We start from the raw sequence: 72,089 nt of genomic DNA, 5'->3' as shown, positions 1-72,089 counted from the left end.
TGGAGTCATAAAGACATTACCATAAATGCACCATTGGCCCATTTTTTTTTACATCATAAACAGTTCTGTTATCACAGGTCTATTATCGCTTGTATGCAAATTATTTTTAATGCCAATGGGCTTATGTTAAACGCGTAGCTAGATGTGTAAAAATTAGTATGTAAGGACAGTTACATATGCACTCTTCACAAAGTGAGGGCTTAAACACCCAGTGCATATTTTAGGCGAATCGGGAGCACGCTGAGTTTATCATCCATTGAAATTCCCATTCACATTTGGCTCGATAACTACACCTCCTAAAAGGGATGGGTATTGACCAGCGAATGCTCTAGGAGCAATGGTAGCAACATAATACATGGAATATAGCTGCCCATCAGCAGTATATGGGGAGGCAGAGCTATATTACCCTAGAAAGTGTGTCTTTAAATTTCTCCAATATGATAGGTGAAGCATTAGTAATAGCCTCATATGAAATGCTGTAATGTTATCAGCAGGTGATTATTGGGAGTTTTCTACATCAAGTAAAGGTTTCAGTTAAACAAGCACCGTACCTTAGCCTGTTTCTTGTTTTCCGCCGATGCAAGAGCAAGCGGGAGGTGTATGGCCTTGCAAGCGTGATTGTGCACACTCATTGTGTACGCGCCGCACGTTAATGGCTTGGGAGCAACATACCTCGATTGCTTTGAGTTATTGTGTTGGCTATGTTACGTGGCACATATGCAGCATCTGCTCGGTTACTAATCTTTTGGTGGAGAAATGCTGTCAGTGCGGTCAAATACACACATATTTCCAAGTCATCTCTCGGTCTAACCCAATACATGAATTCAGATTTAGAAAATTGTATACTGAATCAATATTCTACTTGTGTGATGTTTAAACATAATTCTCATAGATAAATGTGCATGTAAACCAGCCTCTGCCACAAAATGCCACGTTGATGGAGAACATGCTTACAGACCATGTTTGCCTGTCCTTGTGAGACATTATATCTCAAACTGGTCATTATGTTTTCAGAAAGGATGAAGAAGGATGAGGCTGACAGCCATAGTCACCACTTTCATTATGAATATGGTCTGAAGCAGGTGATAGCATGAATACATGTAAAACACATTCTCTTATCTGCTGTATATGACAGTGCACATACCATGCAATACGTTATCATATTGCCCTCTCTTCTTCTGTTGCATCCTTCTGCATATGTTACATCTGCAAATGTGAGCCATTCTGATTGTCTGTGATGTCTGTGACATCTCTTTCAATGTGTCAGAGAAAATCCCCTTTGCAAAATGTACAGCTGCAACGAAACACCAACTTGGAGCTGCTGGTGTGATTCTAGACTGTAAAGGCAAACTATGGATTTGAATATCTGGCATAGATATGACGAGGTGTATTTTAGATGATTTGTGTTTTGTATGTATGTATGGTGAACTCCTTTCGTGCCGTACGTAACCAACCATGCTAATCAGAGGTGCGTTATAGGTCGGCAGGTAGTCCGGTGTTTTTTTTAAATATTTCTTTGCTCGGTGGGTGAGACTCATTGCTCATAAAGTCCCTGTGGAAAGAGGTCTTTAACGTACACCACAACAGCGCCGGTGGCGACATCAACACAATTCCTGGACATCTGAAGTGTGATTCTCACGTGCAAAGAAGTGCCACGCAGCCCCATAGAAAGGCTCATGGTCCAATTGTACTAGGTTGAGCACTGGTGCAAGATACTCAACAAGGTAGGGGTCACTTTACCACAGTTGCAGTTGACATTTTTCTTCGATGAGTTGTGCAAGAACATAAAATGCTAGGGAGAAAATGGTGGTCCACGTGTTACTAAAATGCCATGTGATGATGCATAGAATCGTCAATTAAAATCGGTCCCGACACTCAAGAAACATTAAGTTAGTTCTGTGTAAAGAACAAATTCTATAAAATGAATACAAATACAATGCTCATTATATACATTTAGTATAATGGAGTCGACAAAGCTGAGACAAAAAATGGTAAACCTTACAAACGAGATTGTAAAATTATATAGAAAATGTTTTAATTGTTTATCATATCACAACGATAAATCATAACAATTCTCCAAATTACTGGGGGCATTGAATGGTTATAAGCATATTATCAAATTACCCATGGCATATCACCATCAATGCTGGCTGTTTGCACTCTTTTGGCGTGTCTGTGTGTTTGTGTGTAAGTAGCACTGTATTAAGTTCAGCGACCCTGGTTTGATTCCATTCAATGAACGCCATCGGCATTTGGTATCTTGGAGTTTGGATTGTGTTTCGCCAAAATTAGGTTATCTTAAAATAAGGATATGGTATTCTCTGTCTACCTTTCTCTCTCCAGAAATTGTATGAACTCTCGCAGTGCGGTGCATCACGCCAAGTGAGAGAAAAGCCCAGAGAAGCTGATATCACGGACTCGACATACTTCTGAGATGACTTCAAGTGACCTCTTATTCACACTATGGGGTGGGACTTCTCCTCTGTTATGTGAAATGCACATCACATAACAGTTAGATATTTTGCTCATCAAGGAAGCGAAAACTTTAGCCAAATGAAGCCCAAACCCAAAGTTAATACGATGGCAAGTTTGTTATGCAGTCATTGGTAGCAGGGTTAACACAATCAACTCACTACACTTGATAACCCAGTTTAATCACGGGGATATCTGTGATATTATGTGTATGGGTGGTGTCAAGCACGGCAGGAGTTAGGACACCTCCGGATCCTGATATTGACTTAGCCGCAGACAGAGTCAGTGCAGACCTACCTGCAAGAATTTAGATCAAATAACTACGTGGCTTTGCTCACCTTTTCGTGAGTTTAACTGTAATATTAAAAAAAAACGTTTCCAGGATTCTATTTTTAAATAGAAAGGCGCTTGCAGCAGGGGTTCCGTTTAACAGGGGACATAATGAGCATGCCTAGATCACTAAGTATTAAAATCAGATATTCAAACTCATAATAAAATATCCATATTCTAAAAGAAATTTTATTTGTAAAAATGTAATATTTCTTTAATTTTAAACCATCTGAAAATGCAGGAATTAAATTGCATTGAGATTGCTGTGCCACCTGAATTTATTTTATGTTTGTTTCCCTTTCCTGACCTCACTCAACCTATGTAAAAGCTATGGTCTAATGCTTGGATTGTAAAAAGTAAGATGCCTCGGATAAAATTGAGAGACTTTTGCTTGCCTTGTTAGATATAATACTTAGCCTGTGATGATTCACAACCTTATTACCTGTCGTGTCACATGCTTTATGCTTCAGTTGTGTTACCATTTTCTTTGCATATACAGTATAGGAGTGTAAAATATGAGCTAAAGGCTTCAAACAAACAATACCCAATATATATTGGGAGACTATTACATATAGGCTCTTATAGCCCTTAATGGTTGTGTGTATATTACCTTTCAAAATAACTAATTTATGATGGTGTATGCTGAGTATCCTCTGGGGTTCATGAGAATGGGAAGGTTGGGGGCAGGGAACAATGGGGTGAATGGTAGGAACGAAGAGGTATGAAATCACAGAACCAGGTTCACTTCGAGTGTGACAATCTAGAATATTCAAAAAGCCACATCTCATTTACTGAGATATATTGTGAGTGCAACAGCCAAGCGCAATGTTTACTAGGGACATGGCATATTGGTCATGTTATCTTCCACACACACTTCGAATATTCAGACATAGAAGCCTGTTTTTTATAAGATGTTGGTAAAATAGCCAAGTAATTTACAAATTGTAAACAAAATACCACACATTTCTCTGTCGCAGCAAGGTTTTTACATGGTCTAGCGTTTTGATTAGGGAATTCTTCTGGGATGGATGGTGGTGGGAATCAGACTTTAGGTAGGCGTCTGTTCCTGTGCCCGATTCCATTGCAATAATTGAAGATTTGGTCCAACAAGGACTGAATGCTGATGTACCAGCCCTGGCGAGACATTGAATCACCAAAACATACTTCACTTGGTATGGAATCTTCTACAAACAAACTGAAGGCACCCCAATGGCTTCTCCCTTATCTCTGGTTTTGGCCAACATTTTAATGGAAACATTTGAGACAGACGCCATCCAGGCATCCACTCTTCCCCCGTCCTTGTGGAAGAGATTCATGGATGCCACGTTTTTCATCTGGCCAAATGGCTGACCGGCTCTGAAACAATTCCTCAATCACATCAATTCCATACACCCAGCAATCAAATTCACCATGGAGGTAGAAAAGGATGGCATGCTACCGTTCTTGGATGTCTTAATCAAAAAGAGACCAGATGGCTGAATGAGCCACTCTATCTACAAGAAGGTAACACATACTAACGTCTACTTAAAACCTGATTCCCACCACCATCCATCAAAGAAGAATTCCCTCATCAAAACGCTACACCATAGAGCTCAATGTATCTCCGACCATGAACACCTGACCAGTGAACTCAAACACGTACACCAGACTCTCAAGGCAAATGGATATTCAGACTACACAATCCGAAAAGCCATCACCCCAACAGCGAAGAAAGAACCACCTGAGGACCCAATCAAAACCATCACCTTGCCATACATAGCAGGGGTCACCAAAAATATTTCCCAAATCGTTAACAAACACAAGATCCAGGTTCGATTTAACACAGTACATAAAATTCATGATCTGATCCCATCTGTGAAGGATGTGATCCCTGACATGCAATATCCTGGCATCTACAAACTAATCTGTGTCTGCGGCAGTAGTTACATTGGGGAAACTCAGCGACATGTCTCGGACCGTGTTCGTGAACATAAGGCAGATCTGAAACACGGTAGGACCAATACCTCAGCCGTTGCTGACCATTGTTATAATGCTGTGGGCTAGCATGATATTGTTTTTTCCGAGACCGAGATACTCTGCAAACCTTCGGGCTACTATCAAAGGTTTGTTCATGAAGCCATCCAGATATTTATACATAGACATAACTTCAACCGAAAAGATGGATACAAATTGAGCAATCATTGGAAGGATGTTATTCACCAGGTAAAACCTTAACTGTTTATGGTTGTTCCATCATATCTGCCAGGTACTAGTGTTTTTTCCCGAGTTAATTTCCCCCCGCATCCCCAGCATCCCCAGCCTCCCACTTCCAGCCCCGCCCACTTCCCCTCCCCCCCCAGCTTCACGTCCTCTCTCCCCCTAGCGCTCACGAAGCGTCCCCCCACCCCCCTACCCCACACCCCCCCCCCTCTCTCTCCCACTTTGCTCCTCCCCCCTTTTCTTACCTATATAACCTCTTGCCACGGCAGCTCTCTCGCCCTCTGCATTGGCATTGTTGCTGCATTGGCATTGTTGCTGCATTGGCACTCGTGCACCGCCCATGCTCCTGGTGCTGTTGATATACTTGGGCTACGCCCATCCCCAAACCTTTATAAACGGTTTGCCTTTAGAGGCTGACTCATTTGCCTGATGACGACCGCTTGTGTTGCGATCTTAACGTCGTGATTTGTTATATTTTATTTTATTTCTAACTACGTAACTTTACCGAGAGAACCAAAGAGTATGGATTTCTGCAGTCACGAAAGCTTCAAATAAAGATTTTTTATTTTGTTTTCTATCTACGCTACTTTACTGAAAGAACCAAGAATATAAAAATGTTATGATGCTTCAGTGTTCATTCATTGTATTGATATTGCAAGTATTAACATATGCTGTATTTTGCGCTGTGCTTTTCCATCAGTTTTACCTCGTTCTATTCATTAAATACATTGGAGTCGGATGTTCACCCTGGCTCTGAAGGTTTATTGAATGCGAGGTTAACTACTCAGATAGTGGTGCAACGCAGCGCATAGCGAGGCCGAGACAACAAACATAAATTTTTGCGGTCGTATATATAATTTATTTCCTTCCATTTTAGTTAAATGTGTACATTCATTTCCATAGTCATTTCATTAACTCCACTCCATCTATGTTTCCATTTTTTACATTAAGCATTTTGCCATTAGGAATATAGCCTTTTTCCCTTCCTCCACTATCTTGGTCTCTCAGCACACCCTGTCAGTTAGGTTACCATGCTACATGGGGTGCATACTAATTTACTGTCATTTGATTAGTTTGTCATTAGTTTTTTAAAGTTTATTTTAATAGTTATTTACTGCCATTATTAAGTGGTTTCAATCTTCAGCTGCCACTTATCTATTGGGCACTAATGGGAACTATTCACTGTGGCCCCAGAAGACAAGTGATGGATGCAATGTGAGACGTGACATCATCGATTTATGCTCCGTTAAACTTTCCATTGTGTTTCACAAAACATGAAATTTCTAAACGTTAATAAATAGTTGATGGGTCCTTTTGATTTGTCTATGTTCTAAATGAGCTGGCACTGCTGAGAGGCTGGATATAAAATTCGATTTCAGCCACCCATAGTTAAACTGGGTTCTCAAGTGTTGTGGGTTTATGATCTCAGTCTGGTCACAATGAAAATATAAATAAAATCAAAATTTAAATCCATATATGTGTCTATATCTTTTTTTGTGGCACTGTTGACTTTAATATATTATGTTTTAAAATAAAAAGCTGTACTAGGCACAAGTACTTACATTTATTTATTTACAGTGTGCCATGTCCCATTGAGATTATTTTCGAATTTCATTGTACATGGTAATTGACATGCAGACTATTTATATTATGAGTAGACAGTGCATATTCATTAATTAAAGAGAGTTTATAAATTCAAAGTGCCATTCAATGATGACTTAAATATTTTATGCGAGAACTTGTAGAAGAGCCAGGTTGGACTGCTTTCATGGTGTATCTGAAGCGTCGGAAATACATAGCACACAACGCCCTGGGTATACTTACCTGTAGTTGCGGGTACGGGCCTATAGGGGGTGCCCCCCCCCCCCCCCCCCCCCCCCCCCCTGAGCTAGAGAGAGACAGAGGGAGCCGGACCGTTGAGGGGCCGAGTTCCCCCCCCGTCCCCAGGTGAGGGTTTGGGGGGTTCTTCCAGAGCCCCCTGGAAGGTTCCAGAATGGGGGCGGTACCGGGGGCGGAGAGTCCCCTGGAGGTCGGGTATAAAAGACGGACCTCAGGACGGCTCGGGGCAGTGCTCTGAAGACGAAGACAGAAGGCCAGCTAGGCTAGGACCCTGGGACCCCAGGACCCGACGTCCTTTTAAGGGCCGGGGCCGAGCATGGACCAGTGGTCGGACCCGCACCTTGGCTAGGTCTGGTCAGTTAGCCTCCGCTAGGGCACCCTTAGCCGGAGGATCCAGAGCCCGTAGCCCCAGTGATAGGGCACGTCAGCCCGGAGGCTATACCTCCCCAGGTAGTGGGAGTAAAGGGGGGTTTTCTGATAAGAGTTTCAATAAACCCTGTTGCCTCTAAAGACAACGTCTCCAGTCTCCGTGGAACCCACTACATATCTATCATGAATGATACCATTGTGCCTCAAAAATATGGTTGTATTTACCTGCGTGTACTACCTGCTATAGCTCCAAAATGAAGACAAATATTGTTCTCAAAGCACTCTCCATTGTATTACAAGTGTAATAAAAGACTTGACCACGATCTCTGGCTCAGTGTCCTTTATTCGGTCCGTACTGCGTTCCCACACGGCTGTCTCTCTTATTCTCTCAGTGCTGGTTCCGATGTCACTCCAGTCACCATCAGCAGCCCCGCTGCTGTTCTTGTCGCTCTTGCAGCCCCACAGCAGCTCCGCTGCTGTAATCTCACACAGCTCCCTTGGCTGTTCCTGCTGCAGCTCTGACAGCCTCGTGCTGTCTCGCCTACTCGTCGCTCCTGCGACTCTTGGCAGCCACCCCGCTGCCCCTCACACACAGCCTTACTGCCTATCTCTATCTGCAGCTTTACACCTCCCAGTAGCTCCCTACTGTTCCCGGGGTTGGCTCCCGCTTCGACGGTGCCCCCTCGGCTCGTACGCCCGCGTGGCCCCACACCTTTCCATTCACACCCCGACTGCCTTCTCTTTCCGGTTTACCCGCTTAAGGACCCCAACCTTTCACCCACGTCACCTGGCTCCGCCTCCTCGTGACGTCACATCCGGAAGGTCGCTTTCGCCCGCATTACACCACCCTCCCCCATAGAAAAAACCCAGCCGACCTCGGCTGAACAATACCAAAGCGTAATGCGGTGAACCGACCTTCCCCCTTAAAGGACACTAAGCATGCAATATAACAACAAGAACAACAACACAAGTAACATCGACGAACGTACGAAAGCATGCGATAAATACGACGGCAAGAACAAGAACAATAACAACATACAATCAACGAAACGTAAGCGATTTGGAACGAGTGCGGGTCGCCGGCCCGTCCCGGACGGTCGGCGGCCCACTTGTAGAACGGGGACGCGATGGAACACGAGGAATGACAGGGGGTAATTCCCCTGCTGCGATTGGAAGTCCACCGACGTCTCGTGTCCCTGACGAATCAGTCTTGGTCGTATTCCGCGAATGCGCCTGCAGCGGGGTCGGAAGGGTCGCCGGGCTTGAAGGTCCCGCAGCCTTGGCAGGCGCCCTCCGAACAGGCCCACTCCTCCCCCGCGGTGTCACGGTCGGCCTGTCTGGAACAGGTACGACAGGCGCTCTAGCAAGATCAATGGACGCAGGCGGGGAAGAGTCAGAGTCAGCAGCAACAGACCCCGGCAAGGCAACATTGGGAGATGACGCATCACGTAGGGGAGCAACATATGGTTTTAACCGCGACGTATGAACAAACCAACGGCGAGACCCAATCTGAACGCGCGCCGACTGTGGATTGGGAACCTCAATGAGGCGCACAGGACCATGCCAAGGTTTGTGCAATTTAGGAGAGGTCCCCGGCCGCACCTGCGGGCAATGGAGCCAGGCCAGGTCTCCCACCTTCCAGGGGCACTCCCCCTCAGACCGCCGAGCATACCGCTCGTTCCGGGCCTGGGCTTTGGCCGTAGCCACGCGGGCGTTTTCCCGCGCCTCCGTAACCCGGCGAACCGTGTCCTGAATGTATTCAGGGAGTGGTTTACGAGGTCCCTTCACCCCAGTACCCAATTGCACATCCACCGGAGGCACGTTTTCCCGACCATACATAAGGTAAAACGGCGAATACCCTGTAGCCGCATGGGGCGTCATCCTGTACGCCGAAAGCACTCCGGGGATGTGCAAATCCCAATCTGATTGCTGTTCACTCACAGTATGGCAAAGCATGGCAGACAATGTCCTGTTCAGCCGCTCAACCATACCATCCGTCTGCGGATGGTATGGAGATGTCCGTATTTTCTTAGTCCCAAACCTGCGCACACTTCAGCCAATAATTTAGAAGAGAAATTTCGGCCCTGGTCCGTGAGGAGTCTCTCAGGCGCCCCCTTGTCCATAATGTACCCAAACAAAAAGGCGTCGGTGATGGCCGCGGCCGACTGATTGGGCAACGGCCAGGCCATCGGCCAACGGGAGAGATACTCAACCCCTACCAGCAAATATTTATTTCCCCTCGCCGATGGTGGGAAGGGTCCCAATATGTCCAGTGCCACCAATTCATTGACTCGAGACACCTGAATCGACTGGAGAGGCGGCACGTAAGGATGTTTAGGCGGCTTACGCCGGGCGCATTCAGGGCACGCGCGCACGTGCCCTACGACATCTGTCGCCATGCCGTGCCAAAAATAATGACGTTGTAACGTCAACAAAGTCTTCTGCACCCCTAAATGCAATAGTGTGTCACAATGGAGAGTTCTAATCAACTCAAATCGCAAGGACGTTGGTACCACCACACGCCAGCTTTCCTGGAACCTTTCTTGCCACATAAGCAGACCATCTCGGAGAGCGGTTCGCGGCCCCACAGCCGAACTCGGACTCCCATTGTCCCTCATAGACCGCTTCCGCATGGACAACAACGACTCGTCCATTATCTGTTCCCGAATCCAGACAGACCGTGGCAGATTCAAAACCCCATCAGTCGGTCCCGGTTCCATCGGAGCATCCGACTTCCCGACGGCCAACGTAAGCGGCTGAGGGGGGTTCAGAATCGGCGAACACCTATGCGTCCCCGACGCACATTTACAAGGGGCGCGCCCTGGTAATCTGGAAAGTGCGTCAGCGTTCGCATGGCGCACTCCCTTCCGATGTTGAATTTGGAAAGAAAATTCCTGCAGCGTGTCCAACCAACGTGCCCACTGTCCCGATGGCTGGTCCATTTTGAGTGCATATTGCAAGGCCGCATGATCCGTACGCACAATAAACGAACGACCGTAAAGGTACGGTCGAAATTGGCGTAGGAAAAAAACAACCGCCAAAAGTTCTCTACGAGTGACACAGTAGCGTGTTTCCGCAGGCGACAAGACTCGGCTACCATACGCCACGACGCGCTCTACGCCCCCTTTAGACTGTGATAATACCGCCCCAATACCTGTGTCACTCGCGTCCGTATCAAGAATGAAAGGGCGATCAAAATCGGGATAATCCAATGTCGGGGCCGTAGCCAATAGATCACGCAGACTCCGAAAGGCCGCCTCTTCCGGCTCTCCCCAAACAAATTTCCGTCCTTTACCCGTAAGGAGATGCAAGGGCCTCGCAATCGTCGCAAACCCCGGCACAAATCTTCGGTAATACGAGGCAAATCCCAAAAACCGCCGAACATCCCCCACGGAGGCCGGAGTCGGCCAATCCCGGACGCACGCCGTCTTTTCCGGATCCGTGGACACCCCCTCTGCACTCACAATGTGCCCCAAATAACGGACGGACCGTTGCAGTAGGTGGCATTTCTTTGGTTTGAATTTCAAATTGGCAGAGCGCATCCTCGTGAACACTGTCTCCAGCCGCGTTAAATGTTCCTCGAATGTGCGGCTGAACACAATAATATCGTCCAAATATATAAGACACGTCTCCCACTGCAACCCCGTCAAAACGAGCTCCATCAACCTTTGAAACGTAGCAGGGGCCGCATTCAATCCCATCGGGAGGCAGTTGAATTGAAATAACCCCTGCGGCGTACGGAATGCGGTTTTCTCCCGTGAGGACTCGTCAAGGGGAAGCTGCCAAAATCCCGAAGAGAGGTCCAGTGTGGAAAAGAACTTAGCCCCCGACAATGCGTCAAGGGAGTCGTCCATACGCGGCAGGGGGTACGCATCTGCCACCGAAATCTTATTCAATTTCCGGAAATCAACACAAAATCGCAAGTTGCCATCCTTTTTCTTAACCAAGACCACAGGAGCGCCCCATGGGCTGTTAGATGGCGATATAATGTCCGCAGCCAACATGTCTTCCACCACCCCCCGAACGTGTTCTCGCTCCGCTGGACTCATCCGATGCGAATTTAACCGAATAGGGGCAGCGTCGCCCGTCTCAATGTGATGGGAAAGCAACGATGTGCGTCCCAAATCCAAATCGTCGGAGCTGAACACATCCGAATACGTCAGCAACAATTTACGCAGCGCATCACGTTGCCCCACGGACAGGGAAGAATTTTCGTCACATAAGGTAGCGATCCAACGATTATCCGAACCCCTTGGCTCGGAAACACCAGCGACCACTCCCCGGCGATGCGGACAATCGTGCATCGCAAACGCCGTAGTGGCATGTGCCACAACCGTACCGGCCGGAACACGGATGTTTTCCACCCCCGCATTAAGCACCTGTAAAACCGGTAATTGATCCGGCCGGACGATGGTCTGTGCCCCAACTAACGCCAATCCTGTTGTTATCGTGGCGGATGGCGACAACAAGACCCCTACTGCTCCTAGCCGATTGGGCAGGGGCTTCCGATACCGCAAGGGTATAAGCATCTGTGAACCAGGTGGGATGTCCACAGATGCGACGGACAGCGCCTGCACCTGTATGGCCGAAGCAGGTCGCCCCCAGGGCGACGGCAGAAACGAGATTCGACGGCCCCCCGGCAATTCAATACAATTCTCATTGATTTTAATCAAAATGGGCATCTTAGCCAAAAAATCCGTGCCTAGTAAGCAAGGAACCGCCAAAGATCTCGATATTAACACAACGCCCGAAGCCGACACATCCCCTATAGATATCTTAGCATCCACCTGGCCCACGATACCCATACTACCCCCGTTCGCAGCGACGCAAGACCCATAAACCGGACGCACAGCCCCCGGCGGAATGCCCAACAGATGGAAAATGACATCCGATATAATAGTCGCAGACGCTCCCGAGTCGACCAAAATGCGCACGTCCACACCTTGTATAGACCCCGGTACAGTGGACGAACCCGTAGCGGCCGCGACAACTCTCCGTGCCAATTTGCGCCACTGCGTAACTGAATGACAAGGCCCCGTCGATGGCCTTTCTTTAACAACAACAATAGGATCGCGCAACAAAGGTGGTGGGTGAGGTGTAAAGCCTTGCCGAGTGTCTGGTGCGTGCCGACATGCCTGTTTCGGAGGTTCCTTGGTCGGCTTGTCCGGTGTTGTGGGCTCCTGCTGCGGCGGACCCGGGAAGCGGGCCCAGCAATCCTTGGCGTAATGGCCCCTACGGCCGCAGCGGAAGCAATCGGCCTCGTTGCGCCGAAGCGCAGGTCTTGCATCCCGGCGGCCCCGTTCCGATGGCGTAGCGCGCGGCCCCGGCCTTCCGCGTCCCGACCATGGAGAGGAGGCGGCCGTCAGCTCCCGAGGACCCCGCTCATCCGGCACATAGATCGCCCTTGTGGGGTCCCACCCCATCGCGCCTCCTTCCTTGACGGGCCCACCCGTCCATGCCGCCACTTGCTTCCAGCGACGGAGATTAAACTGCGCATCCAGACACTTTGCTGCCGCCCGGGACGTGAGCTTCTCATGCCCACACACAGGCATGGGGATCCCCAGATCCCGAGACAGCTCCAGCATTTTTCCCAATATGAGAGGCTCGAGCAGATCCTGTGGCGTGTCAGGATATGCTGCCATGGCCAGCTCCAACACCGCACCCCTGAACGCCACGGGCGATTCTTCGGGTGCTCGTTGTCGTTGAGCGAATCGCCGATGCGCGTCGTCAGGTGGCTCATAGGCGTCGGCCATTTCCTCAAAAACTCCACATAAAGTCTTCTTCTTATCGGCCGTTATGGAACGGAAAAATCGAACAGATTCGTCGTCCAGTAGAGTCGGCAACACTTCCAAAGCCTCCGCATCGGTCCATCTTGCTGAACGAACCGCCGCCAAAAATCGGCAGGCGAAAGCGCTCCAATCGCCCCCGATAGAGAATTCCTTAACTGTAGTAAGGTGGCGACTCCGACTCCTCTTTACGCCGTCTTCCAATGATGGTTGTTCTGGAGGCAAATTCAAAATGGCGTCGGCCCGCGGCGTGGCCAAGATGGCGGTTTGGCGCCGCGTAGCGCGCAAGATGGCGTCTTCTTGCCGCGTGGCCAATGGCGGCGGCAGGGCAGGCAACGTGGCGGCCCGTGGAGCACCTTCTCGTTCCGTCGTCGTCCTTGGCGTAACGAGGTGACATAGATGCGCCAGGACGTCCTTGAGTGTCTCCAGTTGTTCTGCCACCTGTTGCCATCTTTGATCAGCGTCCGATGTTGTTGACGGAGCCGCCATCGCGCCGACATCTTCCACGCCCGTCCCCGTGCTCGCCTCAGCAGGGCTCTCCTCCACCACCCCAGCAGAATCCGTGGTCGGAGGGAATTCGTCGTCGTCGGACGAAGAAGCCGATGCAGGCGCCGGGGGAATTTTCTTCCTTACTTGCTTAGACATGCCGTTTCACTTCTGACCCCAGTGTAATAAAAGACTTGACCACGATCTCTGGCTCAGTGTCCTTTATTCGGTCCGTACTGCGTTCCCACACGGCTGTCTCTCTTATTCTCTCAGTGCTGGTTCCGATGTCACTCCAGTCACCATCAGCAGCCCCGCTGCTGTTCTTGTCGCTCTTGCAGCCCCACAGCAGCTCCGCTGCTGTAATCTCACACAGCTCCCTTGGCTGTTCCTGCTGCAGCTCTGACAGCCTCGTGCTGTCTCGCCTCCTCGTCGCTCCTGCGACTCTTGGCAGCCACCCCGCTGCCCCTCACACACAGCCTTACTGCCTATCTCTATCTGCAGCTTTACACCTCCCAGTAGCTCCCTACTGTTCCCGGGGTTGGCTCCCGCTTCGACGGTGCCCCCTCGGCTCGTACGCCCGCGTGGCCCCACACCTTTCCATTCACACCCCGACTGCCTTCTCTTTCCGGTTTACCCGCTTAAGGACCCCAACCTTTCACCCACGTCACCTGGCTCCGCCTCCTCGTGACGTCACATCCGGAAGGTCGCTTTCGCCCGCATTACACAAGTATAAGAACAAACCTATTTGTAAATATTGAAAATGTCAATTGACATTGTTTTTAAATCACTCACGGCAGAACACAAACATCTATTCCATCTATTTATTTGTGGTATGTTTAATTAATTAATGTGCCCTTTATTGTTGTGGGTATAAAACTGCCACATGGCCTAATATAAAGACAGACCTTATATTTTATAATGTTCCAAGTACAATAAACTCTTTAATTGAACATGTCTGTTGTACACTTCAGTGCTCAATTGATACAGCTGATAATAAACGTGAGAGATGATAAAAGTCCCCTGAAAGTACGAAGTATACTTCATATTACATTTAATCTTTTCTTGAGACAGAGAAATGTGACCACCCGAGAGGCTGCCCCACACTGGATGTTATTGGAATGTCACATGCTGCTATGCCACAGTACAATCCATGCCCTAAAATTAAACTCTATTTATTCCTTCTCACCCCATTAATGGGTGTTACTGGACATGAATGCCAGAGGGGTGACTGCGGCTGTCATGGCACTTCCATTCATATACCACAGCTTTTTTTAAACTCATGCCTCAACTACACCACAATCCACCATAACAAAAAATCCAGAATATACAATACTATGGGATTCATAAATTGTAGATAGTAATGTAACAGGATTACTAAATAAACAGGGGATATGGATCCAGATAGGGCCTTGGGTTTTGCAAGGCATGAAGAAGTTATGTTAGGGTGCAAACCTGTCCTTTAAATTCATCGATTGTACCATGAAATCCATAAAACGCTAAGGCAAATTTAGGAAATTGAAGATAACCCACTTTTTAAAATCAGAGTTATGCATGAATAAAATTGCTAATTTTAGAGCTAGTTAATTATATTTTATATACCCATTTTTTGATACATTATTCTTCATTTGTATTCTCTGCCAAAATGTATGCATATTTACATAAATATATTTGGTGTGTCAATGCTGATTTACAGAAAACAATCATGCAACTTATTACAATGTGAATATGCTTATTTTGTATTTTTATATTCTCATAAATAACATGCGTATTATGTAGAATTTTGTATTCACATAATGTGACCTTTGAGGCAGAACACTCAACAAGGACGTTGAAAACAAGAAAATAAACATATTGGCAGCAGTAATAAGAAACCATCAACTGTTGGGTTATATAATTTAAAGCATTTGCAGAGAGGGCTCTGTGACGTGCGGACCTTTGATCACTCATACAATGGGCTCTTAATGTTCCTGGCCCTCTGGAGATGCCTGAAGAGCCACATCGCCATTAATCAAATCTGACCAAACAATCTCCCTCCCTTGGACCACAGTGCATATAGATCGTCACTCCAGCTTGTCTCATTTGTGCAACCGTGACCCTCAGTCTCTTCATCTTAAATAAAGCCCACATTCGCTGAGCTCGACCTGTGTGTTTTTTGGTTGAAGTGCAGGTGCCTGTATTTCACATCTTAATTGAGGTGGTGTACAAATAACATTTGGGAAAAAACTCGTCATAAAGCAGAATTCATCTTGTTAGACGTGTGACATTACATGTTTCAATATCTGCCATAGGATAACAAATAAAACAAACACATTCAGCATAAAAGGCCCCAGGAAATTGCTGCTGGCAATTCACGTTTTGCCGTATATGCTGGAGTTTCTATAATAATTTACATTTGTCACTTTATTGTACAATTATTCATGAATTGTAATTTTATGTTTAGCGATATTTCAACTACTTAGATGCCACCGTGGTGAGATATTAACTACCTCACTTGCTATACTGGAGGTCGTGGATTTTATCTCAATCCTGACGTCTGTATATTTGGAATTTGCACGCTCTCCCCATGGTGACGTGGATTTTTCTCCAGGTCCTCCGGTTTTTCCCTCCACATTTAAAAGCATGCGTTCAGAATATTTAGCTGCTATAAATGTCTGCATGATAAGCCACTTCGTTGAGCTATTATTTGTAGCCTGGTCGCTTCTGAAAAAGAGCTATATAGCGCAATGGGACTTACCTTGTCAGAAAACACAAGTTAATTTTTGGTTATGGCTATTGTGTTATTCTTCACACGATAACTAAGCAGCATTATATGTGTACAAGTGTGTGTGGACTCAGCCTCAAATGAGAAGCATGTGCAGTTTGTCACCATCACCACTTGGGAGACAAAGGCAGCCGAGGATGATGCTGACCACCCAACCCATCGTGTGCTGTGCTGGGCCTTCATTGGTGCTCGCTAACAAAACTTTCTCCAACAGACTGTTCAGGCTATGCGGGGGATCTTTCTGTTTTTCTTTGTGAGCGTGAACTTGCGTTTGTGTTTGATATTCATATGCTGTCCTTATATTTTGCGCGAAATACATGTATGCATTACATACAGTATGCATGCATACAAACGATATTTTATATATATATCATATATATACATGTGCAACCCTTTGTCAGTCCACTCCTCGATTGTGGGGCTTATTTAACTATCCATCACAACGCTGAACCGTGTGGGTTGTTGAACGTGGGGAGCAAAGACGTGGGAACCAAAGGGTAAAATGGAGCAATTTGTTTTGCTGCACTGCCCAATGCTGCACAATATGTGGCCCTTCAGGCTATGACAACATTTTTTTGAATGCTGGCCACTCTTCCATTACCGTGCAGGTTCAACCATTCTTAACTAATAATAACAACAACAATATTTTAAAGTCCTTCGTAAATCCACTGCTGGATGAAGGTCCTGGCCATGTCATCTGTGGGAGATGTTTGACCATACTTCACCACACTAGTCTGTGCAGGCTCGTGTCCAGGATCGGTTCAGATATTACTTGCCATTTATCTTGAAATAATTCATATAGCCCCTTATCCATGGTGCTGTACACAGAATTAACAAAAGCACATATGAATGTAATGGTGGAGATAAGGTGAATGAATTCGATGAGAGGAAGTAATGGGCAAATCTGTGACGATGCGTGAATTCGGTGAAAGCGAAATTGATGACAGTAAATTATGATGATTAATGGATTGAATGAGTGGGGAATGAGTGAAAGCCATATAATGAGAATATGAAGAGGGAAAAGTAACGGCGGCGGTTATGAAGGGGGGATTAAGGGGTCTTGGGGTGAGCTCGGGAAAATAAGTGAGTTTTGAGTGCGGAGTGGAAACTGGTGAGCGAAGGTGACTGTTTAATGTGGAGGGAAGGTATGTTCCAGTGAAGGGGGCAAGACGAAAAAAAGCAAAATCATGGATTGAACACAAGGAGGATGAGGAACAGAGAGAGACAGCAAATATTGGGAACGTAGAGGGTGAGAAGGCACGTAGAAAGATACGAGCGTGGCAAGATGTGGTGGGGCAAAACCATGAAGGGATATGTAGACCAGGGTGAGGAGTTTTGTGAGGGCCGTTGGCCCCCGGGGTCCCTCCCGCCTGCATCCCCTATTTCGTTGTCGTTACCCCACCTCCCTATTACCCGCTACGGTTTCGCCGGCATTCGAACGCGACGCCCCTACTGTTACAACCTCGCGCCGCGCTCCCACGCTGCGAGCATACGTGCGCACAGCATCATCAATCAAACGCCACACTCCCCCTCTTTACACCGCTACGTACAGCTCTCGCACACTGCGAGCGTGTGCCCGTCTATAGCCCTGTGCGGCACGTTACCAATGCGCATCCGTATCCGACACGTAACGAACGTATGCGCACTCACGCACACAGCTCTGCGCGGCACTCACTCAACACTGACCACTCACGTTAGGATCGCGCACCTGTATTATACACGTCGTGAACGTGCGCGCACACGCACATACAGCTCCACAAGCGATACCCACTCTTGCGCCGCTCTGCGCCGCGCTGGCCGCTCACGTTATGATCGCGCACCTGGGGTACGCCGATTACGCACGCCGCGAGCTTACGCATACACAGTACCACACGCGTTCACACTTATAACACGAGGCCACGATCAGCTATTAATGATTTATTATCCGCTACCTGGAACTAGATGTTAAGTCAGTGAGTCGACGAGGCTGGCCTACGCTGATACCTCTATACCTATTCCCGATTTATTTGCTAGGATTCTAATTCACCTTCTTACTCACTGTTAAGTGTCCACGGCGGTCCGCTGATCCTTGTGCTAACAGCGCACCTCGGTGCGTCCCACGGACGTCCGGGTCGCTGGCTGGAGCTGCGTCTGGTCGCCTGGCGCTGGAGTAAGTCCCGATTTCCCCTTTGCGCTCCCCATTTATCGTCCCTACCTCAAAGGGAATGCGGCTCTGGACAATAGGCTCGCGACCCTCTGGCACGCGCACCGCGGTTCCGGGCGCTTTTGATATGCTACTTAATGCTCAACCTGCGCGGCGCAAATTCCAATCAATCCCTTTCTCACGCAGGCCCCCCCATTATCGCAGTTTATGCGGCGGCGTCCGTCACAAAGGTGCGCCGTGGGAATTTGTGCACGGCTCCCCGCGTGACCCCGCTCTCCCGATTACTCATACTAACAGCCTTATCCTTTAACTCCCCTAACAATGGTGCCTGCGTGCCCGAGCGTAATTATGCCGTCCCTCCGCTCCCTGTGCGGGGGGTGCCTGATTATGCAATTCAGATGCGCTGCGTGTTTTCTAATGATGCTCCTCCATCACAATGCTTATTCCCTCTGCCTGCCCCATCGATACTTGCGTGTGTGGGGTGTGTGGGATGCGTTTCACCCGCGGTGGCCGAGTGGCCCCTCGCTGCGACCTTGCAATCTTAAGGCCGGTCGCAGCGCCGCGGTGCAAAGTAGCGTCGGGGGAGGTCGTCCAATTCCCTGGTCGCCGGAAACCGTGAAAGTTTTATCCCGGTAAGGGCTTCTCGGATAAAAACCGGTCGGCCAGGTGACCTCCCCTCGGAGCTCTATGGGGGGGGGGGGGGGGGGGAATGCGTGCGGGTGTGTTCATGTGAGGTGAGGTGAGGGGGACGCGGGGTCGGCTCCGTCGCTTGGTGGTGGCGAGGTCGGAGATGGGGCGCCTGCTGAACGGCTTCGTGGCGGCGGCATGACAGTTTGAACAGGCAACGGCAATATATAGGTAGCCAGTGCAGTTGCACGAGGAGGGTCGAGGTATGGGAAACTGTAGGTAAGGTTGAATATGATCTGAGCAGAGATGTTTTGGATGTATTTAAGGGGGGCAAAATAGTAAATGGGCAGTCCAGATGAGTATAGATAAGGGAATGGATGGGGTGTTTTGCAGCAGATGTGGAAATAAGTGGTCGGATTTTGCGAATGTTGAACAAATGAAACCGGCAAGCACATGGTAGTGGCAGAGATGTGATCAGTGAAGGAGAGGGAAGAGTCAAAGATAACACCAAAGTTGTAGGCTGAGGAAATAGGGTAAATTGAAAAAGGAGGGAAAGAAATGGTGGGACAGGGAGGAGGGGAACGGGTAGCAGGGGAAAATATTATTTGAGTTTTGGAAGGTTTGGTGGACAGAAAGTGACGTGACATCCAATATTGGATAGAAACCAGGCAGGATGAGATGCAGGAGGCGAAGTCAGGGAAAATGAATGAAAGGAGAATAAACGTTGGCTGTCATCCACGAAGAAATGATGGGAAAAGTTCAGCGAAGTGAGGAAGAGATGCAAGCAGTGCGATATATAAATAAACAAATAGGGGACAAAGAATAGACCCTTGGGGAACACCAACAGTGAAGGGTGCTCGGGGGGAAGGTAGCATGATTGAATGAGACCGCAGAGGTATGCAGAGAGAGGTAGGACTTCAGCCAGGAAAGTGGTGTGCCAGACATAGCGAGAGAATAGAGAGGAGAGAAAAGAGTCGGATGGTCAATCGTGTCAAAAGCTGGGGACAGGTCGAGGAGTATAAAAATATAAGAGCCCAGCCTGAGTAGAGTTAGCCAGGTGATTATTAACAGAAATACGTGTTGTTTGGTTGAATGAGAGGGACAAACCCGGATTGAATTTGGGGGTAGAGAGAGTTGGAATATACGTAGTGGGTAAGGCGGGAATATACCAGGCGTTCTAACAGTTTGGAGAAATAGGGGAGAAGGGAAATGGAACGGTGGTTGGCAGGAGAAGAGGTATTAAGAGAAGATGTTTTGAGTAGCAGTACAATAATCGCCGACTTATAGATTGTGGTCAAGACACCAAAGAAGAGGGAGGAATTGAATAGGAACACTAGGTAGGGGAGAAGTAAAGGAAAGATTCGGGGTCAAAGGGAAGCAGGGATGGGATCGAGGGGAGAGTAAGTGGGATGGGCCTTCGAGATCATAGAATAGAGTTCAGTCATAGAAGTTGCAGGGGAAATTGTGAAAGCACAGTCATTATGGATTTGACGTAGGGGGAGAGGTTGCTGAGGTGAGCTAGGGGAAGAGGAGGATAGAAGGGTCGAACGAACAGAGTCAATCTTGGTGGAGAAGTCATAGGCGTAGTTGAGAGCTGAAGGCATAGAGGATAGGGAATCATGGGTTGGGGTCGGAGGCTGGAGGAGAGTAAAGAAGAGTTGGCGGGGGTGGCGAGCAAGGGAATAGATGAGAGCCAAACAATTGTCTTGTTTGGCAAATTCTAGGAGGGAGTGGTAGGAGGAAAGGTTCCGGGCTGAAGGAGTAGACTTTTAAAGCCTTTCATATTGACGTAGGTGTCGCCGCTCTGATTGAAGGGATGTTATAAGCCAAGGTTGTAGAGGCTTAGATGAGGTGGAGCAGAGATGGAGGGGAGCTAGGAGGTTGAGGGAAGAAGAAAAATAATTAGAGAATGTGGAGGAAGCTAAGTCAGGGTGCATGGAGGAGAAGTCGGAAATCGGAGGAAGTAGAGATGAGATATGAGTGGGTATTAGTTATGGGTGTAAATTAAACTCAGGTCGCAGGTTCATTCATCCACTCTGAGCACATGTTTATAGTACATAAACATATTACATATAGTTGTATGACTTCTACAAAATTAAGTATTTCGATACATTTGATTCTTGCACAACATTTTGACGTACACAATAATTAAAAAGCGATATTAATAATATAAATCATATTACTCTTCTATTTGAAAACTATACAAATAAATAATTATATAACTGTGTTAAAACGTGTACATTTATTTTAATGAGTAAATATTGGTGTTCGGTTATTTAAATGTGTTACATGCTGTCACATACTATTTGAAATGTCGAACATATTCAGTGAGAAGGTGACTTCGATGTTATGGTGATATCATGTACCTCATAGAAAGGAGACATTTCAAGAAGAGCCTTTGGAAAATCACTGCATGTATTTCACATAACAGCCCAACAAAAAGGTCAGATGCGATGCCAAAATAACCAAAAAATGACGCACACTGTAATTCATGTGGCTTTTGTTATATTTTTTTCAGGAAAAACGATATTGGCATAAGTGAGCATATTACAAACGTGGCAAAGGCATTATAAAAATGTATATTGATAAGTGTAGAAACATGTGTCGAGGTTTGCCGTTCGATATGCTTAAACGTGTAATTGACTTGCAGTTACATATTAAATCAATACTTAATTTTAAGTCGGGTTGAGGCTGTTTAGGTTTAAAAAGCACACAAGCTTGCTTACAATTTAAGTTGTATATATCACTTTCATTGTCACCGTTGCTTTGGGCACGAGTTAAACAGAAACATATTAACAGCCTATGATTTGTATAAGTTTTATTTGAAAACCAAACTAAAACACTACAGTGAGACAACTGAACATGATTTAATGAGTGCATGATACAGAGAGCACAGACCGCAAACAAATATCACACGCACACTTTTTTTTTATTAATTTTTCCGAATGCTGTTGTTATGCAAACTGGTAAACTTGTTATTTTCTTGCGATTTGGGGAAATGCTTCAAAGGCAGGCATTCGGTTTCAACTGTGTGAGCAGCTTGCTCAGCGCTCTGTCTCCCGTCTCCAAGAATCTCCTGTAGTTAAAAGCCAAATGGCAAGTGCAATGATTTACCACCGGACATTCATCATATATCTGTCGCTTCCCCATGCGTTACAAAATTGCAGCCATAAAGGAGGCACTGTTTATGAGCAGATGTACAGCGATCAAACACTGTACACTGTTAGGCATTCTGGATAATGCATGCAAACAATTTATCTAATCATTAAAGCCAATCTTGGTATAAATAGTGTTGGATATTACTAGTGTTTAAACTACGGCCGTATACGCTGTAGGGCACACTGGCTGCTTGTAGTGCCCATCTATGATTACGATTTTTTTGATTTTGTAAATGTTGACCTCGGGTGAAGTACATGGAAAATTAATAAGATTAGAAAATAAATGACATTTTCAATGACAGTTGAGATCAATTCATGCAGAAAATTGTAACAAAAAATCAAGTTAATTAAAAATCTGAGGCGAAATAGACAGGACAAATATTTTAACCAATATTTAAGGATCTTGACCATGGCTGCAGACAGTGCAGCATTTAAACACCCACATTATAAAAGTCACGTTCATGTGCTGAAATCAAATTCAATGTTTCCTCCCACCTCCAACAGTACAATTATGAAACACAGCCACCATTATACACTGCAGTTGTACTGTACACGTATTGCTCAATATATGTATTTTATACTCCATTCTTGCTCCCTTTGTAGCTGTTTGTATATAATCTCTCTGCTAATGGCCTTTCCCAGTGTGCGATTGAACGCGTGCACATTCATGCTCCGCGTATACCTCCGTCCTCTGCCATTCTCAAACACACGCACGTCAGAGGTGCTCATGGCGTGTGGGTTTGTGGGATTGCTCTCACATCGTGCTGAAGTTGGATTGAATACTAAACAGGATACTCCCGCCTTCAGCTCCGAGTAGGTATGTCTTCCCAGTAATGGATCTTGCAAAATTTGAATGAGCCTGACAACGGTCTATATTGCTGTGCGTGTAATGTGTGAGCGCATGCAAAGCCGTAACCAACCATGCAAACAGTGAGCCAAACAGCCCGAAAGGTTGATACATCAGCCTCCACAATACTATAAGACCCCAGACTCTGCCAGCCTGAGTGCAAGTCAATTTTGATGGGGCTGGTAAGCTGGCAATTGATACACAGAGTTGACTACATACACTCAGTCATGTTAAGCTAGCCAGCGATATGACTGACTGGTTAGTCTCTATTCATATAACAAGCAGGCAGGGCAGTTGAGCTAGCCAGCCACTCGTCCATTTAGTCACCTCGCTATTTGTAGAGATGTTCCATGAATCCGCTCGGCCAGCAAGTAAGCCAAAGAGTTAGCCATCAATCCGTTGCCCCATCCATACGTCGATTCAAACTGCCAGCTCACCATATAATTCATCCAGCATGTGGATGAGCAAGAAGAGAACTGTCCATCCATCATTTAATCCATTCTTCCATCCAGTGAACCAGCCATCGCACGACCTGGCCAAATAGTCTATGTTAATTCAAATGGCCAGTAGACGACCCAAAGATCCCGTCCATCCATTGTTTAATCCGTCAATTCTTCCATCCAATCTTTCATCCAGCCTGCCAGCCAGTCGGGTCAGTCTATATTAATGCATCCAGCCAGCAGGCGAGCCAGTGAGCCGCGTGTGTGTGCGCGCGCGTGCGTTTGTGTGTGTGGCGTGTACGTCGTGAGTGTGGTTGGTGGTGGTTGGAGGAGGAGGGGGGAGAAGGCGTTGGGTTTGCCACGGTGCTGCGGGGGAGGAGCCCCCGCGAGGAGCACTCGGGCTCCATGTAGCAGCGAGGACGAGGAGGCGCGCTGTCTGTCGATCAAGGCACACGGGAGCATGGCCCCCGCGCGCCGACTGCGTGCACTCTGGTGGTCGCTGCTCGCGCTGGCCCTTCGCTCGGTCCCCGCAGAGTCTCACCCGGCCGCCGCGTCCCCGCCGGGCGCCGACTCCACGCTGTCGGCGCCACCGGACTACGTGCTCGAGGACTACCGCGGCAAGGGCTGCCTGGACGAGACGGGCTACGTGTACAAGCTGGGTGAGGAGTTCTCGCCGGGACACTCGTCGTGCCCGTGCCGCTGCACAGTGGACGGCCCCGTGTGCCCCAAGCCCGAGTGCCCGCGCATCTCGGCGTCGCGCTGCGCCCGCGTGGAGCACAACGGCTGCTGCCCCGAGTGCAAGGAGGCGCGCAGCGAGTGCGAGTATCGGGGAGCCACCTACGGACTCCTGCAGGAGTTCAAGGTGCGTATCGCTTGCCCTGCTCCACTCGCCTCGTCGTGATGGTGGTGGTAGTAGTTTGGTGGTGATGGTGGTTAGCGTAGTGGTTCGCTACACTAACCACCACCAATAGCACGGTCAGCTACACTAACCATGGGTAGCTACACTAACCATGGGTAGTGTATATCGGTTAGCGCGCTGCGCTATGAACCCGGCTCCCGAGTTCGACTCCCGCTCACGGCCACCAACACCAGTGGCGCTTATCTGAACCAGTCCCTCTAGGTCGACTCAGACCTGGTGCCGTGTGTAAACATGGCAACTGGGGAGACAAAGGCGGCCGGGAGTGGCTTTGGCCACCCACCCGATCATGCGTCGTGCCGGCCTTCATATGTGCTCGCTAACAGAACTTGCCCCAACAGTCTATAGAGGCTACACGGGGGATCTTTGTCTTTAGTGGTGGTGTTGTTTATTACGTAGCTTAGCGCAGATTCGTTATTGGCGTTGTTATTTGAGTTTAAATAATGCAGAGCGAAGTTCTGTGCGAGGATTCTAACTAGGCTAAGTTAGGGTGGTGTAATATTCTGGTTCTAGGTAGTGTGGCGATAAAACTACAGTACTGTATAACGTATTTAGAACGGGATTTGTTTATAGTGGATATAGGGATTGCACTCGGAACTCTACTGATTTTGGGATTCAAACTCAGGATGTTCCCAGAGTCAAACTTAGAGTATGAAACTATGGGACAGATAACTTAGGTTCAAACGCCAGAATTCGGCCGTTGATGAGAATCAATTAGAAACTCCATTACGAGCTAATTGAAACACCTGTCAAGCCGGTATGCACAGAAACGGAGGTTCGATTCCCACCAGTCATGTGTCCATTATTGCGAGGTGATTGTTCTAACAACTTTCCGTTTGATCATGCATTGTGGACATTCTTACAGACCCGATTTAATTACTGTCTGCTATAGATTAACTATTGCCAGCCGTTGTCAAAACCCAGCTTCCCATAAGTGAAGTAGATTGTGAAGTAGATTGTAAGAGATACAGTACTCGAACGATATCTGTATAGCTTCCGTCTTCAAGGTAGTACGTCAATCTCAGTGCACTATCACCTCGTGATATTAAGGCGATCGAGCAACTATATTTATCAAAACGCATTGTCACGCCGCGCACAACGTGAGGAAGGAGCACCGCGGGTAGGAGGAAGCTTGAATGCCATGATGACACGTTCTGTGTTAGTCATGCAATCAGGAGTAGAGAGCAAATGATATTACTATTCTAAAACAGGTGGTAGCGGTTTGGGATTTGTTGGTGTTCTCTTCGTAAAATGAATACCTTTCATTGTTTTTTTTACGGGCTAGCGTACGCGTGTGTTAGTGCACGTGGGGAGAGGCATCGTGCTGGTGGTAAGCGCACTGCGCTATGAACACGACGATTCGAGTTCGATTCCCTCTCGAGGCCAACATCAGTGACGAATATCTAAAACTGCCCTGCGCCGCCCCCCCCCCCCCCCAAGGTCGACTCAACTTCAAATGTGTACCTGGTGCAGATATGCAATAAACATTATCACTGGGGAGACAAAGATGGCCAGGCGTGGTTCTTACCACCCACCTCCTCTTGTGCCGTGCCAGCTTTCATCGGTGCTCGCCAACTTCACTTACCCCAACAGTCAGTGTAAACTGCAAATTAATTCAACATGCGACCAGTGACACTTTTCATTTGACACATCTACCAAGGGTGACCGCTTTTCCAACAACAACAAAAACTCCACTTCAGTGAGAGCACTCGATATGTGTGTGTGTACATCTAAACGCCGCTACTCGCGGTTGGTAGCGGCCACTGTCAACTCACAGAAGGAGAAATTGGATACGCTCACGACGCTGCTTACAGGGACGGGGATTCAACATAAAAAACGTACGGGAAATCAATAACTATGTTTTTTTCTTTAAACCAAGCGCCGTGGGTCAATCGGCGTAGAACGGGGCCGCCTGTCACCGGTTCAGCACCACGGACAGCGCTGTGTTAAGGGGGGGGGGGCGGTGGCGGAGGGCGGTCTGCCTGACATCATACCAGCTCCTCCCGTCTTTGTCACTGCGTAGATAGATGGCCATTGTTGAAAACAAAATGTAACTAAGGCAGTCTGCAGGCGCATTACGTGAATGTATATCAAGCTTTCTGGATTTCTCAGATGCTGAACAATTATGTTTTTAACGTGTTTAGGAAATGCCAATTGTTTGGTTTGTTAAACTGTAAATGCTGCTGGATGTAAGTTAGAGTATTGGCGTTACTGAAAATGGTTGTATAATTCTTGTTGTGAGGATGAACGTCAAAGATTTCAACATGCAGCAAAAAAAATCCTGTTAATAGACTTCATTTTTCAGATTGAATTAATAAATTTTATTAAGAACACTGTGCCTTTATGTAGCTAAATATAGTATTATATATCAAACAATCCTGATTTGCCAAAACACATACTGTAAATGTGCACTTGCATTGTGTCAGCAATTACGGTAAAGTACAAGCAAGCTGCATACAATTCCTTGCACGTAAAGATACGCATGTATCTGTTGGTGAAACATGTAAATGTTTTGTTGAGCTCTGACTGTTTCTTCTTTCCTTTGACACCCTGGCGTGTCATGAATTAAAAAAGATGAATAGCATTTTATTCCACAATTATCATTGAACATTCTTGTTGAAGTCAATGAATATTCTATATGTAAAATGATAGCACACAGTCAATTTAATAATGCCAACTTTAAATACATCTAGCCCCACCACGTAATCAGAAATGTTCTATAAATGTATTGCATTTTATGGTGAATTACAGCAGAGGCCATGCCAAAGCTTCCAAGGAACATATTGAGCTTCTCTGCATGTGATATACACAGGCTGTCAGTTGGAGCGCAATTTATTTTGCTCTTGAAATTAAATGAAACATGAATATTTTATAAAGCACTGTGGTATTTAATCAATGTAAAAAAAACATTGCCACAAAGTTGAGTGTCACAACATACACCGGATAATAGGTTTATTGTACGTATGCGAGCTGTGTAATCCAAGTCTTCATGGTGGCGTTTGCGTGGACTGTGTGGTTGCATGCGGACTGTTACTGGTGCAGCCTTCCCCATGCGAGCGTTGCCGCTGTGAAGCGAACGGGGAGGTGTCCTGCGTCGTGGCTGACTGCGCAGTCCCAGAGTGCGTGAACCCAGTTTACGAGCCAGAGCAGTGCTGCCCGGTCTGCAAGCATGGTACGGTACGATACGCCATGCCACACTACACAATATTGCAGAATATTGAAGCCAATTCACGCCACATCATGCAGGGTCCGTGCAAGACCTGGTAAAACAAAGCCATGTCACAGTGTTCTCAACATTCCTAATACATCACATTTAGTCACAGGCTATTCTGGTAATTGAGAAATCATAGTTATTAAATTGTCCAGCACTACTTTTTTTCTCCATCTCTGGCTCCATATTTGTGCATTCACATGTTTTGCGTTTTAAATGTTGCATTCGTACCTATTGACGATAACTTTCATTTACCAAATATATATGTTAGCACAACATTGCTAACATACATATGACTCGTTATGCACACTGCACAGACATTTAAAAAGGTAAAAAAAACTTGGTAATGTTAAATAAATTGAAGTGTTCAAACCTTCACATTTAATTAAACAGCTGAAAGATGTATGCACAACTCAGAAGATTCATAGTGACACAAAAGCACTTCAGATTAATCTTGACATGCCGTAGGAATTTAATGACCACACTGTGGTGAGGTTGTGTGCTTAGGCACTGTTATATTTCAATAACCAAGATACTTATTTGATTGTGATTTAATTTCGTACGAACACTTCAGCCTTTGAAGTGCATAGAAACATTTGAATGACAAGCAATATGTTAGTATATTCAATTAAATATATTTACAATTAGTTATTTAAAGGCGTTGAGCAATACATCTTAACCCTTCCTGGCTCACAGCTAGGTTTCAGCGAAGTTGAGAGCTAATTTAGCAAATGTCTGCCATATTGATGTGAAGGTAAATTGTGTGGAGATATACAGCACTATGAGCAGCCGAGGCTATTGATTAGCTCGCTAGAAAAAAAGAACGCTCATATTAAAGAGGTTATTTTTACTAAGCAACTCTTCCCTATGTTGTTTACATTCAACCATACTACTGTAAGCATGGTTAACATGCACAAATGTAGTAGTGGTTAGACCTAATTGCATCGTGACTTTATATAATAATTAATACAAAATCAGGAATTTAAAAGATGGTATCCTGTTCTTAGTCAATTATTTTTAACATCCACTACTCCTGCACCTACCCTGTTGTCATCATGTCTGATGACATCGGAGGTCCAAATGACTGAGCATCATGCTTCAGGCTACGCTGCCATTGGATGAGAGATACGCGACCGTAAGATATGTGGAAATATATTTGACCATGCTGACCAGTGCTGGTTGGAGAAGATACCCACCTAAGATGTGAAGCATACTCCTCAATTTCAGATGACTCCCGTCAACTTGGGAGCTAGCCAGGAACACGGTTCGCATCGCAAGTAACGGTGCAGGATGAGGTCCTGTTTACCAATAGACAGTCAGCCCGAACACCGTTGAAGATTTATGTTGAAGTATACATGGTACAGTTATTGAAGGCAGACTGGGATAATCATTCATAATATAGGTTTTTGGGTCAGATCGCGTTATTTATAAATGTGTCGTAACCCTCCACCACCCGACACGGGTTTGTCGGGTGGTGGAGGGTTACGACACGGGTTTGGCCGTGTCGGGTGGTGGAGGGTTACGACACATTTATAAATAATGCGATCTGACCCAAAAACCTATATTATGAATAATATTGGTCGCGAAAGCCTAAGTGTTAAACTGGGATAATCATGATGAAACTGAACCGAATCATACAAAAGCAACATGCCGATGTGCCTAAAGAAGGATACCCTTAATCTTAATTTTGGAGCTTTCGTGACTGCAGGAATTATTCTTTGGTTCTTTCGGTTAAGTCACGGTCTAAAGATAAAATAATAAATTAAATAATAGCATTTTACGACGTTTCGATTGCAACACAACAACCTCTCTCTTTGTGCCGATATGTGTTCTCTCTCTCTGTGTCCTTGTGATGTCTGTCTGCTTGTATGTCTGTCTATAGTTTTCTAGTTAGATTTTTATTGCTATTTCTTTTATGCCTGATGATGATTGCTTGTGTTGCAATCGAAACGTCGTAATATGCTATTATTTAATTTATTATTTTATCTTTAGACGTGACTTAACCGAAAGAACCAAAGAAGGATACTCTTAATCAGTGTATAATTTTACCTGCTATGATATAGAGGAAATACATGGGCATTCATAAATAACATGGAACAAAAGCACGAAGAAGCGTGAGGATTTGTACCTGCTTGGAATTACATTGTGGCAGAGAAAGAAGGACATGTGGGTTAGAGAAAATGCACACGTTAGAGACATGTATATATACTGTTAAGAAAAGTAGGCAGGATACATCGCTAGAATGATGGTTGGTGGTCGAGAATAACGATGGAGTGCATCTCGAAGGAAATAATGTACTCAAGAGGGCGTCCACTTTAGAGATGCAGAGATGAAATCAGCGTGAGTGCAGGTGCTAGACATGTTGCTGCATCACAAGACTATGAGAAATGGTGATGGTTTGGGTAGCCTTTCAACCAGCAATGGATAGATGATGATGATGATGACGAATAACTTACAGCCCTTTGTCAATCCACTGCTGGATGAAGGCCTCCCCACGTCGGGTTGGGCACATAGGAATTTAGCCATACTTCACCGTGTTAGTTAGATTGGTGAACTGGGACCCAGTACTGTTTAAATATCACTCACCACCGATGGAAACCATTGGCTGGGAATTGAACTCAGGTCGCTAAGTTTATAGCACAGTCCACAAACCACTGTGCAACCGATCCTTCCTGAGTTGATGTATAACATTTAATTCAGTGTATTTATACAGAACATATACACTATTTATGTAGCACCAACATCTTACAATTATTTGTTTTAGTTTCAATATAGCAGGGCAAGAAGAATGTTGTTTCATATTTCATGAAAATATTTAATTGAAGGGAATTTCAACAAGGTACATAATTGTATTATATTTACGGTTGTATTAGTACGTAATTTTATATTCCTTTTGCGAGTGAACATGTTGTAACTTAGGCAGATTGAAGGCTTCACTTAAGGCTGCATATTGAGTTTTAACTTTTTTGGTAAACATCTCCAAGCATCTGCTATTGCATAGCATCAAACATTGCCCCTCTGGACTGACTGCATTCCACACATTTACATTGTGAATGTGAAACAATCATATAATTACGTTGTCCATGGTTACATTGTAATGCCCCACGCTGTATGTAACCTTCATAACAGGGGCTAGTCAAGGGTACCATTTCAATAAAAATCCATCTCTTATTGACTTGCATTGTTTGTTTTCAAATATATACACCAAGTACTTGCTCATTTAACCTAACATTTAATTTACATGAACTAACATGTTATAGGATGGCACGAAGAAATCTGAATTTCAAATTTAATATTGTTGAAATAACATGAGGCAGTGTCGTTAAGTTCTTTCTCTCGTATCGGAGTAAATGGTTTAGGTTGTCCACAATAAAATGCAATCATTGTGTTCCCTCAGTATTCTCTTGCCATTGTAGTGTTTTATGATGACTTGCAGGAGCAACCTAGAACCAATGTCAACCTTACATTAAAGTAGAAAAACTGACCTCCCCTCCCAGAAACCATAATCATAGTGAGCGATGTTATAGGCACTGTCAATGAGAGGAGTTTTAAGGACACAATAAAGCTCTGACCGTTACATTCGGACATTGAACTATTAACTAATGTTGTTGTATTGTGTCCCATATATATGTTTTACTACAATATTTATGTTTTTTGAATCAATGCTGGGAAAATTGTTCGCTCTCAGAATGCCGTGGAGCTGATGGTTGTGTGAAACAAATTTTTAATAAAAATACTCCACATTTTTTTACGTAGAGAGACATATTTGTGAAGGATATGTATTGTCTGCTTAACTATTCTATAACTTGAATTCTCCACAATTATCTAATTACTAGTTTTGTTATAATTGCAAATAGGCATTCTTTCCAAAACAGTTCAAAATGAATACATTAATACAATGCAATTAAAATAATATGATATATATTTGCATTGACGTTTAAGCTGACAGAAGTAGCTTAGAAGCTATTATTTGTTAATATACCTTTAAAACAAGTTAAATATAAATGCTATTCATAGTAAACCAACTCTGGATACATACGCCTGCTTAAAACAGACCAATACGGTCACACCACACACAACATCACAGCACATACATAATATAAAATGCACAAAATGCTGCAAACACAGAACAGAATGCATTCAGAAACTACTATTCAACAAAAAACATTATTTTACCAGGTAAGGCCCAATGAGCCAGATGAAATGGCTTATCATGTGTAAATATATCACAGCCAAATATTGTAAACGCATGTTTCTAAATGTGGAGGAAAAAATCGGACTAAGTGAAAAATCTATGCGACCACGGGAAGAAGATGCAAACTCGAGATATACAGGCATTCACGGCCGTGATCGAACCCGCACACTCCTTTATACCAGGCGAGGGAGTCAACATCTTGCAATGACGCCCCCAGAATTCACTCAGAGAAAAACCGAACGGACTATACAGAGAAGCAGAATATATAGTGTAAATCACAATGGATAAATACACAATAAAAGGCACTGATGTATGTCCTCCATCTCCCAAACCTCATTCCCTGCAAAGACATTAAACTAATGGCAATATTTATGCAGCAAGGCTAACATTAATGTTTCCTGCTGAATTCCTCCTGGGCCAATTTAGTTAATCGAGACCCCTACATGTGCCCTGTGGGTCTCTAAACTCCTATCAATTTGCAACAGCAACAACAATTGTCTCTGAGATAGGTGTGAAGTGCGTGCGTTTACCAAGGGTTAAACAAACAGCATCGAGCTCTGATTATCAAAATGAAGAAGACGAGTGAGAGCAGGTTGGAGTGCTTGTGGAACATTCAACGTGGATAATGGAAAGCAACACAGTAGTGTTTCCAAAGGAAGAACGTTTTCAGTCAGTGCACATTGTCTGCTACGACGTGGATTGGAAATGGAAACTGGCAAGAAAAAAAATGGAAGAGAAGTTGAACAGTGTGCAAAGGAGCATGGGGAGAAAGGATGACCACCATGGTAATGGAGCAATGAATTCAGCCCATGTGCATGATTCAGTTGTATCGTTGCATCATGAGACAATGATAAATGATTACGACTTGGGGAGATCTTCATCCAGCAGTATATAAAAAGCAAGACTAATGGTGATAGTTCTTGACTAAATTCTATTCACATTTAACTCAATATATAGCCCAATGTTTGAATGTTACAATATATGATGTCCTGTAAGAGTGTTTTGCAATGATGAGCATTGTGGCTTCAAATGTTCCATTGTCAAACTTATCGGTTTACAGTTTTGGAGATGAATATGGGCCATAGTAATTATGATTTCAATAATAATAATCCACGAATTGGCTTTGATATAACACTTAGGCTACCTGGGGCCAACTTCTAAACAATTCTAAGCCTCTGCCATGCATATGCATTGGAACATTATTCCGCAATTGTTAGGGGGTACTATGATTTCACACCTCTGTAAAGTTTAATGGATTCTGTGACCTTGGGGATTTAACTCCCAGAAATTTGGCTGACTGAGCATTCACCTTCATTGAATTGTTACGTGAAATGTTATCTCTTTTGACCTCATTTTATATATATTTGCCAATGCACCATGCCTAAATAAATGCACAAAAATCGGGATTTTGATATATTTAATGAATGCAACCTTCTCAACAAAAAAACATAGCCATCTGCTTCAGACGTGCATTTTGACAAATTGAGTCAGTCTTCTTCAAAAAGCGTTCATACCACTGTGCATTGTGTTTAGTTGTCCTCTACATTGTCAATGTCATGCACTACCACTAACCCGTTTCAATACTATGGGTTTTACTGAAAAAAATAACCAAAAGACACATTTCCCATTGATCATATAGAAGTGTGCATTCTACTCTGAAATGTTTCTGCAATAACACATGTCTCAAATCTGTAAATCAGTAGAATAACTCATCATAACGTAGTAATATTGCAGGCTGGAAAACAAGATGCAGAAATGTGTAAAAAAACACAGCCATTGTGAATATGCAATAAGCATCAACATTTGATGTGCATTGTGGTCCTCTTGTCTTAGACAACAATAACAATAACTTTGCTGCTGCTATGAGTTGGTCACATTTGCTCAACTTTATTTTAATGGTGATCTCAGACACGTATGTATGTATGTATGCTGATCTTTTTTGGCACCGTACATAGCCAACAATGCTAAGCATACTACAATGCACTTCAGGAAATGCTGATATGTTTTTTTGCATAAAGGCTGTGTGCACTTTACACATTTGTGTTTCTTGTTAATAACTAATAGCACATTTTGTTGCCTGTGCACAGCAACGTTTCTTCAAAGCTCATCTGGTGACACGTGCTGCCAAAATTAATTTCCTTGTAACGTGCCTGCCCAACTGCAGAAAAGGGAGTAAACATGAGACAGTGCGGAACACTCTTTAGAGAGATAACCACATATGTCAACCATGATAAAGGTTTTTTGTTTGTTAGCTCACGTAAATATAAATGTGTCGTTAAACCCACCACCACCCGACACAGCCAATTAGTAAGGTTTGTCACGTAAACAAAACGTAACAATTAGTTAGTATTCCAGCAAACTGGTGTGTTAGAGGGTAAACCCACAACATTTACAATTCGAGTACGACGTTTCGCTGGTGATTACACCAACCAGCTTCATTAGGCGACAGCCAGAATTGTGAAGAAATCCTCCTGTTTTGGTCTTAAATAGGAGAATAAAGGTGATGTCATCACTGTGCGCCTATCAGATGCGAAGACTAGATGAGGGGTTCATGTCGTCATAAATTACAGTGGATCATATTAATCTCAGAATATACCGTATCTATTATTGGTTGGCATAGCAATGTTAATTTCAGCAACAGTAGCGAAACACATCGATCATAAGGCAGACTCGCGTGTCACAGCATTTTTTGCAACAACAACAAAACAAAACTCAACACGGCCCGTCATTCACACTGCCGTAAAATGGGTGAACGTGTTCAGTGTTTTTCGTTTTTTTGTGCTTTTGCACCACTGCCAACGCTGATCACAAAACAAGTATTTTTTTGTAGTTCACTACGCATATATAAACATATGTCTTTAAATGTGATCTAGCACTCAGTTATTTGACAGTAAAATCAATGTGGGTTAGCCAAGGTGAAGTGTGTCTTTGTGTTACCGATTTGTATGGCCCAACACTCTTTAGAACCAATTCTGTGTCAATGTCTTTAAAACCACTTCCCCTTATCTATATATATAAAATCGCAAATCTGTCTGTCTGTGTGTGTGTCTGTGTGTCGCCGGACCATACGCAGTTTCATTGGACGGCGGTTGCCCCTGGCAACGGGTAGCGACGCATTCGCTGCGGGGTGGACGCCATTTTTAATTCCCGTTTAAAATATGCGCACGCATTAACACGCGACTCTGAGGTAAATTCATCAAAGTTTCACGTCCTCTTCACTCCCCTCCCACCCCAATGTGTGCAATTACTATTATAGGGTCGGTAGATAATAAAATTATAGCGATTACACAGTATTATTGTAGCGAGGGGGGGGGGAACGCTAACCGTACCCAGCCTCAGCCGGGTGGGCAATTTAGGCGAGGCCGGAGGCTCTGCACGGTACTAGGCCTCGACACCCCACCCGTGTCAAGCGACGATTTTGTGGTATAAACTCGATATACCCAGCGTTGCCCAGGGGGAAAATACATTTAAAATCTTCTGAAAACTTTCAAACATTACATACCAATGAAAAAACAACTGTGTAATTACTTTTAAACCCGACGTGCCAAGAATCGATTCTCTGAATCGCGCAAAGGAATCGAAAGTTGTAGATTGCTTTAGATTCGGACGATTCCCGTTTACTATAAGTTGATTAAAGTCGATATAAACTGCTACGAACGGGAAATATCCGGCGTTGACCGGGGCAAAAATGTAATTAAAAACTCCTGAAAAAATTAAAAAATAAAATAACAATGAAAATGAAACTATCATTCAAAATGTAAACCCCCAACATGCCAGGAATCGATTCTTTGAATCGCACAAAGGACTAATCGAAGGTTGTAAATTACTTTAGGATCGCGCTTCCTGTTTAATATAAGTTGCTTATAAAGTTGATATAAACTGCTACGAATGGAAAATATCCGGCGTTGACTGGGGCAAAAATATAATGGTGAGGGCGGTTGTGAGTGGCGATTGTGAGTGGTGATTAGTGAGTGGTGAGGGGAGGTTGAGTGGTGAGGGTCAGTGGTGAGGGTGAGTGGTGAGGGTGTGATTGGTGAGGATGAGTGGTGAGGGAGAGTGGTGAGGGACAGTGGTGAGGGTGAATGGTGAGGGTGAGTGGTGAGGGTGAGTGTTGAGGGGTGATTGGTGAGGGTGTGATTGGTGAGGATTAGTGGTGAGGGAGAGTGGTGAGGGAGAGTGGTGAGAGTGAATGGTGAGGGTGAGTGTTGAGGGTGAGTGGTGATTGGTGAGGATGAGTGGTGAGGGAGAGTGGTGAGGGAGAGTGGTGAGGGAGAGTGGTGAGGGAGAGTGGTGAGGGAGAGTGGTGAGGGAGAGTGGTGAGGGAGAGTGGTGAGGGAGAGTGGTGAGGGAGAGTGGTGAGGGAGAGTGGTGAGGGAGAGTGGTGAGGGAGAGTGGTGAGGGAGAGTGGTGAGTGGTGATTCGTTAGTGTGTGATTGCTGAGGATGAGTGGTGAGGGAGAGTGGTGAGGGAGAGTGGTGAGGGTGTTATTGGTGAGGATGAGTGGTGAGGGAGAGTGGTGAGGGTGAATGGTGAGGGTGAGTGGTGAGGGTGAGTGTTGAGGGTGAGGATGAGTGGTGAGGGAGAATGGTGAGGGCGAGTGGTGAGGGTGTGTATATATGTAAGGTTATTAAGACATATATTTTTCACCGGGGCAACGCCGGGTACTACTGCTAGTCTATATATATAAAATCGCAAATCTGTCTGTCTGTGTGTGTGTCTGTGTGTCGCCGGACCATACGCAGTTTCATTGGACGAAATGTGAGGGATTTGCGAGACACGATTGGTCCATTTGGTTTTCCACGGCAGTTGCCCCTGGCAACGGGTAGCGACGCATTCGCTGCGGGGTGGACGCCATTTTTAATTCCCGTTAAAAATATGCGCACGCATTAACATGCGACTCTGAGGTAAATTCATCAAAGTTTAACGTCCTCTTCACTCCCCCCCCCCACCACAATGTGTGCAATTACTATTATAGGGTCGGTAGATAATAAAATTATAGCGATTACACAGTATTATTGTAGCGCGGGGGGGGGGGGGGGTAACGGCCCCGGTACCCAGCCTCAGCCGAGTGGGCAATCTAGGCGAGGCCGGAGGCTCTGCACGGTACTAGGCCTCGACACCCCACCCGTGTCAAGCGACGACTTTGTGGTATAAACTCGATATACCCAGCGTTGCCCGGGGGGAAAATACATTTATAATATTTTGAAAACTTTCAAACATTACATACCAATGAAAAAAACAACTGTGTAATTACTTTTAAACCCGACGCGCCAAGAATCGATTCTCTGAATCGCGCAAAGGAATCGAAAGTTGTAGATTGCTTTAGATTCGGACGATTCCTGTTTGCTATAAGTTGATTAAAGTCGATATAAACTGCTACGACCGGGAAACATCCGGCGTTGACCGGGGCAAAAATGTAATTAAAAACTCCTGAAAAAATAAAAAAATTAAATAACAATGAAAATGAAACTCTATCATTCAAAATGTAAACCCCCAACATGCCAGGAATCGATTCTTTGAATCGCACAAAGGACTAATCGAAGGTTGTAAATTACTTTAGGATCGCGCTTCCTGTTTAATATAAGTTGGTTATAGAGTTGATATAAACTGCTACGAATGGGAAATATCCGGCGTTGACTAGGGGAAACATTTAATGGTGAGGGCGGTTGTGAGTGGCGATTGTGAGTGGTGATTAGTGAGTGGTGAGGGGAGGTTGAGTGGTGAGGGTGAGTGGTGAGGGTGAGTGGTGAGGGTGAGTGGTGAGGGTGAGTGGTGAGGGTGAGTGAGGGTGAGTGGTGAGGGTGTGATTGGTGAGGATGAGTGGTGAGGGAGAGTGGTGAGGGACAGTGGTGAGGGTGAATGGTGAGGGTGAGTGGTGAGTGGTGAGGGTGAGTGTTGAGGGTGAGTGGTGAGTGGTGAGTGGTGATTGGTGAGGATGAGTGGTGAGGGAGAGTGGTGAGGGAGAGTGGTGAGGGAGAGTGGTGAGGGAGAGTGGTGAGGGAGAGTGGTGAGGGAGAGTGGTGAGGGAGAGTGGTGAGGGAGAGTGGTGAGGGAGAGTGGTGAGGGAGAGTGGTGAGGGAGAGTGGTGAGGGTGAATGGTTAGGGTGAATGGTTAGGGTGAGTGTTGAGGGTGAGTGTTGAGGGTGAGTGGTGAGGGTGTGATTGGTGAGGATGAGTGGTGAGGGAGAGTGGTGAGGGAGAGTGGTGAGGGTGAATGGTGAGTGGTGAGGGTGAGTGGTGAGGGTGTGATTGCTGAGGATGAGTGGTGAGGGAGAGTGGTGAGGGAGAGTGGTGAGGGTGTTATTGGTGAGGATGAGTGGTGAGGGAGAGTGGTGAGGGTGAATGGTGAGGGTGAGTGGTGAGTGGTGAGGGTGTGATTGGTGAGGATGAGTGGTGAGGAAGAGTGGTGAGGGAGAGTGGTGAGGGAGAGTGGTGAGGGAGAGTGGTGAGGGTGAATTGTGAGGGTGAGTGGTGAGTGGTGAGAGTGTGTATATATGTAAGGTTTACACTATGAGATCTCTTTTACCAGTGGCAAAATATAATGGTAGGTTTTTACCCTTTTAACTTGTACAAAAATGCCTTGAATAAAGGTGTCAGTTTTGTACCAGTTAAAAGGGTAAAACCCTACCATTATATGTAAGGTTATTAAGAAATATATTTTTCACCCGGGCAACGCCGGGTACTACTGCTAGTTCATATATATATTATCTACGGTCAAGCCTTTCACATGTTTGTGGTAATTTACTGCTCGTGGCAACTTTCTAAAGGTTGTTTTTTCTTCTACCTAACATGATACAATATAATCACTAATAATATGCAGCACATTATCAATCGACTGCTGGATAATGATCATTTACATTTGTAAGGCGCCTTTTATCCAGAGATCCTAATGCGCCCTCTCCATGCCTTTCTGTCATGGGGATTGTTTGACCATACTTAACTACGCTGGTAAGTTCGGGGTTGGTGACGGGAATGGGAGGGAAAGTACCACTTCAGATATCATCAGCCATGGATGGGAATTGAACTCGAGTTGCCAGGTTCAAAGTACAATGGGCTAAGCACTACACCATTGCTTCATCCGATGTGAAATTATTTAGTGAAATATTGTGCGCACACAAGGCATGGAGGTATTGAAGGTGTGAGAAGGCATAATTTATTTTGCTATGTCTATCAATTTTTCATGTTATAGTGTGAGCTATTACTATACCAAAGGTCAAGAAAAAAACAATCTGAATATGTACTGGGTATATACACGAAATGGAATTTAAATACAGACAGTAATGCAGCCCGTGAGCTGAGGACGTGCACCAAATAGAGGAGTCCTTGGAGCAATGTGCTCATTCAAGCGTGAGAAAGCAGATTGTTTAGCTTGCAGTGAAGCAAGGTTTGTGACTTTTAGCAGTCAAAACAAATAATTTAACTGCTTCCTATTGCCAATTGTGCCATTTTCCAGATCATATCCCACAGGCATGCTAGTGGATTCATATATTTGGCATTTCCATGCTACAGCATTCAAAATGTTTTGCATAACTTTCTCTCTGGCAATTAGATACAAAACATACAGTTACAGATAGTGTCTTTAAAATAATAGTAATTGGCATCTCGTCACTGTAAGCGCTGTGGATGCTAAGATAACTCAGAATATGATTTGAACTGGCTGATAATAACTGTCTCATAGCACTGGTTGGAAATATGTTATCATGTGTCAGTGTCAAGAGTATATTTCCTGAAAGATGTCATTGATCATCCACATCACTCTAAAAGGGCATTACATATTTATTCAGTTATAAGAAGTGACCTGGCCACAAGTGATAACCCAATGAAATGGCTTATCATGTGGAAATCTATAGCAGTCAAATACTCGAAACGTATGTTTTTAAATGTGGAGGGAAAAACCAGAGGACCTGGGAAAAAATCCACACGACCACGGGGAGAGACATGCAAACTCAAAATATACAGACGTTCGGGTAGGGATCGAACCCACGACCTCCTGTATACCAGACGAGGTAGTTCACATCTCGTCACCACGGTGCCCCATGTTACTTCATGTTATGGTCGATGGACAAGCAATAGCAACAAGGAGGGGGGTATTTTGGATCTTCAAAAGTTTATTCTGCCACTCCTAGGAGCCTTGGTAAGTTGATTTAGTTTCTCTGCTGGAGCTTTTGGCATTTACACTGAATCTTCAAAATGCAATGTGTGTGGCACATTAGGAATAGACCACTCTTTTAATAAGTCCTTATGTTCTGTGCAGTACGTCAATACACGTGTGTACACCAGAATGTGATGACCGAGTTGGGCCTGTGGGGGAGCTGGCAGGGTTAATGATTAACCGGACGTGTACACCAGTCCCGTGGGTTAATGGCGACTCGGTGAAGAATGTGTGACACAGGTAAAGGACCCAAAGGTTGTTTTTAATCGTTATAGAAATGTTCTAGACTTGTTCTAGACTTCGAGCTTGGCTTTGAATTGTTAGTTTGTGATATATTCAATTGGAGGGGTTTTAGCACTGTGCATTGTAAAGGATGACTTACTGTAGTTAATACTTGTGTAGTGCTGAACTTTACGCGGACAACTTCTTTCTTTTCTGTCGTCACTTTATTTCCAAACTCAGCACATTTCGCCACCACTCTCCAGCGCGTTCTCCACTCGCTCGCCGCGCTCCGCCGGCCTCGCTCGCTCCATTGCTCCCTCTCTGTCTCTGTCTCTCCCGACTCTCCTCTCGGCTTCTCCGTCCCACTTCAGCCGTCGCTCTCTCTCGGCTTCTCCGTCTCACTCTGACTGTCGTTCCCGTCCCACTGCTAGCCTATCCGTCCTCTCGTCTCCTCTTCTTCCCCTGCTCCACCGCTACCCTATTCTACCTCTCATATCTTCCTCGTCTCCGTCCCTACTGCTACCCTATACTTCTTCTTCTACTCCACTGCTACCCTATACTTCTTCTTCCACTCCACTGCTACCCTATTCTTCTTCTCATATCTTCTTTTACTGCTCCGACCGTCTCCGTCCAGCTCCCAGCACAACTCCCCGTCTTACTTTGACGCTCCCGTATTTATCCCCGTCCCTATTAATTTCCAATTAATTAACTGGCGTCCCCCCCAATGCCCTGCGCCCGCCGCCCCCGCCGCCACCTGTTCCCATTCCCAGACTTACAGGCGCCACCTCGTCCCTGACAACAACAACCGGCCAATCACTGCCCTGCATCCCATAATTGCCTAACGGGCTGTTTCTGTCCCCCAGCAATACCAGCATGTCCCGATATGACCCCACGATCCCCAACCCGCACGTGTTTACAATTACCACCCTTGGCACGCGTTAAACCACTACACTTGTAATTCTTAATTTTCTAACCCTAATACTGTTTATTATATGACCATGCCCATGCACCCAGAGTATGACTACTTGCAATGCTATTGAGAATAGAACACATGTAAAGTAGTAAGTTGTACAATGGCTACAAATACAGTAAGTATACTGTACACATGCAGTACAGATAATGGGTGTAAGATACCGATATAAGTGGATGATATAGATAGACATACAGCTTAGGTTTAAAGTAATATTCGAAAAGTGAAGTGCAAATGTTATTGTGAAAGACAAAGATGGTTTATCAATAGGAGCAGTGGGTTTAAGAGAAAACTGTTAATGATTAACTGGACGTATACACCAGTCACGTGGTTAATGGCGACTCGGTGAACATTGCTGTGTGTGACACACGTGCTGTTGCATTCTACAGATTAACCACAATAAATGTGTTTGCCCGCGATTTGGAGCACCTGCCCAACTTCCTTCAATTCGAGTGTGCAACATATTTTGGAGAGCCTGGAAGGAGAGTTTCCCAGAGTTCACTGACGGGGATCAACTCTTCCAATGAGACGGACCAAGCAATTGTAAAGGCAGCATATGTAAAGACAGTCGTGCAAGGATCTGAACGGTCTTCACATCATGGCACTGGAAAAGCTGCAGGACAAGGCCAGTACTGCATTGAATCAGCTGCAGAGAGCCCAGCTCATGGAAACATGCAGATATTTGAAGTGTTTCCATTATGATGAGACTGGTGAAGATAAAAGCAAACGGGCTTTGATTTGTATGGCAGAAAGAGTACTTGATGAAGTTGAAGACCAAGAATAAGATGATGAGGCCTGTGCATATGTTCAAAACCTGATGTATTTCATTGAAACAACACAGCAGAAAGACAAAGACAGCAATGGAACAGGTTAAACACTGCCACCATCAAAACTATCTGAAGATATGGATGGTGAAATACAAGAGTCACAAGAAGAATTCAGAAAAACCCTTGAGGAAAAGAAAACCTCAAGTGAAGGTGGAACAAAAACCACAGCATCATTGGATCCCATACTAATCGCCAGACTAGGAAATGTGCCGGAAGTCACAATATGGAGAGAATTCAGGATCTCCGAGCAGATTGGTGAAAGAGGGCAGAAAGACAAGTTATCTTACACCAATCTGATGCACCAGATTGACAGAGTAACCCGTAAGGGCCGTGCTGAGTTTAACATCATTGAGGCAGTAGTCGGAGCAATCAGTCCTGGTCTAAATTTAAGGGACATGCTATAAATTAAAATTTAACACATGTGTAGAGGTGTTACAGGAGGGCGAACAAACACACCAGGGGTGGTTATGCCCGCACGCGGAAGGATGCTTATATCCACGTCCGCATCGTTTAGCCTGGGGGGCTGAAACGGCGCTGTGATCCCCCACGGCCCCACCCCTCGGGGGGGGAGTTGCTATATAAGGCGGTGAGCCGGTGGGCTCGGGGTTCAGTGTTTAGCTTAAGCCAGTGAAGAAGGAAGACTGGCTAGATAGGCCCTGGGACTCCCCTGGATCGCTGTCCTTCTAAGGACCGAACAGGGCAAGCCAGTGGCGTGGCCCCGAGAGCCCAGAGCCGATGCTCTTGTAAGAGCCGGTCTGGTGACTAAGGGTGCCGGGATCCTAGCTTGGCCAGAGCTGGATCAGCTAGCCTCCCCTAGCTCTGTAGTGGAGTACCTGGGAGTAGGCTAGCCGGGAAATAGATAGTGGGATCTCCCTGTTAGACGGGTGAAGAGGCCGATAGCCCTTCGAGTGTTGTATACCTTGGCCTGTATTGAGTGAAACGTTAAATAAATAAGTGTGCCTCCGACTACGTCGTCCAAGTCTCATTGAACCTACTACACATGTGTAGGGGTGTCAGGGGAAGGATTCCCACCAATAGGAGGGTTAGTGGGAGGGGTGATCGAGTAGATATAAGGGGAGAACGGGCGGGAAGAGGGGGCCTTTGGCGGGAACGAGATTGGGACGGCTGGGGACAGGTGTGGATGGGAGAAAATGATTAAAAGACGAAACCCCTGCAATCTTGTGTCGGCTCTCCTTTACATCTGGTGGCAGCGGTGGGATTTACAATGGCTATGAAGAAGAATCCCCGCGGAAAAGAGCCAAGAGAAGAGGAAGCAGGGGCCGGGGATCCTTCCCATCCTGTGCAACAAGGGGGCCTGCTACCAGAAGCAGCAGCAGGGGGCCTGGATCGCCTGGAGGACCCCATGGAGGACCGCATGGCCCGCGTGGAGAGGGCACTCCAGGAGCTACTGCAGCGGCTCCCTATGGGGGGCCCGCCAGCACCAGGACCCCCACGCGTACTACGGGAGGAGAGGCCATGGGACCCGGAGGCCGACCAGCCGGCTGGGCAGGAGCCGCAACCAACCTCGTCACGCCAGCCGCCGCCACTCCCGCCAAAACCCCCAGGGCTAAACACCCAACACGGAGAGCAGGTGGCAGGACGGCCGCGTTGGCTGGGGCCCGTCGACAAGTTTGTGGCCGAGGAAGAAGATTGGGAGGGGTTTGTCCGCCGATTCGAGGCTGCCTTCCACGCTCTCGAGTGGACAGACGAAGAGGCACTACGAGCTTTGCCATCCGTTCTGGGCGAAGAGGCACTCTCCTCTTACACCTCTCTTCCCTCGCACAGCAAGACCACGCTACAGGCGGCCTACGAGGCTTTGGGGGAGATCTATTGCCCGGCGGAAGGAGCCTTTAAACAGTTCCAAGACCGCCAGCGAGGGGCTAGAAAATCCCCTTTAGCCTACAGGGGTGCGCTGCTCGTGTTGGCGAGGAGGGCTTTCCCTCGCCTGGCTGAAGAAGCGCTCGAGGACCTCGTGGTCGAGCACCTCATCGCCTACGCTTGCTGCGCCGGCGTTGTAATGCCCGTGGTGACGCCGGAGGAACGCACCTCGCTGTAGGCTGCCCGGACCTTCCAAGCCCACGAACAGGTCATGGGCCGGGCGCCACCCGTGGGCCGGGTGGCTGGCGCGGCGGGGGGGAGCAGCCGAGCCGTTGCCGCGGCGCTACTGGGTCCAGCGACACCAATCGCCGAACCTGCACCATCGCCACAGGCTGCCTGTGGGGCAGCTGGGAACGGACCCCCGACATCTGCGGGAGGTGTACGCGGCAATCCGGGGACTGGCGGAGCAGAGGGACCAGGGACGCGACCAGCCGCTGCGTCGCTGGCAGCCACCTCTACAACATCGCGGCGAGCCCCCCCGATGGAACGCCCCGTGGGTCTGCCACCATTGTGGTCGAGAGGGGCATGTGGCGAGGAGGTGCCGCACGGAGCCGGAGGCCGCCAATGCCACCTGGAACCCGCCGGTGCCGAACGCCGACAGGATCCAGGCGAGTGACGCCGTCCCGCCCGGCCTCTCGGTCGGGCCGAGCAATTACAACCCCGACGCCGCGAACTCACCGGGAGTCTCCTCGGGGTGGGCGCCGTCGGTGTCGTTCCCCGGTCCCCACTGTCCTGGTCGGGGGAAGGGGATCGCACTGGGGATAGCGCCGGGGCCGGTGATCGCATCGCGACCAAAAGTGGCGTCGCGACCAGAAGTGGCGTCACGAACGGACGTGACGTTGCATCCGGAAGTGACGTCGCGGCCTAAAGTGGTGTCGCGGATCGCGCCGGGAATTGCGCCGGGGCCGGGGACCGTGCCGGGAATCGCGCCGGGGCCCGCGCCGGGGATCGCGCCGAGGCCGGGGACTGCACCGGGAATCGCGCCGAGGCCGGGAGGGACGTCGCGACCGGATGTGGCGTCGCGGACGGGCGTGATGTCGCGGGCGGAAGTGACGTCGCGGGCGGGAGTGAGGTTGCGGCCGGGAGTGACGTCGCGGCCGGACGTGCCATCGCGGGCGGGCGTGGTTTCGCGGGCGGGCGTGACGTCACAACCGGAAGTGACGTCACTAGTTAACTACGACGCCGGCGAGTTGCCAGGGGCAACGGCCCTTGGGCTGAGGCAGCACACAAAATTGACATTGCGCCCTGGAACAGTTCCACGGCCCGCCTCACCACCGCTTTGCGGCGGAGCGAGACGGAACCAGGGGGACCACGCCCCCGTGACAAAGGAAAGGGAGGGGAGAAGGGAGGGGCTCATGGGAAGGCCCACCCCCCAGTCCCCACCGCCTCCTACAATGACGTAGGATGGGCCCCCCCACACCACAAGGGGGGCCCATCCTACGTCACCAAGGGGGGGCAATTTGCACCACATAGAGAGCCCAGCCCGCAACCCAGGGGGAAGCCCACACTATGTAACAAGGCCGCGTTCACCCTGCTGCGACGCACTCCAAAGGGAGGAACCCCATCTTCGGTCCATTCACATCCATCCCCCATCATCTCACCATGCACCATAGGATAACGAGATGCCACCTGGTCAGTGGCCGGATTCAGCCACACAATGGAGGAAGCTGGCGAGGCGGGTGGTAGCGGCCACGTCAGGAACCTCGGTCCTGGTCGGTGAACTCGCGGGAGTGTCGGCACGTATCTTGGTTGATACGGGGGCATCAGCCACGATCATCTCGAGCACCATGCACGAGATGCTGCCGGATAAAATTCGACCTTTAGTCCCCGTCAAGACAACGTTCATTGCAGCAAATGGAGGCAGCATGGGCTTCCTGGGCCAGGTTGAAGCCCCGATACAGATTGGGCAGCTTTCGGTAGCAGGACCCATCCTTGTCTCCACAACATTGCTCGTACCCTGCCTGTTGGGGACGGACTTTCTGAGGCGGATGCCAATGAAAATCGATCTGGCCAATGGGCGGGTGGAAGTCCAGGGAACGCATCTCCATTTCCTAAAGGCGGAGGGGGCCAACCGGGGTGTACCCTACGTGCAGGCTCTGGTCAGTAAGTCTGTCTCCATTCCCCCGGCAGCCCAGATGCTAATTCCGCTGCGATATCGGTCCCCCCTCGTGACAGCCCGACCAGACTCACCCATCCTGGTGTCTCCGGCGTCAGCTGCCATGGATCGTCATGCGCTGGTGGGAGCCGAAACTATTGTACAGAGGAACCAGCATCTGTTCATTCAGGTGCTGAACACCTCCGATAGAAGAGCGACGGTGCAGGAGGGAACAGTTCTGGCCCACGTTAGTCCCTTGTCACTAGGAGCCCCAGGGACAGAGCCCGAGCTTGTAGCAGCATCAGCCAGTCCGAGGATAGAGGGGCCGAATCGTGGATGGATCAGCTGGCGGGGCCTGAGCCGGGATTGCTGCCCGACCAGAAACACCAGCTGCACTCGTTATTGCATGAGTTCTCGGACGTGTTCAGCTGGGGACCGTTCGACCGAGGGCGCACAAATCTGTCGCAGCACCACATCAACACGGGAGATGCCGCACCCCTGCGCCAAAACACATATAGAATGAGCCCAATGGAAAAAGGGCACATTCAACAAGCGGTGCAGGAGATGCTGCGGGCCGACATAATTTTTCCATCCTCGAGTCCCTGGGGGGCACCGGTGGTCCTAGTCAAGAAGTCAGACGGGTCACTGAGATTCTGTGTGGACTTCCGACGCCTCAATGCCGTCACGCTGGCCAACGCATATCCCCTACCACGTATCGACGACTCATTGGATTCATATTCTTAGGTTTTTTCGGTAAAGTCACGTAGGTAAAACATCAAAATTAATAAAAATAAAATAAAATAAAAATCACGACGTTTCGGAGGCAACACAAGTCTCCGTCATCAGGTGGGACCATCACAGCCGGATTAGCTGCATCAAGTGAGGCAATGATTCAAGATGTAATCCCTTAAAAGCATCATTGCCTCACTTGATGCAGCTAATCCGGCTGTGACGGTCCCACCTGATGACGGAGACTTGTGTTGCCTCCGAAACGTCGTGATTTTTATTTTATTTTATTTTTATTAATTTTGATGTTTTACCTACGTGACTTTACCGAAAAAACCTAAGAATATGAATCCTTGCAGTCACGAAAGCTTCAAATCTAGGACTCTTTGGATGCACTGGCGGGAGCAAAATTTTTCAGTACGCTGGATTTATTGTCCGGGTTCTGGCAGGTCCCACTAGACGCGGACTCCCGGCCTAAAACAGCGTTCCGGACACCACAGGGCCTGTTCGAGTTCAACTGCCTGCCTATGGGCCTCCAGACTGCGCCGGCGACGTTCCAACGCATAATGGAGTTGGCCTTAGCAGGCCTCCAATGGGAAACGTGCCTCATCTACCTGGATGACGTCATTGTCTTCAGCCGATCATTCGAGGAACACATTGACCGATTACGTCAGGTATTCCTGCGGTTCCGGAACGCGAACTTGAAGCTCAAGCCGTCGAAGTGCCACCTTATGCAGTCGTCGGTACGCTACTTGGGCCACGTCGTCAGTGAGTCTGGAGTGGCTACAGACCCGGAAAAGACGGCCTGCGTGAGGGCCTGGGCTGTTCCCACAACGGTTCCAGAGGTACGCCGGTTTGTGAGTTTCGTTTCTTACTACCGCCGGTTTGTACCCAACTTCGCAACCATTGCCAAGCCCTAGCACGTGTTGACGGCGAAGAACCAGAGGTTTTATTGGGGCCGTCTGGAGGAAGAGGCATTCCAGCAGCTGCGCTCACGTCTGACAGATGCACCACCATTGGCCTTTCCGGATTTTGGCCTCCCCTTTACCCTGGACACGGACGCCAGCGATGTGGGCATTGGCAGTGTTTTGTCGCAAGTCCAGCAGGGTTGGGAGGTGGTTATCGCCTATGGTAGTCGCGTGCTTTCATCAGCGGAGCAGCGCTACTGCGTCACACGTAGGGAACTCCTGGCAGTCGTTCACTTCATGCAGCAATTCCGACCCTACCTGTATGGTCGCAAATTTACGGTCCGCACTGACCACGTGGCCTTGCAGTATTCGCTCCGCATCGACCAGCCTTCGGGCCAGCTGGCCAGATGGATAGAGCGCCTGCAGGAGTACAGGTACCAAGTAGTGCATCGCAAAGGGACCAGACACGCCAACGCAGACGCATTGTCCCGACTGGCGCCCCAGGGCCCTTGTGCATGCACCACAGGCGGGGCACTCTGCAAGGAGGCGAGGCCGGAGGGGACGGTCGTCGCTCCCGTACGCACGGCGGAGGGCGCACAGGGTGAGGTCCAGCTGACCGACCACGACCTGGGGCTGACCTTGGACGATTGGAGACGGCTACAGCTGGAGGAAGCCCCACTGCGAACACTACGCGCCTCAGCAGAGGCAGGGGGGAGGAGTACATCGTATGGGAGGACCTCCTCATGCGATGGGACCCGACAGGGCGCCGGCGATGCCTGGTAGTTCCGGAGTCACTGCGTCAACAATTGGTTATGGACGTACACGGCCGCCAGCTGCTGCACCTGGCGGGGCGGAAGACACTGTACACATTACAGGGTCGATACTTTTGGCCAGGTATGACCGCTGACGTGCATCGATGGGTCGCTACCTGCGTTGAATGTGCGCGGCGAAAGCCCCCTCCCCGGGGCAAGCCGGGTGCCCCAACAGCCCATCACGGTGACCAGGGTCAACGAATTGGTTGCGTTGGACATCCTGGGACCACTGCCGGTCACGCCACTGGGAAATAAATACCTGTTGGTCGGAGTCGAGTACTGCACGAGGTGGCCGATGGCGTGGGCCCTCCCGGACCAAACGGCACAGACCATCGCCGATGCCTTCGTGGGAGGCTATGTCCTTGATAAGGGGGCACCGGAGCGGTTGCTCATGGATCAGGGCAGGAATTTCTCCTCACGGCTATTGAAGGACGTCTGCTCTATCCTGGGCACTAAAAAGGTCCGAACATCTCCATATCATCCCCAGACCGATGGGATGGTAGAGCGGCTTAACCGCACCATAGCGGCCATGCTGTCCCAAGTGGTGGACAAAAACCATTCCGACTGGGACCTCCAGATTCCGTCGGTCTTAGCGGCGTACAGGGTGGCCCCGCACGCGGCAACGGGGTTCTCGCCATTTTTCCTGATGTACGGACGGGATCCCATTACGCCTATTGAGGTGCAGCTGACGGACATTCCCGCAAGAGCTGACGCATGGCCGAAGGCACTAAAGACCTCCCTCATTTATTTGAGAGAGGCCCGCCAAGCAGCCGAGGCTGCATCGGCCACGAGCGAAGAGAGTAATGTACGGATACGGGAGAGGACAATGACAGCCAAGCCCTTTAAAGTCGGGGACCAGGCATGGCTACACTGTCCTCAGGTGCCGGTTGGCCTCTCACCAAAGCTGCACCGACCCTGGAAAGGGCCGGTCAAGGTCATTAAAGCACTCCGACCGCAGTGCGTCCAGGTCCAACTGGGTAAGCGACGATGGTTTGTACACCCCACCCGCCTTAAGCCATACATCTCTCCACCGTCATCTTCACCAACATCACCACCAACATCACTGCCAACATCATCATCATCATCATCCCTACCCAGGCCAAGGTCGCCGACCACCACGCGCCGACCGGCAGGGGGTTCGGTGCCCTGTGTTCCCTTGTCACCTACAGCACCCCATTTGAGGCCTGACGGAGCGGCGGCACGAGCGGGAGCCGGAGAGACAGCGGCGCCAGCAAGGCAACACCGGCACCACCGAACCAGGGACCGCGACGAGAGGGCTTTCGAAGGAGGGGGCCGCCACGGTCATCTGCTGCCTGTGGATGTCCGGGGTGTTTTTACGGGACGCTGGCTGGAGACCTGGGCAGGCCGCGCAATTGATTTTGTTGTGTTATATTGCATTGTATGGTTGTGGGGGGGTTAAGGGCTGTCGTCACTGTCAGTGGTGGGAGGCATGGGGAGACTTAAATGGTCCATGGGGGAGACAGAATCGAGGATCGCTTTTTTTTCTCCGGGGGTGGGGGGTGATGTAGGGGTGTCAGGGGAAGGATTCCCACCAATAGGAGGGTTAGTGGGAGGGGTGATCGAGTAGATATAAGGGGAGAACGGGCGGGAAGAGGGGGCCTTTGGCGCGGGAACGAGATTGGGACGGCTGGGGACAGGTGTGGATGGGAGAAAAGGATTAAAAGACGAAACCCCTGCAATCTTGTGTCGGTTCTCCTTTACACATGTAAAGTAGTAAGTTGTACAATGGTGACAAATACAGTACGTATACTGTACACATACAGTACAGATAATGGGTGTAAGATACCGATATAACTGGATGGTATAGATAGACATACAGCATAGGATTAAAGTAATATTCGAATAGTGAAGTGCAAATGTTATTGTTAAAGACAATCAGTAGGAGAAGTGGGTTTAAGAGAAAACTGTTAATGATTAACCGGACGTGTACCCAGTCACGTGGTTAATGGCAACTCGGTGAAGATTGCTGCATGTGACACACATGCGGTTGCATTCTACAGATTAACCACAATAAATGTGTTTGCCCTCGATTTGGAGCACCTACCCAACGTCCATCATTTCGAGTGTGCAACACGTGGTCTTGTGTGACTTACGCAACTTGCGGTGACCCACAGTTCTTAAATACACTGGTTGTGAAGCTTTTGCTTTGTTCGCTTAGCTAATTGCTATTAACAGTGCTGTGGTATTGTCCCAGTAATCACGTTTTAACGCGTGGATGCTCTGGCTTTTTGCTTGACACGTAGTGAGGTGACCTCTGATTTGTACGGTTGGCTACTTGTAATGCAAAATAAGTTCAACATACATATGTATACATAGTTTGGTTTGCAACAGCAAGTGGACATTACTGAATGTGTTGTGTTAGACATGGATGAATCTTAAGTGGATGCACAAGTGACACGTAGACACCACTTCCTATCTGCCTCATTTAAAACATTGTTCGCACTCGTATACCGTGCATTTTTTAAGAGACCATGCAATTATTAATGAACTTCTATGATGAAATAACTTCCATGTCAGACACCATCACCTTCAATGTCACACAGCTATGTAAAAACAGCTAAGTTCGAGATTTTATGAGCAGTAATGTCCCATTCCCCTTCTGAACCAATAATTATAAATCTGGAGGCCTTCATGACACAAAATGTCAAGACAAATGCAAAATGAGCTGTATGACTACACCTGGCATATACCGGGCTGATGGACATTACTGTCTCATAAATACCTTGTTTAGGTTATAACAAAAATAAAAATCACTACGTTTCGATCGCAACACAAGCAATCGTTTTCAGGTGAAAAAGAGGGAAAATCTGCTGAGGCAGGCTGTTTATAAAGGTTTAGAGATGGGCGGGGCAGCTAATGTTAATGTAGGAGCGAGTAGGCGAGAGAATTTTGCTTGTAAATCTAAATGTAAGCTCGGCGGGGGCCAAGCTCGGCTCGGGCCCGGACGACGCAGTGGCAACATTAACATTGGCATTAGCTGCCCCGCCCATCTCTAAACCTTGATAAACAGCCTACCTAAGCAGATTTCCCTCTTTTTCACCTGAAGACGATTGCTTGTGTTGCGATCGAAATGTCGTGATTTAGATTTTTGTTATGTTTTTCTCTCTACGTGGCTTTACCGAAAGACCCAAAGAATATGAATTACTGCAGTCAGGAAAGCTTTAAGTGAAGATTTAATGTGTCATATACATTTAAACTTAGTAAATGCTGAAATTTTAGACATATCTATTACGTAGTTTTATTTTACTTTCTCTTTAATATCGATATTATATTTAGTATAGTGCATTGATTTTTCTAGCTTTACATTTTAAATTATGTTTGGCTAATGCAGTAATGAATATAATATCAAAATCTGCTTTGCAGTCTTATATCAAAATCTGCTTTGCAGTCTTGTGGCTGGTATGTACAGCCGTCTTGTCAAATAACCCCGGTATCATGCAGGTCTTGGGGCTTTGTTTTAACATACTTCACCATGCTGGTAAGGGCTTCTTCGTGATGATCAGGACCATAGAAGTGCAGTACACTGATATGTTGTGTTGTACTTTGCTCTGCAGCCCACAACATCTATGGCATCTGTTTTATGTATGGGGATCGCCTATACAATACTATCCAGGCTGCGGCCTGCTTGCCTTTCAACATATGATGAGATTGAGCACGTTCGTGGGGATTTTGACATCGGTATTTGACACTAAATATGGCTTTCTATAAGCCCACGTTAAAACGGTAAAATACAGTAACACCACTTATTTTGTATAAATGTTACATGCCTGAAAACCATACGGAATGAACCAATACCATGGTGTAGTCGATGGTGCAGGTTTTGTCTTTATATTCCCATATCAAACTGATTCATTTTGAGGAAAATAGTGTGACTTTATACAGCATAAATCCAATAACAAGAAAATAACTTGTATTCAGAGTGGCCCCTTTGAAGCTCACAGCTTTGAGAAGGAAGTTAGCGCTGCGGCTTCATAGAGTATGCGCTGCACTGAAGTCAGCTAAGAGTTACATGGCTGATTGACAGAAGCCAAGGGTCTCGGCCAAAGTTCCTTCCGAGTTAGCAGTTGCCCGAATTTGCAGTCGTGCAGGCAACCCAGCAAGTTACCAGTCACCCACGAGAAAAGGGCCCAGTCAAGGATCTGCTTGTTGATCATACGCTACTTATTCATACAAAAAATATTCACTTTCTACAAGTCACAAAATACTTTTTCACGAATTTCCATATACCTGGTCTCAATATGTATCCTCACAGTATATTTACTACACTACCTCACTGTTCGAGGATTATGGGCCAGGCACAGCCTAGCACTCAAATTCGTTATTGACAACTCCTAGTTTAACACGTAGGCTTTCGCAACCAGTATCATCCATCATACAGGGTTTTTCGGGGGTTAGATAGCGTAAATACTGTATGCAGTATTTGTAAAGAAAAAGTTACTGAAGAGTCGCTATATTGCACTGACTTCAAATTAAGTGCATGCATCTTCTTGGTTCTTTCGGTAATGTCACGTAGAAGGGAAATAATAAAATAATTAAAATAAAACATTATAAAATACAATTCTCACGACGTTTCGGCCACAACGCAAGCAGCCGTCCTCAGGTGAAGAACAGGGCTGTCAGAAAGACAGCGTCTGAATGAACACCGCCAAGCTTGGCAGCGTATATTTAAGCTGGGTTAGAGGAGGAGGGAGCCTTGACAAAGGAATTTGCATATCAACCAGAATTTAGCAAATTTATGGAGAATGCAGATATGGGATTAGTCACTACTTGTGGAATGTGTAGGTGATGGGGGGGGGGTCAAAGGCATATTATGCTCGTGTATTATGTAGGATTAGCAGTAATAAAGGGAGGAAGTAGTATTAGCAGTAATAAAGGGAAGGAATTTTCATAGTAAGGAGCTGCAGCAGTCAAACCACCACGTAAAAAACTAAAATATAAACTACATCAATATCATCAATACACTCAATATACTCTCCAATAAGCTGAGCTACTAACAGTAAGTCATACATTACAATTCTATGTCGCAGTAAGGTAGACAAATTATAGATCACGACGTTGCGATCGAAACGTCGTGATCTATTATTTTTCAACCTACGTGACTTTACTGAAAGAACCAAAGAGTATGGATTCCTGCAGTCACGAAAGCTTCAAATCAAGAGTGTAATATCGTATTGTAGACCCAACTGAGCATAGCAAAATCACAATGTGCACAAAATCTGCTCTGTTACCGAACGATTATAGGAAATGTTGTTCTGGACCTAGTCCTGTCTATTTCACTGTTTACAGGTAAATAAAAATTGATGCGAAACATTCGCTTTTTCAAAACAGGTTTTAATAGAGATCAAAGCAAATAATCATTAAAGCTGTTGATACAGATATTTACATTTGTGGTATTTTCCATCAGCTCTGTTTGTTCAAAGCAATTTGGTCCAAGACATTTCTTTGAAGGCAAGATTCCTGATTGTGCACAACCTAGCGTGGCTCCCAATTTTCTAAATGGTAAGGTACTCCGAAATCCTAGACCATTCCATAGAGATCTCACAGATAACATTACTTTTCTCACTCCTTGCCAGCAACTATAGTTGTTGCCTCTTATTTGGGTATTCGCTATTACAACGTTACGAAGTAATTGATAACTCTCTCAGGTTATATTAAAAGTGCATGCCAGGAGAAGGCTTCCAACATGAACAATGCAATCACACAAGAAAGGGATGGTGTCTCCAACAAAGAACAACACTACACAGAAGGTTGAAAAGTTAAAGGATACTTGTCAATTCAAAAAAAGACAATTTCCTCCCCAAGATTGCACACTGTTGGGAGTGTTTGGCAGAAGAAGAAAACACTTTCAGAAGTGTAATTGGATAAAGGGAAAATAATAATAATAATAACAAAACAGGCCCTCCTGCATGAATGACCTGCACCTCGCTGCTTTACTGCACATGTAAAAAGAACAGTGGCTTTGGTCTTGAGTATAAAACAGTTGTGAATCAACCCGATCAATAGCGTGAAGTATTACATGTGGTGAAAATTAGTTCCTAATCTTTATTTATCATGTTTTGGAAAGAACAGTGGTTTGGTCTTGCAGTTCAAAACCAGAAACAAGTCCAATCAATGTATCTGCACTGACATGGAGGCCATCTATGCAATACAGTGCAACGATATTACAAGGGTTCTTTGATAGATCTTTGAAGGTACAACAAAACGTGTTCACACCTTCCCACTCGACCGACCTCCTGGTGTGATGAAAATAGCACTACAAGACGCCTCTGCAGTGGGAAATGTCGGCCAGATGTATGAAGAGTGATGAGGCCCCAGCAAAACCCCAGCAAAGCCAGTATCTGGTATGGAAGCCATACCACGAAGATTGAATTCAACCAACATCAACCATGCAAATTGAAAGCTACAGGAGGCTCAATATTGTGCTGCAGAATGATCAGAGTAGTTAAGCTTGCGGCTGAAATGAGATACGTTTTTGTTTTATGAATTTCAGAGATGAAACATGTTTACATGAATATCACTACAGTGCACGGCAAGTGAAAAACAGCAGTGAACGGCATTTAAAAGCTCTTTTAAATGGCATATTTCATTAAATTTATATTTCATTTTAAAAGCTAAAAAAATTCCAGTCTCTGTTTTTCAGTTCCTGCGTGAGGTTGCATTGCTCACATTGTGGTTGTAGATATTGCTTACCAGCAGGAAAGGCACATGATTAAATGTTGCGGTGTAATTTGCTAAAAATAGCGTATCTAATGGTGATGCCACTAGAAATCTAATTTGTATGAATCTGTAAAAGTGGCCTCAAAGCCAGTTTACTGAAACTGAGTTTTGGGCCATTGATCGTGAAGGAGCAGTTTTGTTGTGCAATAGCTAAATTATTATAATATGATCTAATTTGTGTAATGGTAGTTACAAGGCTCTGAGTTTAATGTATAGGCTATTTGCATGAATGCAAGCTTCATTGAGTCTCAAAGTTGCTCTTTCAGAAGAGTTCTGCACAGCGATGTTTCACCAATCCCACAAGTAATTGCTAGGCATGTGCGAAAAATCTGGTACTATTGTACATGAGAATAATAAAACACATAATTTGCATAAAATATACAGTATGAGAATAAGGCCTATTTCATACAATAATTACACACACATACATGGTGATAGTGCATGCCGATAATTTGACTATTCTTAAATGTGTTAACTTTAGTACATTTATCTAAAATGTTGTAGTATTTCTAAATGTATTCCTTGACTCCATTGTATTACTTGAACGCTGTATTAATAAAATATCAGGTAATTTTGTTTAAATACTCTAATGCCTCTGCTCTTATTTAGGTGAACAATCAAGCTTATTTATCACTGCAATATAGCTTTATTACTCTACTGTGTATTTAAGGTTCATTATAGAGTTTTACAGTCTCAGCAAACAATATTAGTTATACATTGTACTATTTGTTGTCATGTTTTTAGCTTTACATTTTGTGTTTACGCATTTGCATATTTATTTGATTTGAATTGATAATATTATGATTGAGCAACATAATCAATACAAATGTAGATGACAGAATACGTTTGAATCTATAAATTTATCATAGAAAATATAGTTATGAGTGTAAACCATCTGAGTAGTTAACCATGCTATACCAAAGTCTAATTCTTGCAGTCTTACATGTATTTGATTATTTAAATCCACGCCTATGTTTTCATGTTATTGTAATGCGAACATATAGTCAGTAAATGTGCTTTTTTGCGTGAATAAGACTACGATAATTACATTGAGAATTTTTCACAGATTTACATGACTTTAGTTTACGTGCATTCATGAGCTCGCGATGTCTTGAAATGTACACCTAAATTATAACTGCAACTTAATGCTAAGATATTACGCTTGGAAGCTGAAATGTTTAACCCCATCTTTAAAACAAAAGTATACGTCTGCAACAATCTGGCATGGTAGGTTAAGCAAGAATAGGCTTGTGTGCTTCTTAAAATAAATTGTTTAAATATCCCAACTATGTTTTGGTCGTTATCCTGTCAAGTAAAAACTGTGCCAGGAATGAATTTCCAATGTTTTTGTTGTGTGCATATAGCCTATTATGTATGAATCGGTTTTATTTTTGGGGGTATTAAGGTACAGTGGTTAATGGTACTGTATCTGAATCTGGCCTGGACCTTCCATAGATCAACTAAACAAAATAATGAATACCTGTTGTACCGTATTGCATGAACATTAATGGCCAGGATATAAAGATCATATTCATGATGTTGGCTGGACTATGTCCTCCTCTGTTTCGCCGGCCTTAATAGTTGCTCTCTGGTAGCATTTAGCCCAGCATTCTTTTTAAATGGATGTATTTTTCTATGTAAGGGATGTTGGACAAAGTGAATCAATGGCAATCAATTAATTTTCCTCTGGGTTCAGGGTAGGTGGTCTCTTTTTGAACCTCAATGCTGCAATGCACTGCTGGAACATTATCAATCACAATGATATCTTCTGGCAAATCTATGTCTTTTGGTACACACAGAGGGTATGCACTTGTGCAACCATAAATGTATAAATACACAATCATCTTGATAGTTATAGCTTTAAAGTACTAATTTGCCTTGTTTTTTTCCGGAAAAGCTCTTCTGAATTTAATAGTAATCCTCTGTTGCACATCACATCTTTATTTCTTATTTATACGAAAGGATAAGTTCAAATGTAAATTCCTACCTACACGTGCTCCATCTGCACTACAGTAAAATAGCAGTCTTTCCACAAAGACCACATTTCCCCAGTCTTGCTTTAAGGGCATCAGGGAGATTACATAAAGACATGCCCTTTATTGAGATCACTTTTCCAGATACCATACATTGCATAAATCACAGGGAAAGCATTCTCTTTCTAAAGTAGGCTTGGTGAGCTTTACCAAGATTGTAGCACTTAAAGCGCTGGACTTCTGCTGTACATACATACTCATGTTTATGAAAAGGATTTCGGGCGAGGTAAGTATAGCTCAACTTTATGGTTTATTCGCAGATAATGTGCAAACACATAGAGACCATACTTATCGAGGCTTCACTCCAGAATGCGCCCGAAATCTCTCGGGCCCATTATGCATCCTATACTCCCATTTCTATCAGGTTATCATCTCTTCCTCCATTCCCCATTTCCAACGGTTAACAGCCGTCAATTGTTAATGTTGCACACTCGAAATGAAGGTGTGTAAACCCTCTGGCCATTGGGGCTTCTCTTCAGGGACAAAAAGCATCACTTCATCTTCCTCCAGCTGTCCCAAATGAGCACAACTTCAAACCACCGTGGCTTGAGCTGGTGGTAGCACAACTCTCTGTTTGCCTGTCTTGACTGCCCCACCATCACTGTCCCGGTTGCCAGAAGACAACAGGTGGATGAGGACGTTTGTGTCTCTCGGAGTGATGGAGAAAGCCGCACCCACGACCCCCATTATAACGGGGTCCGCAATTGGCTCTCCTCCTTCCACCAGCCCATTGATGACCTCGATGACATTAAAACCAATAATGGAATCTTCTGCAACCCTAGGGTCACTGGATACCAGCTTTGGAATGAGAATGAACTGACTGGTCCCTATATTGCGGTTCAATCTGAATGCCACCTCTATCCAGCATGTGAATTATATTTATGTTTGGTTAACTTCTATTCCAGTAATTGTACCAGTCCCCAAGAGCACTTCAACTGGTCTCACTCTTTACTTAGGTAGAAGCTCATTTCGCCATGCTTCATTTGTTACACTGGCTTGAGCTCCTGTGTCCCAAAGGGCAGAGGTTGATACGTGGTCCAGTAAACACTTTACCATGCATTTTTTCCCAATTAACTTTAACAATCTGTTGTTGCATTTAGACCTGGTAAAGCTAACCTTGCCAATATTTGGGTTCCTCCACTCTGGTGTCTTTTGACATTCTGTTTCGTTCTGTAATGTGTTAATTGCTCTGCAGAGTACGTTGTCCTCTTGCCAGTGTTGTTTTTGGCAGGTATTCGACCAGTATTGTGCTGTGTGACAACCCTAGCACTTCTGCAGTCTTACAACATAATTCTCTTCACATAAACAGTACTGACACCCATGGGACCCTGGCGTGTAGGTTACTGCTGGTCCCCCTGCAGCAACCCTCGCCAGTTTCCCTGCTGCTGTCGAGAGGCTCGACATCCATGGGCCAGGTGTCCCGGCTGGCCACATTTGAAACAATGGTTACATGTACCACCTGCTACAGCCTCTTGGCACATCCTACAGCCTCTTGGTCGCATTGCTCTGTCTTGGGCTGGTTGTTTCCATTGTCCTCGCTTTGTGTATGGGGTTATATCATCCTGTCACCTCCTCCTGATCTCTGAAACTTCAGCCCTTAACTCGCTTACCATCTTTTCAATCCCATCTCGAGATGGCCTTTCAGTTGCAGATATCTTGTTGCCTTCTCTGTTTTGGTCCTGACATTTCCATTGTTTGAAGGTTGTATTGGTGATGTAACCGCTTTAAATGGTCCCTGTGAGTCTTGCTGACAGCCTTCCCTATTACCCTTCAAATCAGCTGGCAAGTTCATTCATCCTAGTGATTTTGGGTGCCAATTTCTGTTTGAGCATGTTTTGTCTCTCAAGTTCCAAGTTGGCTGCTTCATTGACTTTTTCAATCAGCATCTCATCAGTGACAGTGGTGTCATCCATATGGGGCTTTATTTTGAATTTTATAGGGTCACTGAGGAATCCTGTGCCAATCGATCTCAGGAATATCCTGCGTACCAAATCTGGATTGTACTGGTCATCAGCTCATTTTTCTTTAGATGCAAATAATAGTCTGTCTTTTAATTCGATATCTCTGAACAAAATGTTTTGTGCAGTTTTTCTTGGTTCCTGAGAGATGTGCATCAACTTCTGATAGAGATCAGATGTGCTTTCTTCTCTATAGTGTCCCTTCAACATGGTTTTTAACTTGTAAATAGTCAAATCAGTTTTTATTTCTAGCATTTACCTCAAATTTAGAAGAGGACTGATTGCTCTGACTACTGCCTTAATGATGTCGGACTCAGCATGGCCCTTACGGGTTCCTCTGTCGATCTGGTGCATCAGATAGGTGTAAGATAACTTGTCTTTCTGCCCTCTTTCACCAATCTGCCCGGAGATCTTGAATTATCTCCATATTGTGACTTCCGGCACATTTCCTAGTCTGGCCATTCGTACGGAATCCAATGCTGCTGTGGTTCTTGTTCCACCTTCACTTGAGGTTTCCTTTTCCTCAAGGGTTTTTCTGGATTTTTCTTGTGACTCTTGTATTTCACCATCCATATCTTCAGATAGTTTTGGTGGTGGCAGTGTTTGACCTGTTCCCTTGCTGTCTTTGTCTTTCTGCTGTATTGTTTCAATGAAAAACAGCAGGTTTTGAACATATGCACAGGCCCCATCATCTTCTTCTTGGTCTTCAACTTCATCGAGTACTCTTTCTGCCATACGAATCAAAGCCCGTCTGCTTTTATCTTCACCAGTCGCATCATCATGGAAAAACTTCAAATATCTGCATGTTTCCATAAGCTGGGCTCTCTGCAGCTGATTCAAATCAGTACTGACCTTGTCCTGCAGTTATTACAGTGCCATGATGTGAAGACCGTTAAGATCCTTGCACGAATAGTCTTTACATATGCTGCCTGTACAATTGCTTGGTCCGTCTCGTTGGAAGAGTTGATCCCCATCAGTAAAGTCTGGGAAACTCTCCTGCCAGGCTCTCCAAAATATGTTGCACACTCGAAATGAAGGACGTGGGCAGGTGCTACAAATCGAGGGCAAACACATTTATTGTAGTAAATCTGTAAAATGCAACAGCACGTGTGTCACACACAGCTATCCTCAACCGAGTCGCCATTAACCACATGACTGGTGTACAAGTCCAGTTCATCAATAACCCTGCCAGCCACCCACAGGCCAAACTCAGTTGTTGCATGCTGGTGTTCACACCTGCATTGATGTACTGCACAGCATATAATGACTTTCACAAAATCACACTTTACTCCCTTGCTGCCCGAGGAAATAATTAAAAGAGTGGTCCATTCCTAATGTGCCATATTAATTATTTAAATCTTCCCGCTTCTTCCCTTTGCACCAATCTGATTTGAATGATCCAATGCCTTTCAATCAGATTGGTGTGATGGCATCACCGACCAAGTCGGTTGTCAGTGGCTCTGCTACTTTTAAACTTGACTTGCCTGTGAAGTCGTTTAAGACTTCTGGCAGACTACCCCACACACATAGGGTGTAATCGTGGTGTGCATTAATCAAAAGCAGAAGTCAAACCGGCAGTCTCAGCGGTGCCACCTGAGGGCGCTGAGCTTTTGACCCACCCGGCCACTTTTTGCCTGGAGTTTTATTCAAGATGAACGTTTCACGTTCATAGTAAAGTATTATTTGGGTTAGATTGCGTAAATATAAATGTGCCGTTAAATCTGCCACCACCCGACACAGCCAATTAGTAAGGTGCGTCACGTAAACAGAACATGCCAATTCGTTACTAGTGTAGTGACGTGTATGGAGTCACTGTAGTGTAGCGCCAGTACTGAGAAAAGAGTGGTACTGCACATGTGGAGCCTCTCTCTAGCACCGGAGTATGGCACGGAAGGGCTCCCTAGGGGTCATAGTTCTGGTAACAGTGAGAGAGAGGTCAGGTGAGGACATGATAGTTTTGGTGAACCCGAGAGGGCACGTGACCAGACGAGGTGGCAAGGGGGCCCCCAAAAGGGGGTGAGAGGGACACGTGAGATGGGACCAGAGTCCCCGAGAAGGTTTTGGAAAGGGGCGTGGCCAAGCGCGGAGCCCGGCCACACCGCGGCCCATAAAAGCCTGTCTCTGGGAATGGAATCCGCCGGCTACGTCTTCAGTCTTCGCGCACGACTTCGTGGACCAGGCAGCGTGTTAGCTAACCTGGTCCGATTATATAGTTACCCCATTGTGTTAGCGAATAAACGTGTTGCCTTCAAGATTGAGTGTGCGCCTCTGTGGAACCCACTACGACGTGTCGCCAGTAATTATAATTAGCTTCATCAGGCGACAGCCAGATTTGTAAAGAAATCTCCTTGTTTTGATAATTGGTTTTTTACCCTTCTATCTGGCAACAAAACTGACACCTTTTTACAAGGAGTCATGTTTGCATAGACCGCAATACCTGCAGTCATAATACAAACAAAAGACATAACTCTGATAATGTGCACTGTCCTTGAAGTTAATTGGTCCACACCCGAGACAGCTTTCCTTAGAGCCTAGTCTCACATGGGTTGGACCAGATTACGCCAAAAGGCGCACAACTCAAAGACAATGCACCATCAGAGTATGAGAGCTCGGGGCAAGCATCTACACTATGGGAACCTCATTTGCCAGTAAAAATATGATAATTGGTTTTTTACCCTTCTATCTGGCAACAAAACTGACACCTTTTTACAAGGAGTCATGTTTGCATAGACCGCAATACCTGCAGTCATAATACAAACAAAAGACATAACTCTGATAATGTGCACTGTCCTTGAAGTTGATTGGTCCACACCCGAGACAGCTTTCCTTAGAGCCTAGTCTCACATGGGTTGGACCAGATTACGCCAAAAGGCGCACAACTCAAAGACAATGCACCATCAGAGTATGAGAGCTCGGGGCAAGCATCTACACTATGGGAACCTCATTTGCCAGTAAAAATATGATAATTGGTTTTTTACCCTTCTATCTGGCAACAAAACTGACACCTTTTTACAAGGAGTCATGTTTGCATAGACCGCAATACCTGCAGTCATAATACAAACAAAAGACATAACTCTGATAATGTGCACTGTCCTTGAAGTTGATTGGTCCACACCCGAGACAGCTAGAAGGGTAAAAAACCAATTATCATATTTTACTGGCAAATGAGGTTCCCATAGTGTAGATGCTTGCCCCGAGCTCTCATACTCTGATGGTGCATTGTCTTTGAGTTGTGCGCCTTTTGGCGTAATCTGGTCCAACCCATGTGAGACTAGGCTCTAAGGAAAGCTGTCTGGGGTGTGGACCAATCAACTTCAAGGACAGTGCACATTATCAGAGTTATGTCTTTTGTTTGTATTATGACTGCAGGTATTGCGGTCTATGCAAACATGACTCCTTGTAAAAAGGTGTCAGTTTTGTTGCCAGATAGAAGGGTAAAAAACCAATTATCTCCTTGTTTTTTTCTTTAAATAGAGGGATAGATGTGATGACGTCACTTGTGAAACTAAAAAATATTATTTTCACGTTGCATTACTGCATGCAACATTTTTGAGCTACAGTAACTCTTAAAGAAGAACTCTGCCTGTGAGACAGCTGAAGCCTTGCTTGAGTGGTTTTTTTCTTCTTCTGTACCATGTTAATCAGCTGGTTGCCAGATGACCTTAGATATAGAGTGAGCAGGCATTTTCAGTACAATATACTCAACTGAAGATAAAAATGAACTTTCCTACATGTTAGGCAATTTATATTTCTACCCAGAAATGTTCTCGTTAACTAACACTAAGCAATCCCCCTATCCCTGGTCTTCCCTTTGTATGCTGGTTAATTTTCCCTCCCCTACCCCCTCCCATATCAAATCTTCACTCTTCCTCCTACGCGGGGTCCCCACTTGTTTGGGGTAGCAGGTCCTATTTCACCCCTGCTATGAATGTTCTCGATGCATCGATCGGAAATTTCCACGTGTTTTTTTGTCCCTCTCCTATTGAACATTGACGGGTTGTACTGGGCCCACGTTTTGTTGTCGAAATAAAAAAACATTATATATAAACAAATATATAACACTGAGCAAGATTTGAACAACTTCTCTTGATTGCTTTCAATGTACCCCCAGTCTTGTTCAGACATATACAAGCAGGATGTCTGTCTTTGCACAGATATTCAGAACCTCTACTCAAAGACTGTATCACTTCAATAGCATGTTATAATTTGTTCCACTCACCATAGAAATATGCTTGATAGACATCACCTTCCATTTAAAGCTCACTCACCTCCGATTAGCATCCTTTTATTCACGTAAAGTATTGTACCACTGCCAAACTTTAAATTTCACAATCACCTCTGAATGAATAAAAAAAATAAAACTCGTCAACAACACTGCTTTATAAGAAAAATATATATATAATCGGCAACGTTTCAGGAAATGGCCCTTCTTTGTAGCACCTTTCAATGAACGGCTCAACAGAATATATAATGCCACTGCTGTCAAACACCTTTGGTCACTTCATCCAGGGTTCAGGACATCACGATGTAAGAACATGGCTCCCTTTCCTCTATTCATCTTCCCCAAACTCCTCACCCTTTTACATCATCCCCCTTGCCACCTCATTATTTCCTCCACCCCCTCAATTACAAATAATTCAATGAGCACTACTTTAATTTAAGATGTACAGCTTATGGGCTACATTTTGCCCGTGCCCAATTCCCCTGCCCTTGGACAACCGTGATTCATCCTCGGCACCCCAATGAGAGGCACCACATTAACCACAACACTGGCAGGCAAGCAATGTGAGCAGCATAAAATAACTCGCAGAGGCACGCGCAAATAAAATAGCCCGCTGATAACTCTTCAAGCAGTGGCAGCCCTTTTGGTAAGCAAAGACAAGCATTGTGGATGAAATTCCCTAATTTGATCTATTTAACAATTTTTTTTATTTTGCCAAGTAAGGCCCACTGAGCTATATAGCTCTTTTTCAGAAGCGACCTGACCACAAATTATAGCTCAACGGAGTGGCTTATCATATGGAAATGTAAAGCAGCCAAATACTCGAAACGCATGTGGAGGAAAAAACCGGAGGACCTGGAGAAAAATCGGCACGACCACGGAGATGACTTCAAACTCCAAATATAAAGTAGGTGTAAGGGTCGGGATCAACCCCATGACCTGCATACTCGGCGAGGTAGTTAACATCTCCCCATCTTATTTTCGCTTGGTCAATCTCAAGGCCTGATGCATGCTGCAGACTGCTTATAAGTACTTCGTGAGTCCACAGTTCCAATTTGGGCATCCCTGATGTAAATCAATCGCTTGTGCGATAGCCCATAATGGGCCTACCTGCTGCTTCTCATTGAAGCTTCAGAGGGAGGAGCGTTATGCTCACCACCACAGATGCTTTGGAATGTAAAAAATAAACGTATGCTCCAAATTGAAAGAAATATTGCACTGTGCATTCGAGGCAGTTTTGTTTGCAAAAATATACGTCAACAATAGCATTTGAAAACTGATCTGTTTACATCACAACACCTTGCACAATAAAAGTACATGATCCGCAGTCACACAATTTACGTCCTTATTTGGTAAAATTGCATTGTGTTACTTTGATTTATTGTTTTGCTCAAATGGTACACAATGCATACGACATTTGCTGATATTCCACACATGAGAAGAAACTCAGGATATATACATATTTTTTTCAGATCATGTTGTATAAAATAAATGACTTTAAATACGATACTGTACTATATTAAATTTCAAATAAACAGCATTTCCGCCTTTTTGTTTAGAAAGGGATAAAAAAAAGCCCTGCATTTTCAGTGCTCAAATGTTTTCATGACATAATATTCTTTAAAAAAAACAATCAATGGGCTTTGGCAGCTTTTACTGATTTTTAAATACTGCATAATGAATGTTCAATAAACCCTTTCGGAAAGCAAAGCCCAAAATTAGATGTGTGAAAATAATTCGTATTTTAATCACTTATGTAAAATTCAGATAATGACTGCCTAACTCTGGCAGATATTGAATTGTTGTCAGTAAATATGAAATATCCATAATGTTTTGTTGTGAATAAATGTGCACGTGCTGTGTGCATACATTCACCACCTTCATTTCATGACAATATTCTTCCGATCAAGATTATGTTCAAGTTTTGTGAACATTCCTTTTAACAGAACATTATAGACAAAGTGTTTTCGGAGGCAATTGTGCTAGCACTATACCACTTACCGACTGGTATTTCTTGCCATTCCATAGTATTAACATGTGCCATATTTAATATGAAACACTGAACATATCGTACACTATAAGTAAACACGATTCATTTGAAAGAGAAAAAAACTATAGACAGAACATTTGCCACATGCTTGGAAATAAACGGCAGTTCTTAGCCATGCAAAGAGGGTTGTGCGTTTTTTCATCTCATTTCATTCAGACAACTATCGTCTGTACAAGTAGTCCCAAGCCTACCTTCCACCTCCTGTATATGAGAAAACTCCTTCCTACTGGCGATACAACAGCCCAAAGTTCCACCACAGCTTTCATTTTCGACTGGATTGTCATACACGTGTGGCTGTTTGTGCTTACATGCATGTGCGTATGTGTGCTTGTTGCACATTAAATGTAATAATACATAAGCACGCATCGGTGTGTGTAAGCACCCACCCGCGTGTTCCCATCTGTAGTTTGTGTTCACGCCTACACATATCCAGCTACACATACACGCATATGCCTTATGCACACTTTTGTTTGCATAGACCAGCTATGTGGTCGATCAAAACAGGATCTAAGAATTTCTCATATGACGTGGGGCTATCTGTCTTCACACAGATGAGAGAGCCATAGCAGGGCTTTAAACTGTGCTGATCATCCCTAATTACTTTTCAATATTGCAGAACCATTATAAGGCATATTATTGGTTATTTTGGTAAAGTCACGTAGAAAAGAAATAATAAAATAATAATACATTTTAAACAATAAAAATTCTCACGACTTTTCGACTGCAACACAGGCAATCATCATCAGGTGTCGATTTCACATCGTCGTGAGAATTTTTATTGTTTGATTGTTTTATATTTTTATTATTTTATTATTTCCTTTATACGTGACTTTACCGAAAGAACCAAGAATGTGAATCTCTGCAGTCACGAAAGCTTTAAATCATTATAAAGCACTCATATTACTCTGGTGCTGCAACATTTCAATCAAACAAACTTGTAAGGTTAGTGAAGGCGACATCTTTAGTGGGGCTGCTGTGCACGAATGCACCGTGGTTGAAATTTCAAGGTAGCGTGGCTTCTTCCCACAACCCCGCGAGACTCATATATCATTCATGGGCACTTGTGTGCATTTGACAGCTTTTGTTTAGAACTGCGCACACAACCTAACCGCGCTTCGTGTTCGCCTGTGATGCTCCCATCATTACATCCGCCCGTCCCTTTCCGAAAATGCAGGCGCGAACTGCTACGCGGACACGCGTGTCATCCCGGCCGGACACGAAGTGAGGATCGACACATGCACGGTGTGCTCGTGCCCACTACCAGGCAACAGCGGCTATGCGGACCGGCAAGCCGTGTGCATCAAGCAAGACTGCCAAGGCAGCTAGCCCTGCCAAGCGGCGCCGTCGCAGAAAACCTGACGCGGCCCGCAAGCAGCATCCAGCACCTCCCGAGGGTGCAGTTGAGTGTCCATCAGACCTGGAATGGCAGTGTAAAGAATGTATGTAAAAAAAACTATGATAATACTAATAGTATCCTATATTAAAAAAGTCAAAAAAATCGAGCATTTCAAAGAATATTTATATTCAATGTTGTTAATTGCTATTCCATTAATAAAATAAAACACTTCAAATTAGTATACATGTGATTAATAGCTAACTGTTAATAAGTTACACAAAAATTAAATGATATTATTTTTCGTCGTACTTTGTATATATGTAGGGTTGGACAATTATTTATAAATAAGGGTATGCCACAGTTTTGCATTGTAGTTCATCCAAGGGGCAGTGCCCATGAGTGGTGGATGGAATACAACAATTGCTGAGACCGTTTGATGGTGGGGTTATGGCAAGAGAGATGTGGGGCTGTGCAAGGATGGGTAGCCAATCAGGCCAACCGTTTTCTCTAGTACATCGTTGCCTAACCAATTTTGAAATGTGCCTGCATTAATTTGTCAGAACAGTGCAGCAATCCAGACCTGCCAATTCTAATCAAAACAGTGAATGTAACCTGCATCATTCGTCTAACCTTTACACAGTATGAGTACTCTGGTTTTCCCGTTTCCTTGACTGGTGAGGAAATGAATAGAGGTGAATAACCTGTGGAGACTTAGCTGGCATGGAATTTTAGTTTCGTAGTTGGTTTGGAACGCATTCCACTCATGTGCAAAAGTGTGTGCATTCAGTCTGTGCTCGGATTAAAAAGGTTAAAGATTTTGAAATGTTAGTAAAACCCATTTAAAATTACCTAATTATAATAAATATAGTTGATTGGCATAGCACATTTCTATTCTATTTCTCAGTCTGTGTTATAATTGTTGGCTCTCCACCAATGTCCAAATATCGACCACGTGACATGCATGGCTTTTGGACATAATTTAAACTGTAGCTTTAGAACTCCCTTGTTTTTGCTTGTGTTTTATTTTAGATAAAAAGGTCAGCAATGTGACTTACCATATTAGACAATACATGTGTAATTTATATATGTAACTTCCAATGCATAGCTGAAAGGAAACAGTTCTCTTCAAACATTCATGTATAGTATATCCATGAAAACTCCTCTTATTTACGACTATTTTAACCGTGACTCCTATTATCCATGGGAGCTGTAGGGTCTGCATAAGCTCCTATTATCCGTATCCCAATTCTTACAAGTATCCACCATCATCCGCAATTTGTCCCATCAGTCAATGTGGAATGGCAAATAACTCCAATAACTTGAGACCAATGCAAAATGTATCGTATAAAAAAAATGCTGCGGGTGACACACACTTTAAATCAACTGCCACATACAGGCGACACGCATAGACATCTGGATCTGGCTTCAGGCCTGGAAAATCTAGGGGTATCTGCAGATTATCCATGGATAATTACCGGCCCTATTTCCCAGCCTTGGCTGCCGGAAAATGAATCGTAAAATTATCCTCACATGTTTTGCAGATTATTGGAATTGAATGGCAAATAATTTCAATTATCTGCGATTTTACTCACATTTTTTTCCTGTGGATAAGTGGAGTAAATTTGCACCCGATCTTGGAGAGAGAGTGGATGGTTAGTTGGGCATTGTTTGCATATTGTTTTGCTATAAAATAAATTGTATTGTACTTCTACGGTCCAGCATCAATGCGTTTCGGCTTCACCGACGCGAAATGACCAATGTGGTAAAGTATGGTCAAATAACACAAAGGAAGGATGCTCTCATCCAGCAGTGGATTGAAAATGGGCTGTGTATGTACATACACATATACACTATATATACAAGCTACATTTGTTTCTGTCTGACAATTATCCTCTTGGAATTACACAAAATATTAAGTGGAGCACTTTAATGAATTTAGAGCATATGTATGTCTAATATTACAAACCAGCTATATACAGTATAATGTTATTATAGTACAGCTGTCGTATGTTTGAATACTAAGAACTTTTGTTGCAGCACATATGGATACATTCAAACAATAAAGTTAATCCTTGACTGACCCTAAATGGTTAAAGTTGGCCAACATACTTCTGCTTTCTGTTAAAAAAAGTTCATTCATTTTCTAACAACTTACAATCCCAGGTAACTGGATGATTATTTTCAAGAAATATAAGAGCGGAACTAATGTATCTAATTTGGGTGCATTAGGATCTACAGGAAAATGTTTTGATAATTAACCGTTCAAAAGAAGATGAGTTAAAGACACAGCAATTATTAGAATTTATAGGGATTCATGAAAATAAATTATTAACATCTTCACCAAACAATACAATTTGGAGTTGTGTAGCCTCTAAATACAACCACATTTCAAGACACCCAGAAATTGGACAAACCACTTAGGTATTTACATTTACCAACAATTGTACAATCCGAACTCATGGATTATTTTAAAGTAATTACCTTATTATGGGAAAAATTATGTCAATAGAACACGAAGTAATGTGAAAGTCCCAATAAGGCAAGGTCTTTGTGTTGGATTCAGCTATTTATGTACCCAGCAATTGCTAGGTGACCTCATTTGGCTGATGTCACGATTGTGCAAGCACTGATTGTCACTTATATTGGTGTGTGACAGCAATGGTTGTTGGTGAATTAATATAATTCCGTTTTACAGTCTGGTAATTGTGTTTGTGTGTAAATGTTCATTACAAATAATGATAAGGAAACATTCTGCCGGTTCTGAAAAATAAGTGGCTGTAATAGTTGTTTCTTGCTCTTTATACGGTATTTTTATTATCTGTAACTCTGTAAACACAACCAGTTCCATCGTTCCAGTTGTAAATTTCAAAACAATATAAAATATTTGATGTCTGCAAACTGTTCATGTGTCGTGTAAATGTGTGCTTGGCTTCAGAAACTGTATGCTAAACTCAATTTATGAAAATATTTTCTTACATTTTGTTACCATTTTTAAAATTGCCCGAGTGGAATTTATATTTAAACTACTCAAACCAGGTAAGCCCGATGACCTATTCGCTCTTTGTTCAGGAGCGATCTCCTGCATACAAGGCGTGGGAGATAACATCTCGTCACAATGGCATGGTGAACTGAATTTCACAATATGATAATTGGTTTTTCCCCTTTTTTTCTGGCAACAAAACAGAATCATGTCTGCATTGATTCCTTGTAAAAGGTTTCAGTTTGGTGTTTTAACATCTTAACACCTGTTTTGTTGCCAGAAAAAAGGGGAAAAGCCTATTATGATATTTTGGTACTGGCAAAGGAGGTCCCATGATGGATTTCACAAGTTTACATAACCTTACTATGTATTGCTCCAAATAAAAAAATATATATGACGCAGCTTTTAGAAAACATTACATAGAGCTTTTCATAATCATTATCAATAAATAACAAATAACCTGTACGACGATACAATTTATATCCAAAATTTTCTATATGCAGTTTGAACTCACTCAAATATAGCTATATGGTTGGACGTGGGACAACATCGTGTGTGTACTGTGTGATATGCCACTACACGTAAACTGTGTGTGCGCGCTACTCGGCAGGCAGCTGTTTCATGCGGTTTCATTTTATGCACCTTTTTTTTGGAACACATCTACCGCAAAAAGCGAGGAAAACCTGCAATTAAAAGTACCTTCCATTGATAGGGTATTCAAGATTTAATTATAATTAGTCATTTATGGTATGACAATAACAATGTATAAAACGAGCTTCGCATTTTTTCAAATACAGTATATAAGGAAGAGATTTACAAAAAATTAACCCGTAAAAACAAAGTTTTTCACTATAAATCCTTTATATGCGTGGCGGCTAGAGTCCTCTCGTCCTCTGGCTTGAGATGGCTGCCACCTATGGGTCAGATGATTGCCTGGCACCATTAAGCAATTGGTAATTAAATATAAAAAAAAATCCTAAAAGTGTAACATTTTGGGAAAAAATTTTCACGAAAATTAATTGTCACGCACAAAGAGTCTGTGTGGAAAATGTCAGCTCGATTGGATCACAGGAAGCGGGTTAAAAAACGACCGAAAGATGTGCACGGTCGTAAGCGCGCAAGCAAGCAAGCAAGTGAACTTAATATAAAGGATTTAAAAAAATAAAATGAAGTTAAGTGAAAATGAGAATGAAAAAGTAGAATAACTTGGTGTGTACAGAAAATGTGTATATGTATGCGAACAAATTAACGTGAAAAAAGCTGCCCAAATTAAGAATGTACTATTGTCACATGTAGAATTAACCAAGATGGCTATACTAATTCATGAAAAAATGCGCAATAAACATTGAAGATTGCTTTCGCCAAGCTTAAAACACGCTGTTACGCCTTGAGTTTAAAACATAATTGAACTAGTATCCAATGTTTACAGCTTACGATTTCTTTCCAACCTCATTGTGGTTAGGGCAGTGTGGTCTGCATTGTACAAACAGTATAGTATAAGTGCGTAGATGTAATTCGTGATGACCAAAAAATATTCCATTAGATGCACGAGGAATGTGTCAAATGTTGTACATTTCATCTGTGTCTCGTAACAACATTTTGCTGCTCAGACCAGCAAGTGAGTGTTGAAAAATTAACATTTCTATGGCAAGGGCCAGTCTCTTTCAAGGACAACCACTATTGTCTTTCTCCAAAATGGTACCTACTTTTTTTTACCCCGAAGGGATGATGGGATGGGTCAACTCCTGACCAGGATTTCAAACGCATGTGCTTTTGAGAGGTGAGCACTCTAACTGCTGACTGGAACTCAGAGATACAACTGATGCAATAAAACACTGCATTAACTGAAATGTTTTCTGCGTATGCATATCCGACCATCATATAGCTGCCCTGACCAATGAACTGCAAACATCCAGTATATGTGTATTCTCTATAGACATGAACACATAATCTCATGTGTTCACTTATCAAGTACAACAACGCATTTCAAATGCGAGGGCCGTGTGCACTTCAATGTTATTCATACTATAATATTGTTACATGTGTAATAAAGGACTCTTTCACTGTGTCTGTCTCCGTTGTCCTTTATTTGGGTTCTTACAACTTGTCCCACACGGCCCTCGCTCAGAGCCTCCCCGCTTGGCAGCTTGACAGTTGCCGTCACTCCCGTAGCCTTTCCCCACTCCGATGCAGCTCCGCTGCAGGCTTCCTTGTGCAGTCTTTCAGCTGCTCTCGCTGCAGCTCCACCGCTGCTCTCCGTTCCACCCGTGCCTGGTCACCGCTAGCCGACGGTGCAGAGTCTCACCGCGTGGCGATCTCGCCACTCTCCACCCTCTGCCCTGCGTGGCCTCCTCCTGTCTTTATCCCCACACCCTCCCCCCGTCTCTTCCGGTTACCGCCCTT

General features: G+C 45.3%; 1 protein-coding gene across 2 annotated transcripts; it reads left to right on the top strand.

Annotated features, from left to right (window-relative positions):
- Nucleotides 1-23,782: 23,782 nt before the first annotated feature.
- LOC144938022 (von Willebrand factor C domain-containing protein 2-like) lies at nucleotides 23,783-69,594 on the top strand. Of its 2 annotated transcripts, none has more exons than XM_078865751.1 (3): nucleotides 23,783-24,319; nucleotides 27,416-27,545; nucleotides 66,545-69,594. In XM_078865751.1, exons 1-3 carry the CDS (start codon nucleotides 23,918-23,920, stop codon nucleotides 66,694-66,696), a joined length of 684 nt encoding a protein of 227 aa, XP_078721877.1. In that variant the 5' UTR covers nucleotides 23,783-23,917; the 3' UTR covers nucleotides 66,697-69,594. The 2 variants fall into 2 exon arrangements, with proteins under 2 accessions (XP_078721877.1, XP_078721952.1); XM_078865826.1 differs by having other exon boundaries at nucleotides 27,416-27,550; nucleotides 66,545-66,682.
- Nucleotides 69,595-72,089: the final 2,495 nt, after the last annotated feature.

This window comes from Lampetra fluviatilis, chromosome 1 (genome assembly GCF_964198595.1).
Source record: "Lampetra fluviatilis chromosome 1, kcLamFluv1.1, whole genome shotgun sequence".
In the NCBI taxonomy this organism is placed as follows: Eukaryota; Metazoa; Chordata; class Hyperoartia; order Petromyzontiformes; family Petromyzontidae; genus Lampetra; species Lampetra fluviatilis.
Note: the sequence above shows the minus strand (reverse complement) of the source record. Positions and strands in the feature narration are given on the sequence as shown.

What these genes read in the sequence shown, in the direction of transcription:
- LOC144938022 (XM_078865751.1), top strand. Translation starts at nt 23,918, where the DNA reads ATGGCCCCCGCGCGCCGACTGCGTGCACTCTGGTGGTCGCTGCTCGCG. An exon ending in GACTCCTGCAGGAGTTCAAG is followed by an intron (nt 24,320 to 27,415) that starts GTGCGTATCGCT and finishes TTACTGGTGCAG; the next exon opens with CCTTCCCCATGCGAGCGTTG. An exon ending in CTGCCCGGTCTGCAAGCATG is followed by an intron (nt 27,546 to 66,544) that starts GTACGGTACGAT and finishes CCGAAAATGCAG; the next exon opens with GCGCGAACTGCTACGCGGAC.